Source organism: Theropithecus gelada, chromosome 14 (assembly GCF_003255815.1).
Source record: "Theropithecus gelada isolate Dixy chromosome 14, Tgel_1.0, whole genome shotgun sequence".
NCBI classification, from domain to species: Eukaryota; Metazoa; Chordata; class Mammalia; order Primates; family Cercopithecidae; genus Theropithecus; species Theropithecus gelada.
This window is the reverse complement of record NC_037682.1, coordinates 61902964-61975052: the sequence shown is the minus strand read 5'-3', so window position 1 is coordinate 61975052 and position 72089 is coordinate 61902964. Positions and strand designations below refer to the sequence as shown.

Below are 72089 nucleotides of genomic sequence, written 5' to 3'. Positions count from 1 at the left end.
TCCACTGCAGACCCTATTTGCCTGGGTATCAGCAGCAGAGGCTGCAGAAGATAGAATATTTCTGAACAGCGAGTGTACCTGTCTGATTCTTGCTTTGGAAGCTTCCTCTCTGGGGTGTACTCCACCCTGTGAGGTGTGGGGTGTCAGACTGCCCCTAGTGGGGGATGTCTCCCAGTTAGGCTACTCAGGGGTCAGGGACCCACTTGAGCAGGGAGTCTGTCCCTTCTCAGATCTCAACCTCCGTGTTGGGAGATCCACTGCTCTCTTCAAAGCTGTCAGACAGAGTCGTTTGCGTCTGCAGAGCTTTCTGCTGTGTTTGTTATTGTTTACTGTGCCCTGTCCCCAGAGGTGGAGTCTACAGAGACAGGCAGGTTTCCTTGAGCTGCTGGAGCTCCACCCAGTTCGAGCTTCCCAGAAGCTTTGTTTACCTACTTAAGCCTCAACAATGGCGGGCGCCCCTCCCCCAGCCTCGCTGCTGCCTTGCTGGTAGATCACAGACTGCTGTGCTAGCAATGAGGGAGGCTCCGTGGGTGTGGGACCCTCCCGGCCAGGTGTGGGATATGATCTCCTGGTGTGCCTGTTTGCTTAAAGCGCAGTATTGGGGTGGGAGTTACCCGATTTTCCAGGTGTTGTGTGTCTCAGTTCCCCTGGCTAGGAAAAGGGATTCCCTTCCCCCTTGAGCTTCCCAGGTGAGGCAATGCCTCACCCTGCTTCAGCTCTCGCTGGTCGGGCTGCAGCAGCTGACCAGCACCGATCGTCCGGCACTCCCCAGTGAGATGAACCCAGTACCTCGGTTGAAAATGCAGAAATCACCAGTCTTCTGTGTAGCTCGCGCTGGGAGTTGGAGACTGGAGCTGTTCCTATTCGGCCATCTTGCTCCGCCCCCTCCGATAGTTTGTTACATAGCTAAGCACGTGTCATGGGTTTGTCATACAGATTATTTTATCTCCCAGTACTCAATAGTTACTTTTTCTGCTCTTCTCCCCCTTCCCATCCTCCAAACTCAAGTAGGCTGCAGTGTCTTTTGTTCTCATTTTGTGTGCATGTATTCTCATCATTTAGCTCCTAGTTACAAATGATAACATGTAGTATTTGGTTTTCTGTTCTTACATTAGTTTGTTAAGGATAATGGTGTCTGGCTCCATCCATGTTCCTGCAAAGAACATGATATCACTCTTTTTATGGCCACATAGTATTCCACGGTGTATATGTACATTTTCTTTATCAGTATGCCACTGATGGGCCTTCAGGTTGATTCTGTGTCTTTGCTATTGTGATTATGCTGCAATGAGCACGTGTGTGCATGTGTCTCTGTGATAGAATGATTTATATTCCTTTAGGTATATATCCAGTAACAGGATTGTTGGGTTAAATGGTATTTCTGTTTTTAGGTCTTTAGAGAATTGCCACACTGCTTTCCACAATGGTTGAAGTAATTTGTATTCCTACCAATGGTGTGTAAGCATTCCCTTTTCTCCACAACCTTACCAGCATCTGTTATTTTTTGACTTTTTAACTACAGATATTTTAAGTGATGTGAGATGGTATCTCATTGTGGTTTTGATTGGCATTTCTCTAATGATCAGTGACATTGAGCTTTTTTCATATGCTTGGTGGGCACATGTATGTCTTCTTTTGAATGGTGTCTGTTCATGTCCTTTACCCAGTCTTTTGTGGCATTGTTTGTTTTGTTCTTGTAGATTCATTTAAGTTCCTTACAGATTCTGAATATTAGACCTTTGTTGAATGCATAGTTTGCAAAAATTTTCTCCTATTCTATAGGTTGTTTGTTTACTCTGTTGATAGTTTCTTTTGCTGTGCAGAAACTTTTTAGTTCAATTAGATCCTATTTGTCAATTTTTGCTTTTGCTGCAATGGCTCTTGGCATCTTTGTCACGAAATCTTTGCCCCTGCTTATGTCCTCAATGGTATTTTCTATGTTGTCTTCCAGCATTTTTATAGTTTGGGTTTTGCATTTAAGTCTTTAATCCATCTTGAGTTTATTTTTGTATATGATATAGAAAGGGGTCCGGTTTCAATCTTCTACATATGGTTAGCCAGTTATCCCAACGCCACTTGTTGAATAGGGTGTATTTTCCCCATTGCTTGTTTTTATCAGCTTTGTCAAAAATCAGATGGTTATAGATGTGGGGTCTTATTTCTGGGCTCTCTATTGTGTTCCATTTGTCTATGTGTCTTTTCTGTACCAGTACCACACTATTTTGGTTACTATAGCCCTGTTGCATGGTTTGTAGTTGGGCAATGTAATACCTCCAGCTTTGTTCTTTTTTATTAGGATTTCCTAGGCTATTTGGGCTTTGGTTGTGTTGTTGTTTTTGTTCCATATGAACTTTAAAAGAGATTTTTCTAGTTCTGTGAAGAATGTCATTGGTAGTTTGATAGGAATAGCATTGAAAGTGTAAATTGCTCTGGGCAGTATGGCCATTTTAACAATATTGATTCTTTTTATCCATGAGCATGGAAAGTTTTACCATTTGCTTCTATCAGCTCTGATTTCTTTGAGCAGTGTTTTGTAATTCTCATTGTAGAGATCTTTAAACTCCTTGGTTAGATGTAACCTTAGGTATTTTATTCTTTTTGTGGCAATGCTAAATGGGATTGACTTACTGATTTGGCTCTCGGCTTGGCTGTTTTTGATGTACGGGAATGCTAGCGATTTTTGTACATTGATTTTATATCTTGAAACTTTGCTGAAGTTATCAGCTGAAGGAGCTTTTAGGCTTTGACTATGGTGTTTTCTAGATATAGAAAACAGGGATACTTTGACTTTCTGTCCTCCTATTTGGATGCCCCTTATTTCCTTCTCTTGCCTGATTGCTCTGGCCAGGACTGCCAATACCATACTGAATAGGAGTGGTGAGAGAGGGCATCCTTGTCTTGTGCCAGTTTTCAAGAAGAATGCTTCCAGGTTTTGCCCATTCTGTATGATGTTGGCTGTGGGTTGGTCATAGATGGTTCATATTATTTTAAGGTTGTGTCCATAAATAGCTAGTTTGTTGAGAGGTTTTAACATGAAGTGATGTTGAATTTTATCAAAATCTTTTCTTTGCACATATTGAAATGATCATGTGGTTTCTGTTTTTAGTGCTATATACATGATGAATCATATTTATCGATTTGTGTATGCTGAACCAACATTGCTTCTCAGGGATAAAGCCTACGTGATTGAGGTGGATTAGCTTTGTGATGTGTTGCTGGATTTGGTTTGCTAGTATTTTATTGAAAATTTTTGCATCAATGTTCAAGGATATTGGCCTGAAGTTTTCTTTTGTTGTTGTTGTTGTGTGCCTACCAGGTTTTGGTATCAGGATGATGCTGGCCTCATAAAATGAGCTGGGATTGAATCCCTCCTCCTCAATTTTTTGGAGTAGCTTCAGTAGGAATTTTTTCAACTCTTCTTTGTGCATCTGATAGAATTTGGTTGTGAATCATATGGTCCAGGGCTTTTTTTGTTTGATAGGCTATTTATTACTGAATCATTTTTAGAGCTCATCATTGATCTCTTCAGGAAATCGATTTCTTCCTGGTTCAGTCTTGGGAGGGCATAAAACAATCTTCAGCAAATGCAAATGCAAAAAAAAAAAATCCTATCAATCACTCTCAAACCAGAGAGGAATAAAAATAGATTTCAAGACTAAAAAATAGCTAAAAACCATGCAATTACCTGGAAATTAAAGAACCTGCTCCTGAATGACTTTTGGGTAAATAATGAAACTAAGGCAAAAATAAAGTAGTTATTTGAAACTAATGGGAACAAAGATACAATATACTAGAATCTCTGAGACACAGCTTAGACAGTGTTAAGAGAGAAATTTATACGCTAAATGCCCACATCAAAAAGTCTTAAAGATCTCAAATTAACAACCTAATATCACAACTAAAAGAGCAAGAGAACCAAGAGCAAACCAACCCCAAATCTAGCAGAAGACAAGAAATAAACAAGATCAGAGCTAACTGAAGGATATTAAAACACAAAATACCATTCGAAAGATTAATGAATACAACTGGGCACGGTGACTCACACCTGTCATCCCAGCACTTTGGGAGGCCGAGGCGGGTGGATCACAAAAGTCAGGAGATCGAGACCATCCTGGCTGATACGGTGAAATCCCGTCTCTACTAAAATACAAAAAAATAGCCAAGCATGGTGGTGGGCGCCTGTTATCCCAGCTACTTGGGAGGCTGAGGGAGGAGAATGGTGTGAACCTGGGAAGCAGAGCTTGCAGTGAGTCGAGATCACGCCAGTGCACGCCAGCCTGGGTGACAGAGTGAGACTCTGTCTCAAAAAAAAAAAAAAAAAAAAAAGGTTAATGAGTCCAAGAACTGGTTTTGTGAGAAAATTAATAAGGTAGACCACTAGCTAGACTAATAAAGAAGACAAGAGAGAAGATCCAAATAAGCAGTTAGAAACGAAAAAGGGGTATTATCACTCACCCCACAGAAATACAAATAATCATCAAAAACTACTATGAACATCTCTATGCACATGAACTAGAAAATCTAGAAGAAATGGATAACTTCCTGGACTGCTCATTGTCTTAGGCAAAGAAGACTAGCCATACTTTATTTGAGGGCTCTTTGAGTGGAGTCCTATAAATTCTTGTATTTCTCTCAACTCTATGTCCCCCTCCCCAGAATACAAAGCCCCTTCTGTCATGCCTCCTTTGCTTCTTTTGGTTGTATCTGTGTTATATCTGAATATATAGATCTAGAGAATCCCAAGAAATAGAAAAAGCTAATCCAAAATCCAAGGTCTGAAAAAGACAGGTAAGACCTTTGGATGAATATCTTTTCACAAAGTTGAGAAGATGTGAAGAACCCAAGAATCCAGAGGAGAAACAGCCCCTAGTCACTGCAAGCAGTTCAGACCTCTGTTGGAGTATATCATCACAGCAGCAAAACTTCTATGTTCTTAATATCTGTGTGGGGTTTTTTTGTTTGTTTTTGTTTTTTGTTTTCCTCAGAGACAGGATCTCACTCAGTCACCAAGCCTACAGAGCAGGGGTGTCATTATTGCTCATTGCAGCCTTGAAATCCTGGGCTCAAGTGATCCTCTTACTTCAGCCTCCTGGGTTACTGGGACTACAGATGCAAGCCACTGTGCCCAGCTTGCCCCTTTATTTTAATTTTAATTGGTCAATTTGTTTTTCAGACCTCTTGTTATCTTTAATCATTTTTCACCTCTGATTTGACCTCCCAGTTTTCAAATACTTGATTTAATGGGAGACTTTTCCCTAGCTTGTTGATTCCAGAAGTTCAACTTCATTCTAGGCTTGGCTCCTGTTTAGCATTGCTGCTTTGAGATTGTTCTGGTTCATGAAAAATAAGTCTCCGAAATTTTCTACTTCTCAATATTGCCATTTACAAAATCCTTATAAACAAATAAGAAAGAAAACTCTCAGAAATATATGGAGAGACTGAGGTTAGAGTTAAGCAAGGCCTGAAATTTTGTCACAACTAATCTAGTTGAAGGAATGTTGATTGACTGAGAAAACACTAAATTTCTGTCTATTTCAAAGAGAAAGACTTGATAATGGCTCTATGGATCTGTAAGATCAGTTTTAATAGAAAAACTTATTATTATTTTTTGTGTGTGATGGAGTCTCACACTGTCGCCTGGGCTGGAATGCAGTGTCACAATATCGGCTCACTGCAACCTCTGCCTCCCAGCATCAAGTGATTCTCCTACCTCAGCTTACCAAGTTGCTGGGATTACATGCGCCCGCCACCACGCCAGGCTAATTTTTTATAGTTTTAATAGAAATGAGGTTTCACTATGTTGGCCAGGTTGATCTCGAACTCCTGACCTCGTGATCCACTGGTCTAGGCCTCCCAAAGTGCTGGGATTACAGGAGTGAGCCATCACTCCCAGCCTAGAATAACTTCTTAAATTGCTTTTATTGTTGACTGAATTTATTTCTCTCTTGATAGCTTCTACTTTGGGTTGATAATTAAAAACCACTCTTATCTCTAAGATTGTATACATGTCTTCCCATATTATTATTCTAGATTTTCATGACTGGATTTTACTTTCACACCTAATTGTGTAATCGATTGTGGTGTATACAGTTAAGCTTTTCACTTTACTCTTTCCAAAGAGTGTAGTTGTTCAATTACTATTTGTTTTTTATTTCCAAGCTAAATTTAAAAGCTATATTTTTATATATCAGATTATTATATTTTAGTGAGATTTAGTTTTTGGATTTCTATTTATTCCACTATCTGACTTACACATGAGTGATATTAATTTTATATGCTTTTAGAATAAAGAAAATGAAACCATTTTTAGATAAACCAAAAGTAACAAGGTATTTCCAGCAAAAAGAGATAATATTAAGGATACTCAGAAAAAAATAGAATAAACTTAGAGGGAAGATTAGAAATTAAGAAAAGCATGTAAAACGTTTTGTAAATAAGTGTAAACATTTCTTCACTATTTAATAAGAAGAAGAAATCTTAGGAGTAAAACTATACAAAATATCTAAAAAATATATATATAATTATAGATTGGGAAGGGGAAAATGAAGATAAAGTGCTAAAATTTATTGTACTGTTTTGGAAAAGAGTAAACAGTCAAATGGATATTTGTGTCTGAAAAATCAAGAATGCAATTGTAATCATTGAGATGCAATTTTTTATTTTTAGTTTTTTTATTCATGTGATATATATTTTGTCCCTTTTTATTATTCTTCAACTTTATTGAGGTATGATTCACAAATAAAAATTATATATATTTAAGGTGTACAACATGATGTTTTAATATATGTACACCTTGTGAAATGATTACCACAATCAAGTTAATTAACTTACCCATTATCTCACATAGTTACCTTTTTCTTGTGGTAAGCACTTTTAAGATCTACTCTCAATCAGGCCCAGTAGCTCATGCCTATAATCCCAGCACTTTGGGTGGCCAAGGCAGGCAGACCAGCCTGACCGACATGGAGAAACCCCGTCTCTACAAAAAATACAAAATTAGCTGGGTTTGGTGTTGCATGCCTGTAATCCCAGCTACTCGGGAGGCTGAGGCAGGAGATTTGCTTGAACCCGGGTGGCGGAGGTTGCAGTGAGCCAAGATCTTGCCATTGCACTCCAGCCTGGACAACAAGAGCAAAACTCCATCTCAAAAAAAAAAAAAAAAAAATCTACTCTCTTAGCAAATTTTAAATATACACACAGTACAAGTAACTACAGTCATGATGCTGTACATTGGATATCTAGAATTTATTCATCCCACATAACTGAAATTTTATACCCCTTGAATAATAGTTTCCTGATTCTCCCACTCCCAACCCCTGGAAACTACACCTCTACTCTCTGTTTCCATGAGTTTCGCTTTTTTAGATTTCACATATGAGCAAGATTGTGCAGTATTTGTCTTTTTGTCTTATTTTCCTTAGTGTTACATCCTCCAGGTCCATCAGTTCTGCCATAAATGGCAGGATTTCTTTCTTTTTAATTTTTTTCTTTTCCCATTTTTAATTTTTTGTTTGCTATGGAATCATACGAGTTTCTTATATGTTTTGAATATTAACCAAAATATATAATAAATATTTGATTTGCAAATATGCCATTTCATAGGTCACCTTTCACTTGTTGATTGTTTTCTTTTTTGTGTGGAATTTTTTTTAGTTTGATATAGCCTCGCTTCTTTATTTTTCCTTTTGTTGCCTTTGCTTCTCATATCAAATTCAAAAAATGACGGCAACATGAACATTACAATTTTCTTCTTATGACTTCTTTAAAATTTTTTATGGTTTTAGGTCTTAGTTGAAATCTTTAACCCATTTTGAAATTTGTTTTTATGGTGTAAGACAAGGTCTGATTTCATTTCATTTTGAGGGTTTCACCCTCTCATATCATAAAATTCTTCTATATACCCTTCTATCATCACGTATTACTGATTATACACCTTGATTTCAGAATCTTGTCAACTAGATTCAGAATTCGACTAGGAGAGAGGACAAGGACCACCTGAGACTCATATTTTATTCCCAGAATCTAGCATCTACCTACCTAGGCATTGAATAAGAAAATGAAGTTAAGGTTGTTGATGGTAACACTGTGCTAGTAACTGCAGAGCCAGAAGCACCATAAGGGGCACGATAAGGGAGCGAGCAGACCTCTAATCACTTACCAATCTTAAACATCCTGAGGAAGAATGGGACTTCCATTTGGCGTGGGCCTATGACAGGGTAATAAGGCAACAGTGAATACCAAGCTACAAAAAGCCCCCTTTCACATTCTTCTCAGTCCTACATTTTCACTCTAAGCCCAGTCCTTCCAAAGCAGACTGTGAAAGAGTGAAAGTTCCAGGAGACTAGCATTGCAGATTCCGGAGCACTGTTAGTAGGGGAGGCAGGGAAGAAGGGCTCACAGGACAGTCAAACCATGGCCCCCTGTTTTTCCTTCTTCAAGTAGACCTCTATAACACAACAGAGACAACTAAGGCTAAGTGGCCAGGTGAGAAGAAACCATCTGGCCATAAAACATGGAAGGAACACTTTAAGGGAAAAGTAATATCTCTAAGCAAGAGAACTAAGTGGAATCAAGGCTGAGAGGTGCAGGATAAGCAAATGAATAGTGAAAAGACATTCATGAAGACAGCTAAAACAATAAGTAATGTAAAATATAACATAGCAAAACTTTAACCTCCAAGTCAAACCTCCACTTGAATCCTTTTCTGAGGGGTGAATAAGGCATAGGCATCGGGGCTGTTGCCAACGTGCATTAGTTGTTTGCAGCATCACCTTCTTTCATGGAGTTCATAATATAGTGTATTTTCCCAAGGTTTGAACTAGCTCTTCATTTCTTTATGTTTTAAATGCACTGACCTCCCACATGCACTTTTAGGTAAAATATTCAGAAATAATTTAAATACACCATTGCAATGAAAATAAATGTTTTTTATTAGGCAGAATCCAGATCCTCAAGGCCCTTCATAATATCCCCCAGTTCAGTAGTTGGACTTTGGGAACAAAGGAACCTTTGGTAGAAATTGGACAGCAAGAAAGTGAGCTTAGTGGTACTTGTGGGCCAGGGCATTAGCCACACCAGCCACCACTTTCTGATAGGCAGCCTGCACTTGCGGGGTGAATTCTTTGCCAAAGTGATGGGCCAGCACACACACCAGCACGTTGCCCAGGAGCTGTGGGAGGGAGACAAGAGATATGAACATGATTAGCAAAAGGGCCTAGCTTGGACTCAGAATAATCCAGCCTTATCTCAACCATAAAATAAAAGCAAAATGATCACTGGATTATAGCTGCTATTAGCAATATGAAACCTCTTACATCAGTTACAATTTATATGCAGAAATATTCTACTTAAATGCAGAAATATTGCTATTGCCTTAACCCAGAAATTATCACTGTTATTCTTTAGAATGGTGCAAAGAAGCATGATACATTGTATGGTTATTGCCTTGAAAGAAAGAGATTAGGGGAAGTATTAGAAATAAAATAAACAAAAAAGTATATTAAAACAAGAAGTATTTTAAAAAATTACAAAAGCAAAATTACCCTGATTTGGTCAATATGCAATGTGTATACATATTAAAACATTATGCTTTAACCAATAAATATGTATAATGATTATGTATTAATTAAAAAGAAAGAAAATAAAGTAGGTAGATTATGAATATGCAAATAACCACACATATATTCCAAATAGTAGTGTACTAGGCAGACCGTGTAAGCTGTTTTTTTTAAGTTACTTAATGTATCTCAAAGATATTTCCTTTTGTTATACACAGCATTAAGACATTAAGTATAATAATAAAAATTGTGGAGAAGAAAAAAAAGAAAGCAGGAATTAAACACAAAAGAAAACAATTGTTATAAACAGCAAATAAAAGACACTAAATGATCCTGAGAGTTCCACACTGATTCAATCATTTGTCTCTTCCCCATTCTAAACTGTACCCTGATACTTATCCTCTTCCTATGACATGAAGTTAATCATAGAAAAGAAGGGGAAAGAAAACATCAAGGGTCCCATAGACTCACCTTGAAGTTCTCAGGATCCACATGCAGCTTGTCACAGTGCAGCTCACTGAGCTGGGCAAAGGTGCCCTTGAGGTTGTCCAGGTGATTCAGGCCATCACTAAAGGCACCAAGCACTTTCTTGCCATGAGCCTTCACCTTAGGGTTGCCCATAACAGCAGCAGGAGAGGACAGATCCCCAAAGGAATCAAAGAACCTCTGGGTCCAAGGGTAGACCACCAGCAACCTAAGGGTGGGAAAATAGCCCAATAGGCAGAGAGAGTCAGTGCCTATCAGAAGCCCAAGGGTCTTCTCTATCTCCACATGCCCAGCTTCTATTTGCCTCCTTAAGCATGTCTTGTAACCTTGATACCAACCTGCCCAGGGCCTCACCACCAACTTCATCCACGTTCACTTTGCCCCACAGGGTGGTAACGGCATTCTTCTCCTCAGGAGTCAGATGCACCATGGTGTCTGTTTGAGGTTGCTCGTGAACACAGTCGTGTCAGAAGCAAGTGTAAGCAACAGATGGCTCTGCCCTGACTTTTATGCCCAGCCCTGGCTCCTGCCCTCCCTGCTCCTGGGAGTAGATTGGCCAACTGTAGGGTGTGGCTCCACAGGGTGAGGTCTAAGTGATGACAGCCATACCTGTCCTTGGCTCTTCTGGCACTGGCTTAGGAGTTGGACTTCAAACCCTCAGCCCTCCCTCTAAGACATATCTCTTGGCCCCATACCATCAGTACAAATTGCTACTAAAAACATCCTCCTTTGTAAGTGTATTCACCTAATATTTGGAATCACAGCTTGGTAAGCATATTGAAGATCGCTTTCCCAATTTTCTTATTACACAAATAAGAAATTGATGCACTAAGTGGAAGAATTTTGCCTACCATAATTCAGCTTAGGGATATATAGATTGATCTCTTCCTGTGTCTCCAGAATACGCAAAATACTTACAGGACAGAATGGATGAAAACTCTATCTCAGTTCTAAGCATATCTTCTCCTGATTTGGATTAAAACCTTCTGGTAAGAAAAGAAAATATATACATATATGTGCATTCATTCATTTGTTGTTGTTTTGTTTTTCTTAATTTGCTCATGTATGCTAATAAATTATGTCTAAAAATAGAATAAATACAAATCAATGTGTTCTGTGCAATAATTACTTATTAGGTTTTGGGAAATGAGAGATAAAAAATTAGAGACCCCTTAATGCAGTAAAAAATACAAATAAAGAAAAAGTCACTTATAACCCAAAGTGTGACTAACAATGGGATAATCAGTGGTGTCAAATAGGAGGTTAACTGGGGACATCTAACTGTTCCTGCTTGGACTAATCTGCAAAAGTGTCTCGGGGAACAAAGAAGCTTCTGTGACTTAAAAAGTACTGGTAGGAAGGGAAAAGGTCTTCCAGACTTGGCTCAGATTATTTCTTCCTCTAGTCCGCTAAGAATACTGAGTTTTAAAATCATTTCCTTGATTCAAGTTCCTATTTCTCTTAATGTTTTATTTGTTTAAACCTCCTTTACTAAAATTTACTCTTCTATCTCTATAGCTTTCCAACATGATCTCCTTTCTCCCATCCCCCTGCACCTTTTCCCGCTTGTACTAAATTAACTCCTCAGGTGAGGAAAAACTTTTGAAGTGCAGAGTTCTGCTTCCTGCTGTTAAAAGATGTAAAGAAAACAGCAAAGGTAGCAAGCATTTATGAGGTCAGTGTGGCGTCTCCTTGTTCCCTGAGGGCTCTGTCAGTCATTCTGAATCCTGCCCCTACCTGAAAGCCCATGTCCTTTTAGTAAGGAAAGTGTTATACTTTTACTTTCCATGTTTCTCCTACTTCTTCCTTTCAGCTTTAACACTCTGAAGCTACAATTACACAAAATAAAATAAAATAAGATAATATAAAATAAATAAAATAAAATAAAATTTAGGTTAACCAAAAGAAACTCGATCCTCTATTTCTAGTTATTGGAAGGAAATTTACAAATTTCTTATTTCCATTGCTTGATTCTCTTAAATACTTTCTCCATTATTGCTAAATACAGATCTCTCACTTTTTCTACCTGTCTCAACCCTCATCAGGTACTTGTGAAGAAATCTCTCTCTGATTATTCTCACACATGCAGAAAGCATTTGGTTCTTCTATGGCTATCTGGAGCCTAAGTTAAAAAATTATGCCTATATATGATTATAGAGGTAAGAGAGATAAAGTTCAAGTATTTTCTTTTTATATTCATTCCTCTGTAAAAAACTAAAGCAATGAGGATCTAGCAACGTGTATCCCTGAGAAAAGATTTCACATGTTGAATCCTGGGAAAAGAGGTCTTTAAAATATTTTAAACGTTAAAATATATAGATTTGACTTGACTCTTAGATTTTGGATTTTATCTTATTAAATTTAAACCTGCATTAGCATTAGCATTGTTTTAGATTCAGACTGTTTTCAAGACTCTATTTCACATCCCTGACATAAGAGGCGTGTATATGTGAAATAAAGTGTTCTGTGGAAGTTGAAATATGTCTTTTGCAAATATCCCAGGTCAAAGAAAATCCACAGACCTTATGAAATTATAATATAGATTATATTTATATTATTCTGAAAGACCAAACTTGTCAAAGCAACAGCTTTGAAATCCTGATTGGCAGAAATTATCACCTTCTTAAAGACTTACCCTACAACTTCTTATGCTCAGAAATAGTTTTCCTAAGTTTTTCTATTTTGTTTTCTTGCTTAAATGATGAACTATGGATCCTTCTCTTGTGTTGGCAACTGCTGCAGATACCATCATCCTGGCTTCAAGGCAAGGGTTGCTTTTCCAATGGTAGTTACTTAGTGTGACTAGAGTGTGATGCAGACTTTTCTTTCTATGACCCATAATCCTGCAGGGACAAGGCTGCAAGCTATACTAAGACCATCAAAAGCCCAGGCATACCAGACAAAAATAAGTTTCAAGAAGTGATAAATAGTGCAAATTTGCTTATGGTCAGAGCCTCAGTTTCAAATCTAAATCAGCATTCAAAGTTCCTGAAAAACTACTCAAGCTCACTGACATCTTCACAATTGTGAGCTTGCTTCTACTCTGTGAATGGATGCCACAGCAGGTGTAGGTCTATTCTACTTTTATTCCAGCCCCACTTACCACTATGCGCGCACACACACACACACACACACAAGTCCTCAAAAAAGAGACAGCGAGAGAAACAGTGGTCCATTTCCTTTACTCCAGTCTATTAATCTTTCTTAAGTCCTAATATTTTATACCAGAACGGGCCTAGTCTGAGTATACTTAGAGGATGAATATTAACTTCCTCCATGAAAATCATGACACTCATCTACGGGAGTGTGGTTTTGTCATTTGTTTCAAAAGCAGCACTCAACTAGAGTATTTTTATACATGCTCTTCTGTTTAACCTAAAATTCCCCAAATGAAACATTTTAGCAATCTACTGTATATGTTCCTAGGTTAAGCACAGTCTAGCTACTTGCTGCAGACTTCTCTCCCAGATACACAGTCTCTCAGTAAACACAATTCAGCATCTTCTCAGAATTAATTAATTAAAATGAACTAAAAATGCCCCAAGAAAACCAGAACCCATACAAACAAATTGCATACACACAAAATAGTTTGGAAATAGGATAGTTTAGTCCTCTTTAAAAAGTTGTATTTCTTACCAAAAAGCAATAAAGTCGACATAGACACAACTTTGCTAAAGTATATACATAATTATTACAGAGAAACTTATATTTCAGTCTACACCTTGTTCATCAATATTTCCTCTACTGGGTTCAGATTTTCATTCAGAATTAGCTTTTTTTTAAACCTCATTAAGTGAGCCATGGTGTGTCAATTTATGGAGAGCAGAGGTACAGTCTTCAGTTAAATTTGAGACTGCATCTCTTTAGAGGTAGAATCTTGGCTTCAGTCTGAACACCCTTTACAAACATGTAGGCATTAATTTAGAAGACTGCTCTGAAGCTCAAGAGATGGATGATTTAAGAGATTATTATGCTAAATTATCCTGACATTAAATTATTTTGTTTAAAAATGTTTGTAAACTCAAATTCACATTATTGTGTCCTCTCCTCCGTTTTTCCCTCCCTCTCTTTCTCACACACACACACACACACACACACAGACATACACACACACACACGCACCCTTTCATTCAGACATATTGAGCATGGTTTATAAAGCAATGCCATGGTGAGAAAAGGAAAACAACTTTTTGATAAATTATCAAATAAAATTAAAGCCAAATCTTGAGGAATTAATTCCACTCCTATACTTTGTTTTCACTTTTATTTTAAATTTGGGGGTACATGTACAACTTATATAGGTAAATTGCATGTCACTGGGTTTTGATGTACAGATTATTTCATCACTCAGCTAATAAACTTAGTACCCAATAGGTACTTTTTTCATCCTCTCCCTCTTCCCACCCTCAACCCTCAAGTAGACCTGCATGTCTGTTGATCTCTTCTTTGTGTCCATGTGTATCATCATTTAGCTCCCACACTCCTAGACTCTTACAAAAGCTCTACTCTAACAAATAATTTTAATATAACAACAAGGTGCCAAGTCGTTTTTCATCTCTTGACCTCCTTATCCTCAATATGAAGATAGCAATGACTGGCCTATAGTAATTGTATGTGCTCGGCAATGTCCCATCCAGGTGATGTTCTCATGAATTCTCCGGTATTGGGATTTTTAAGGCCAACGTCTTGCCTAGATTTACTAATGGTGTAGGAATAGAAGAAGGTATAGTAAGCTATATTTGCTCTTGTTTTGACTTTTGGAGAAAGGAAAGTAGTTTGTTTTTCCCTATCAAGATCATAAGGTCTACAGTCTCTCTTACTGTCTTTTGAATAACACACAAGTATCTCCTTTTAATATCTTACCCTTATGAGAACTTCCCTATGCTCGGGAATGTGAAAGTGATCTTCCCCAAAATGCCCTGAGTAGCTCTGCTTCTGATATGTAAACCAGTGGTTCCTAAATATCCTCTTCAGATATAAAAAGTCCTCAGTGCCTACTGTGTATAATGACTTAAGGAAAACACATGGATATTAAAGAGCTTCTGCTGCCAGTCAATTCAAAATATTGTGATCAAAACAGTTAACTATAATGCATTGTCAATATATTCCGGCAGTACAGACAGAGTTACTATGAAAGCACTTTTAAACACAAGGAAACAACAGATTCTGTTTAGGTATTCAAGTAAGTTTAAAATTAATCAACAGGCATATAATACAGATTTATAAAAATGCATACCAGTGAGAAAGTTCTAAAAGTCCTTCTAATTTTACCTATGGCAAAAATGGTGCTCAAAGAAAAAAAATTACTACCTATGATCAGAAAGGAAATGACTGTTTGGTTGTTTACTGCATGCTTCTTCTTTGTTTGTTGTGGCATTAACGACAAAGAAACACTGTGCAATGGTATGATTCATATTGTCCTCTAGTTCCAGAAGTTCTAAAGCAAGGAATAATCATTCTTCATTTACTCATTTACTCATTCATTCATTCATTCATTTTCTTGAATAAATATTTTCTTGCTGCCTATAGATGAATTTAATACAAGGCACAGTAGGCATGTAAGAAGGTGGAGAATAGGCAGAATTGTTTATAAAGCATGGAGTGTGTGTGTGCATAAATAAATAAGAAAAATATAAAAAATGGTGTGGGGGAGGGTTTGGAAAGATTTTTTGGGTAGTATCGAAAAGTTTATTGAGGCTGAGTTCACAAGTAATACGTGAGCAATGAATCTTAACCGAAATATGGGAAGATCAGAGGAAATTGTTCACAGAGATGTTCTGGGGCAAGTAAGAGGAGGAGGCTATTTCTTGGAGCAGGAACACTTGATGGGGTATAGTATTATGGGCTAACACATGCAGGCAAAGGAATTAGGAAGAAAGAGAGCATAACACTGTCTTGAGCAAACATTATGCCTTTAACTGAGCACATTATTTTCTCAGTAATTGTTGGAGTTTAATCATATGATTAACCTTGAGGCTATGTCTTAGGGTTGAGGTCTTCCCTAGAGCCTCTGCAGTGCCAGTATCATCTCTATATGAAGAGTTCTTGATAATTTCTTTTCTTTGGAGGTAGAAATGTCATCCATTAATGCTTTGTACGGTTCCCTTGCCTTTCTCATTTCCCATGTCCTCTTTGTAAAATACGCAAGTGCTCTCTATCTGTAGACCCTCAGAAACCTTCTTACATACCTGGGCAAGAAAATGAAATAAGTGCAATTAATCAGGAAGTTGAACTGAACGTTCTTTATTAGGTGAAGCCATACCCTTGAAGTAGACGTTGTGTTCCCAAGTTCAGAAAATAGAATCTAGGGAAATAGGGTCTACTTATGATTATCAGGAAACAGTCCAGGACCTCAATGGTGCTTGTGAGCCAGGGCATTAGCCACACCAGCCACCACCTTCTGATAGGCAGCCTGCACCTGTAGGGTGAATTCCTTGTCAAAGTTGTGGGCCAGCACACACACCAGCACGTTGCCCAGGAGCTGCGGAGAAAAGGTAGGCAGATACACGCATATGGTTAACAGAGAAATGAAGACTGGCTTCTGAGAAACTGGGCCAACACCCATTTTTTTCTGCCCAAATCTTAGACAAAACTGATCCCCAGGTTATTCTCATCAGCATAAATAAGTACATATATGAATGCATACATATAACATATATCTATACTATACACACCCTCTATGTACTTAACAATCATATAGTCTATATATGTACATATATGCTATATATGCTGTATAATGCTATATACAAATTAATTCCAAATTAGTTTTAATTTTGTATGTGTATATAGCATATACAAATTAATTACTATAAACAGATTAATAGATACAAATTAATTGATTAATCAGTGTGATGATGGGCTGTCTCCTAATAATGATTCTGCCCCACCCCCAGTGTAACTTTCTAATCTTTCATAATCAAATATTCACTTTCCTTTCCATCCCATTTACTACAGAATTTATAAAATTCCAATTATTCCTTATTGTAAAATGACTTATAGCCTCTAAAACAGCATTCTATGCCTCTCCTCTTTGAGTTGGAGCCTCTCCCATACCCATGTGGAGAGACAAAAGGATTATTCTAAGTGCAGAATTAGCAGATGAGAGTTGGCGTGCATAATTTGAGTTGTGGTTAGAGAAGGAAAAATGAAGGGAGGGGGTTGAGAGAGAAAGAGAGGATATTAAATAATTTAATTTTTAAAATAGCAAGATTGTGAGGAAGGAAAAAATGCAGAATATTGAAATAAAAAATTAACAAAATTTTAGAAGCATTAAATGATAAAATATAGTAAAATAGACAAAAACGTGGGGGAAGAGCAGCTAGGTAAAAGAACCAAAATGTAAGATTAGAAAGTAAAAAGAGAAAAGTGGCGCATCTCCTGGACTCACCCTGAAGTTCCCAGGATCCACGTGCAGCTTGTCACAGTGCAGCTCACTCAGCTGGGAAAAAGTGCCCTTGAGGTTGTCCAAGTGAGCCAGGCCATCACTAAAGGCGCCTAGCACCTTCTTGCCATGAGCCTTCACCTTAGGGTTGCCCATTAACAGCAGCAGGAGAGGACAGATCCCCAAAAGACTCAAAGAATCTCTGGGTCCAAGGGTGGACTACCAGTAACCTGAGGGTAGGAAAACAGCCCAAGGGACACAGAGAGTCAGTGCCTATCAGAAACCCAGGAGTCTTCCCTGTCTACACATGCTCAGCTTCCATGTCTCGTAACCTTGATACCAACCTGCCCAGGGCCTCACCACCAACTGCATCCACATTCACTTTGCCCCACAGGGCACTGACAACAGTCTTCTCCTCAGGAGTCAGATGCACCATAGTGTCTGTTTGAGGTTGCTAGTGAACACGGTTATGTCAGAAGCAAATATAAGCAACAGTTGACTCTGCCCTCCCTTTTATGCTGGTCCTGTCCTCCCTACTCCAGTGAGCAGGTTGGTTTAAGATAAGCAGGGTTTCATTGGTTTGTGAGAATGAAAAATGAGCCTTCATTCCACTGTTCCCTTACCTTGCCCTGAGATTGGCTGTTCTGTCATGTGTGTCTTGACTCAGAAATCCTGTTCTCCTCTACATATCTCTCCAGCACATCTCTTTAGCAGTTGTTTCTAAAAATATCCTCCTAGTTTCATTTATGCAGAAGTGTTTTAGTCTAATATAGTGGAATGTATCTTAGAGTTTAATTTATTTGTTTCTGTCACTTTATACTAAGAAAACGTGTCTAGAAGCAGATGTTTTAACAAGTTGACTCAATATAACTTTCTCCTTTGTCTCTAGGGATTTTTGTCTCCAAGGGAATTTAAAGAGATTGGAATGGACAAATCTATTACTGACATTTAAACTTGCTTGCTTCCTCCTTCTTTTGGTAAATTCTTCCTATAATAAAACTCTTATTTTTTATTATATTGAAATAAATGCCCATTAAAAGAATATTTTTAAAATGAATGGTGGTTATTTACCAGTTATTGAAATAGGTTCCGGAAACATGAATTTTAAGGGTAACATTTTAATGACAGATAAAATCAAATATTATATACAAATATTATGATTGTTTAAAATTATGGTACGACTATAGAAAGAATGCAGAGAAAGTGCCAAGTAGATTTACCATATTCAGCCAGATTTAATTTAATGAAGTTCCTGGGAAAATGGTAGTACATAACATTTTACAACTGTGTTCTTAAAAAAAATGTGGAATTAGACCCAGGAATGAAGAGCTCAGTAGTTTTTCACTCTTTTCTGAATTCAAATAATGCCACAGTGGCAGACAAATACACACCTATGAGCATATCCAAAAGGAAGGATTGAGGGAAAGAGAGGAGGAGGTCAATCCTTTCTTAGTGAAAGGAAGGAAGGAAGAGGGGAAGAGAGAGGATGGAATGGATAGAGGAGAAGAAGAAAAAACAAATAATGGAGAGGAGAGGAGAAAAAAGGAGGGGAGAAGAGAGGAGAAGGGATAGGGAAGAGAAAGAGAAAGGGAAGGGAAGAGAGGAAAGAAGAGAAGAGGAGAGAAAAGAAAAGAGAGAGAGGAAGGGAAGGGAAAAAAGAGGAAAAAAGAGACAAGAGAAGAGTAAGACGGACAGTTCAAATTTTGGTAATAATATGGATCAACAGAAACTCTCAAACTCTGTTGGTGAGAGTGTACAATAGTATAACCCCTTTGGAAAACATTTAATAGTATCTACCAAAGCTGGATACATGATAAATCTATTACGTAGCAATTGCATTTTTAGATATTCAGAAACACATGCATGTGTCTATCCAAAGATGTGTATAGAAATGCTTATGACAGCAATATTCATAAAAACCTCAAACTGGTAGCCACTTAAATGTTTGTCAAAAGTAGAACTGATAAATTATGGTATAGTTAAAGAATAGAATATTAGACAGAAATGAAAAGAATCAACTACTGCTTAACATGTAGCAACACAAATGCATTTTGCAGCATTTGCTAGATTAAAAGTAACCAGAGGTGAGTTCTAACTATATGATTTTATTTGTATATAGAAAGATGGACGATGTAACTGAGATTCTGATCACAAGGGGAAATGTTATAAAATAGGGTAGAGAGGAGCCATGAATAACCTTTAAACTTTGTTACAAATTATTTTTCTGTAACCTGGAAGCCAAGAGAAGATATTGAATAATTCAAGGAAGATGGTGGCATAGTTTGATTTGTATGTTTAAAAGATTATTCTCACTTAGTGAAGAAATGTATTTTAGAAGTAGAGAAAATGGGAGACAAATAACTGGGCTTCTGTTGCAGGAGGGAAGGAAGTGACAATGCCATTTCTATCATCAAACTTAGACCATGATGGTGATGTCAGTCACTGAGATCGTGAGCACAAGAATAGGACCACATTTGTGAGTTTAGTGGTATGATAAGATCAGAAATTCAGTCTCGGATACACTGTATTTTATGCACTCTTGTAAAATGCAAAAGGATATACTTAGATATATGTATCTGGAGCTCAGAAAGAATACAACCAGGTCAAGAATACAGAATGGAAAAGAATTTACAAGAACAGATCACAGTGTGCTATGTAAATCACTACCACTACCTGTTAAAAATTACAGATGATGTACTTCATCAACATCTCCTTAAAATCTTAGAATGTGTTTGTGAGGTAGGAATTATGTTTCCAATTCATATATAAGAAAATTGATTCTAAAAAAAAGTTAGGTAAATTGTTAAGACCATGAGGACTGTTATTTGATCTTTGTCTGTTAATTCCAAAGACTTGGCTTTTCCCTTTAATTCTATTCTACCTGAAATGATTTTACACATTGGGAGATCTGGTTACATGTTTATTGTATAAGGCTTGCATTGAGAGTGTTTGTATAACAGGATAAGGTCTTTTTTTCTTTTCTCGTCTGAGATGGAGTTTCACCTCTAGTGCCCAAGCTGGAGTGTAATGGCGCGATCTAGGCTCACTGCAGCCTCCACCTCTTGGGTTCAAGCAATTCTTCTGCATCAGCCACTCGAGTAGCTGGGATTGCAGGCATGCACCACATGCCCAGCTAATTTTGTATTTTTAGTAGAGATGGGGTTTCACCATGTTGGTCAGGCTGGTCTCGAACTCCTGACCTTAAGTGATCTGCCTACCTTGGCTTCCCAAAGTGCTGGATTTACAAGCCTAAGCCACCACATCCAGCCAGGATAAGGTCTTAACATGGAAAGAATAGCATCTACTCTTGTCCAGGAAACAATGAGGACCTGACTGTGGGCAGTAAGAGCAGTGATTAATAGACAGGGACAAATTCAAGCAGAATTGAACTGTTGATTAGAGGTAAGGAAATGATTTTAAGTCTCTGAGCTTGGTGAGTGGGCAAGTAGCTATCCAATGACTAAAATGGAAAACACTGGAAGAGAAACAGTTTTAGTATAAAAAGTGAAACGACCATGCTGAGTCTGAGGTGCCTATAGGACATCTATACAAATAAGCCCAGTACATAGTTTGATATATGGGTTTGACACCGAGGTCAGAGGACAGAGCTAGAAATCAGACTTGGGAACTGGGATTATACAAGCTATATTTAAGAGTTTGGATATAACTGTGAATCCAAGAGTGCGACGAATACAAAATTAAATGAAGGACCTTTAATGAACACCAACACTTAATGTGAAATCTCAAGGAAGTACGAAGTAAAACATAGTCCCCAAAATCCCCAATGATTTTAGAACTCAGTATGGATTTTAATTAGCATAATGTCAACGTTGGTTAGAATGGAATTCAACTTGCTGCTGGTTTCAGAGTAAATAGGAGATAAGGGTCTAGATTTTGACACACAGTGAAAAGCTGAAACGAAAAGGAAAAGATAGGGTGAAAGATGGGAAATGTATGCAAGGGGGATGAGCCACATGGTATGGGAGAAACACTAAGGGCTCTAGGGTCAGAGAAATATGGGTTACATCCTTCTACAAAATTCACATTCTTGGCTGGGCATGGTGGCTCACACCTGTAATCCCAGCACTTTCGGAGGCCAAGGTGGGTGGATCACCTGATGTCGGGAGTTCGAGATCAGCCTGACCAACATGGAACCCCTTCTCTACTAAAAATACAAAATTAGCTGGGCATGGTGGCAGGCGCCTGTAATCCCAGCTACTTGGGAGGCTGAGGCAGGAGAATCACTTGAACCTGGTAGGTAGATGTTACAGTGAGCCTAGATCGTGCCATTGCACTCCAGCCTGGACAACCAGAGCAAAACTCCGTCTCAAATAATGATGATAATAATAATAATAATAATAATAATAATAATACATTCTTGCTAACCTGAAAAAATAAATTATTTGCGCTTTGTACCTAATTTATAATGTTCAGATAATGAATATTGATATGATATATTCATATGCACAGAACAATACATAGGAGACACATTATAAGTGTAAGTGGCATTCTTAAATGCCAGTGCTCTCCACAGTTCTAATCTCAGTTCACTGCTCTTTGAATTCTGTGTTTTCATATTATCTTATCAATACATTAATCATTGCAATAATCATTACACACTATAATTGTTCATTTACTGGACACATCCTAGTTTCCTTCTGTCAATTACCACACTGCTTTCAAATTTATTCCTCATCCTTCCCTCAGTGTTCTCTGTATTTGAGGAAATCACATTTCCCAGGTTTACTCACCCTTTTGGTCCCATGTACATTCTGCAATGGTAAACACTAGCTGAGGGAAAGCATAAGCAAGATTATTTCTGGCCTTCTCTCTCTCCTCTCGCTCTCTCTCTCTGAAGGGATCTCCTACAGCAGACAGTCTTTTTTATGGTTGATATTTTGATGCCCCCATTAGACAGTTCTGGCTCTCTCCAAGGAGCCCCCAATATCTCATTGAATCCAGTAGACCCCTGGTTCTGGATGGTAGTATAAACATTTTATCCTTCTGTCCTTTTAGGCCTAATGGCGGAAAAGGTTTTCTGATGTTACGAACATCTAGATTTCTGCACTGTCCTTTATTTTATATTTTAGGTCTTCTAATACAAGGATAATTAACTATTAAGAGCTGTATTTAATTCTAGGTTGAGTAACTGATAGTGGTTTGTGCTTTCCTTGATGGACCCTAACTGATATAACTAATAAACTGATTTCTGATACTATGTCTTATTAGTGTATGAAATTCTGATGTGAATAAATGCATGACACATACTCATTGACTAATCAAACTACAGCAAGGGAGATTGAAAGAACAACCGTATAGAGGCAGAGGAAGGAACCTCATGACCTATAAATACTAAGATATCACATAGTCATTCTAGATCTAAAGGTTTCTCAGTTTAGGTCTCAAACAAACTTCTCTATGGATAGTGTAATACTCATAATGTAGAAAAGAGAGATCTAATTTTTGGATAGTTTAATCATTTTTTAAATCTCCAAATACTAGGGAAATAAGAGTTTACAAGACAATGTCTCTACCATAAAAGAGGTTAATATTTAGTGGTAGGAATACACAATGAGCAGATTAAGTACATTAGTAAGAAAAATCCTAAATATTATAATAAGAAAGAGCCCATAATTATAGCAGAGTTTATAGACAGGGCTTTTAGCCCAGTTAAAATTTAAAAAAAAATAGCTTCTTAGTTGAAATAACATTTAAGTTAAGACTTAAAGTATGAGTACAAGATAGACAGGACAAAATGAGGGAAAGACATCACCCAGAGTAAATGAACAGCATGCACAAAGCTAACAGAGTCAAATGCAGAAATCCAAATTCTCTAGATTGACTGGGGTAATTTTGTCAATGCACTCAAGTATGCGTCTGTAACAGTGTGTGTTCTTATGTGTGCATGGGATGTTTGTTCATGGAGCATAGGAAATTGTACAGACATATACACACATCTGTATGTGTGTATCAGAGAATGTTTACATTGCTGCAAGATTTTATATGACTACATGCACAAGCATTCATGCTTCATGTCAGTTTGGTATATTTTTCCTGTGTGTCAAGATGTGTACTTACGTATTTTCCAGTAAAGGTGAATGTGAAAACTGCTCAGCGAGAAATGAACAGTAAGTAACACAGGAAATTGAACTCTTGTCTCTTAATTTAAAATACAGAATGACATTCAGAAGGGCAGGGGATAGCACAAGTATGAAATTTTAAAGTGTGAATGGACACGGTAATTATTCAAAGAATGTGCTTAATTAATGTATGCTACAAGACAGCAGTTGAGTGATTATTGCACATGAGCAACTGTTATTTATCCTGCTTTGTGGGCTATTAGTGGGGACTCAAAAATATGACAAAGGAATTTCAGAAGCTATTAAATGGTAGCACCGCCTATCTATGTGCTCCCACTCAAGAGATATGGTGAGACGAGCTCTTTGGGGTGGACACATACAGGAAATACTTTGAGAAAGAGGTTTCGGGATTAGTGAAACTGGAGAAGAAAGGATATTATATCTTCTAAAACCTATTTTGAGTCAGTTTGAGGGTGTTACATACTTCCCAAGGGTCTTGGGTACAGGAGTTTGAAGTGATTGCCACAGAATGGCTATGTTCATTGCCAGATTCAAACAGGGGGCTTGTAGGCATTTTCCCTTCTGTCAATACATTTCCTTCTTTTCATTCACAGGCAGAGATTTTTAGCTGTCATCTCTAACTCTCTGTTTCACAATGTTTTCCAGTTCTGTGCAATCACTGCCATGATGGTTTCTTACTCAATTTTTTTCTTAACTTCATTGTTTCCATCAACTTCAGTTCTTTATCTATCACCTCAATATAATTACAGCAAGCTCCTCTGACTATACCTGAGTTAGACTTTGTCTAATCAGTTCTATATATACATGTGAATCAATTTTCCTACATTTCCCTATTTATTATGTCACTCTTACATGCAAGAATTTTCAGTGATTTTTGCTCAAAACAATAGCCATTTTTCTTGCTTCATGTGGTCTCTGCATCCAGTTTCCCTAATTTTATAGCACCCTGCCTCTTTCAAATGTCCATATTCTCCTCTACCAACTTGACCTAACATGCTAATTCCTAAATCTCAGCCTTTTAATCTGCTGTTTACTCACATAAACAAGACTTTTGTCTTCAACAGAAATCAGTTGTTTTCAATATTGATTGGTAATAATTTTTTTATTCATAAAAATTGTATATATTTATGAATGCACACATATGTATATATAGAAAGAGAATAAAATCACTACCACCAAAAACAATAAAACTTGTATATATTTATAGAAACAGAGAGCCGAACAAAGAGATTTATTATTTATCGGGTAGTGTAATAAAGACTTTCCAGGTATCAATTCAATTAATCCTTACAAAAATCCTTTAAGGAAAATAAATATGATAAATCTACCATATTTACAGCTTAATGGAATTATAAATATGTTTCAGGTCACAGAGGTAGCAGATGAATTACAGATGTAAACCAAGACAGCCAGCTCACATGCCTTAGAGATAATTCTCCACTAATACCATTGAAGACATTAGGAGAAAGTTCAGGGTTTGGCCCTTGATTGGTCTCTAGGAAGCCCCATCCCCACTGCATTATAAATCATCAAAATATGTTGTTTAAAATAAGCAGAAGTGAACTACAGTCACCAAATGAGCTATATCCTGAGTTCATACAAATAATAGCCTATACAGAATCTCTAATTTGAGTCCTAACATATCTCTACACATTATCGACAATCCTCTTACATCTCTAAAGAGTACCTCCATTGCCCTCACTTTCTCTAAAGACATTGTCTTATTCTAGGGACGATTTCCCCTTCCTAGGAGTAACTACTCCACTAAAGCCACCCACAAGTTCTCTCTTATCTTGCAGGATTGCAAGAAAGTATCTTCTCTACCCTTAAACTCCCATTCTCCAATGTTTTCATTTTCATCAGAAATGGTGGGTCCTTTTGGCTGAATCAATGTAAAATATAAAGACAGAAAAAGAATACAATGATATTTCTTAGAGAGCATATTTCTTTATTTTATTTTTATCATGCAGGAACTGAATCTGCAGGCAGGATACTGCTCTTCTCCTCAGTGTCCCCCCGTCTAAAGGAAATGAGCTTTTGGGACATAGGTACAAACATAGTGGACAGGGAACTCAATGGCCCTTGAGGGCTACAGCATTAGCCACAGCATTTGTGGGTTCCTGCCAAGAAGCCTGTATCTGTAGGGTAAACTCTTCGCTGAAGTGGGTTGCCAAAATAATCAATATCATGTTGCTTAAGAGCTGGGGAGGGAGTGAAGATAAAAAGAAAATGGTACGTAGTGAATAGAAGGCTTCAAGCTGGACTTGCAATACATAGATACGACACTTACTTCCTTTTTGACCAGAGTTTGAGCAACTCTCAGTCTTATTCTCACAAAGGTAAGTTCACCATTATGGGATAGACATCAGCTTCAATATGACTGGCAGCGCTGCACCTCCCATTGTGTCCTATCCTTCTTTTACTTGCTATGCCAACTCACTACCCCAGCACAGTGTGATTAATTGTTTCACTTTTTTAGAGACTCTGTCTTTTTTAAAAAATAGGATAACAGTACTTCAAGGAGCTGTAAGGGATAGGATAAGTCCCCAGTCATCAGACACATACAATTTTCCCAAACACTCATAACAAAGAATCCTGTACCATGCGCACAAAAGTATACCATCATCATTCAGAAGGAAACAATCCTCTTTTTAAAAGCTTCCCATTAATCTTTCTAGTTGATCATTTTCTGACTTCCAGGACTATGCAGAAAAGTGTCTATTAATTTTCACAGAAAATTTCAACGACCAAAGGAAAGATGTTATTTCCTCTATCTCAACTTCCATTCCCTCATCCAAAAACACTCAGTTTAATTTTGGCCAGAATTTTGTATAAGACGTGTTTTTCAGAGCTATCAAATGGTAAGTGCCTTTCCATTATTCATAGTCCTTGCTCTACCAAATTTCAGTTATGTTATTTAGAGCAACATAACTCTCAAAAATGATCCCACTGCTGAAATATCATATCCCATAGCTGACTCATAGCACAAGAGAAACCCACCTCTGCTTTCAAAAGCACCCATGGTGCAAATACCTAAGGGTAAAGAAGAAAGCATGAATGTACTTAGTACTCACCAGGAAGTTCTCAGGGTCCACGTGCAGCTTGTTACAGTACAGGTCACTCAGCATAGCAAAGGTGCCTTTGAGGTCATCCATGAGCATAACAGCTTTTACGAAGGAGATCAGCACCTTCTTTCCATGTGCCTTGACTTTGAGGTTGCCCATTATTGCACAGTCAGAGCCCAGATAGCCAAAAGTTTCAAAGTACCTCTGGGTCCATGGGTAGACAACCAAGAGACTGAGGGACAGTCATAATCACAGAGCAGATGCAAAGTCAGACTATGTAAGTCAGTGGGCTAGTCCCTCTTTCAGAAACACATTCTGCCTTTCTGCACCTCGCCCTGGCTTCCAGTACCTACCTTCCCAGAATCTCACCTCCAGCCTTCTCACCTAAACTTGCTTCACAGGCTAGTGGCAGCAGCCTTCTTGTCAGCAGTGAAATGCACCACGGTGTCAGATCTGGGAGTTTCCTGGCGATCATAGATGAGCCAGAAGCATACCTGCACTTCTGCTTCTTGGGTGGCTTTTGTTTCTCCTCTCTGGCCCCCAGCCCTTTGCCTGTCTCAGTGAAATGAATCTATTGGTCACGGGTGGGTTGTGACTTCAGGGGTGGGGTTTGGGCAAGGGAAGTTTTGCAAGATGGACATTCAAGTTTCTGATAGAATCTGGGTGGCCTTCTCAGGGGAACTTTGCTGTTCAGGCTTAATTTGAAACTTTACTTCTTTCCCCTCCATTTTCCTACACTACCCCCACCATCCAGTGTGCAGTTTATTTCTCAAAGTCTTCACCAGTGGCTGCTAATAACTTGAATGCTGACAAATAGGAATAAGTTAGAGCTGAAAAGGATAAGAATTACAAATATCTTAGCCATCAATTCCTGGGTCAGGAGTTGTGACAATGTAACAACGTGTTATTCATCCAGGCTTTATGTGGAAGAAGCCACAGCCTTTCTTGGTTTTCAATTCTCTTGAGACTACATTGAGGACACAATTTCATCCTCTCTCTCTCTCTCTCTCTCTCTGCAAGCTCCGCCTCCTGGATTCACGCCATTCTCCTGCCTCAGCCTTCTGAGTAGCTGGGACTACAGGCTCCCGCCACCATGCCGGGCTAATTTTTTGTATTTTTAGTAGAGACGAGGTTTCACCATGTTAGCCAGGATGGTCTTGATCTCCTGACCTTGTGATCCATCCGCCTTGGCCTCCCAAAGTGCTGGGATTACAGGCGTGAGCCACAGCGCCCAGCCAATTTCATCACTTTTTAGAATGGAATAGAAATAAACACCTCTATCAAGCATCCATTTGGAAGAAAGCAGAATAAGAAACAAACTAGGGAAGTAAGGGGAAAACTGGGTTTTATTACCATGTATTTAAAATCCATTTTGTAGTCAGTGTACTTATCTGAACAAAGGAGATTTCCTCTGAATCACTCAACAATAGTCCATGTCAAATTCCACATATCTGCAAAATTATGCCAGAGCATCTAATAGTGTTGGGGTAGAAGGGTGCTCCTCTGTTCAAGCAAGAGTATAGAAGAAGTTTCCGTGGCCCGTGCTGGGCATTAGGTCATTTGTGTCCGGCACAGGCTTGATCTACAGTCTAATGCTGTAATGCTGTAATGTGTTTAACTTGTCTTTATATCTAATCAGGCAGAGACATTCTTCACTCCCAATATTCCACAGACTGCTGCACATGTCTCAGGTGCTGCACGTCTCATGCGTCTCAAACAAGCAATTTCAGGAATAGACAGGGCACGCTTCCACCAGCAGAGAGAATAACATTTTATTTTATATTCTTAAGGCTTATTGCCCTCATACTTAGAGGTTTGGGATGCTAGTTTGTGTGTTCCCCCTGAAATAAATCCTTACAAGAAATAAAGTTTAGGAGATCATCCTCATGTGTACTTCAAGGAGACTCTAAATTTCAAAGAGTTCAATCCAATATATTAAAGCTGAATTTCTGATATTGGAGACACAGGATTTTAGTCTGCTGGATATAGTTGAGAGGCAGTTATCTGTTTTACTTAGGAACATGGGGAGAGTTTGTAGTGACAAATAGAGTTTGAGGCAAAACCAATAAGATTATCTTTAAGAGCAGAGATCGATGATATGAAGAAAAATAAGTGGCAACCTTGATTATATGCAGGAAACACATTTATATTGAGTTGTGGGGACTGGCCTGAGAGGACACTTCAGGTCATGTCCTTTAATGGCCTTAAAACTAATTCCCAACAGAATGTCTGTTCATTGCCATACCTCATATCCTTAGGTACATACATCTAAAACCCTGCATATCGGTGAACAGCTGCCCCATCTTTTTATCAGCTAACCAGGAATTCAACAGTTACTGAGAACTTCCACTTTTCTCTCATCTGCTCCAAGAAAAGTGACCTGTGATCACCTTCCTGGAAGTATTGATTCTTTCATGTTTGTGGCTGTTCCCCGTTTCCAGCTGTTTTCCATGATTATAGCTTCTAGTGTGATCTATAGACTCTTATATCATCAATACCAGGTCATCATTGCAGTTGTCAACTTCTTCCTGTTGCATTTTATGTATTAATTCAACGAGTACATATTAGGTCCCATTTGTCATCCATTAAGTTTCATATGCCATCCATTTTTCTTAATTCTGAGAATCTTACATGAACTAGACAGATTCTTTTGTCTAATGGTGCCCTCACTATAGTGAGTAGAGGAGACCAGCTAACATACTGAAATAAATGAATGAATAAGAGATTTCAGGTAGTATTATATGACTTGAAGAAACTGCATATTGTATCTACAGCCATCTGGTCTTTGAGAAACCTGACAAAAGCAAGCAATGGGGAAAGGATTTTCAATTTAATAAATGATGGGCAGAACTAGCTAGCCATATGCTGAAAAATGAAACTGGACCCCTTCCTTATACCTTATCCAAACATTAAATCCAGATGGATTTGAGACTTAAATGAAAAAACCCCAAACTCTAAAAAGCCTAGAAAAAAATCAAGGCAATACCATTCATGATATAGGCACGGGCAAAGATTTCATGATGAAAACATGAAAAGCAATTGCAGCAAAACCAAAAATTGACTAACGGAATCTAATTAAACTAAAGAGCTCCTTCACAGAAAAAGAAACTACCATCAGAGGGAAAGACAATCTACAGAACATGGAAAAATGTTTGCAATCTATTCTTCTGACAAAGGCCTAACATCCAGAGTAAATAAGAAACTTAAACAACTTTACAAGGAAAAAAAAAAAAAAACATTAAAACCATGACACACATTTACCTATAAAACAAACCTGCATATCCTGCACATGTACCCTGGAATTTAAGGTAAAATTAAATTAAATCAAAAGAAAAAAATAAAAACAAATGACATGGCAATGTTAGGAAGTTACCCTATATGGCCTAAAAAGAGAAGGCATAAATAATCCAAAACTTGTTTAACATATCATCAAGAAATAACCATAAAAATGAACAACTAGCAGCCCTCGGGGGTGCTGTGCCTATACAATAGTCATTCTTTTATTTCTTTACTCTCTTAAGAAACTTGCTATGACTTAAAAAAAAAAAAAGTGCATATTGTGAAATGGTAGTGACTGCATTTGAAGTGGGTCCTTTATGATATGATGGAGCCAGGCAGAGACTTTTGGAGAAAGAAGTTCCTGAAAGAAGGAAGGGCATGTGCCAAATTCTGAGGCTGAGGAGAAACAAAGAAAGAAAGAAAGAAAAAAGAATAAAGAGCTTGACATTTCACTGTATGTAAAGACATTGCAAGGCTAGAGTAGAGCATGTTGAAGTAAAAATAAGAGAAATCAAAATTAGAGAGAAGGGCACAGGCTTATTATTTGGGTCTTACAGATGAGAGTAGTAGAGTAGGTATTTTATACTGAAACTTAGGGGACCAGGGGAGATTTGTAAACCTAAGATAAACATGGTCTCTTGTCCACTCAAACCCTAAGCTTATTTTTTTCTCCTTCCTCATCTGCCTTACTCAGTGCAAGGTGCTATAACAAAATACCAAAGACTGGATGGCTTCAACAACAGAATTTTTTCTCACGTTTCTGAAGGCTGATTTGTGGTCAGGGTTCTCTTCCTGGATTGCAGATGGCTGACTTCTCACTGTGTCCTCACTGGGAGGAAACAGAAATGGCTTGTCTCTCTGCTTCTGATAAGGAAAAAAATTTTATGATGGGGATCTGCTCTTATAAGCTCATCTAAACCTAGTTACTTTTCAAAAGCCTCCCCTACAAATAAGGTCAGTTGGGAGTTGGGGATTCAGCATGTAAATTCTGAGGACAGAAACATTAGGTCCATAACACCATCACATTAAATTCTTACTTACACAGATGCACTAACATCCAACTGTACAAAAATTCCATTGAGTAAGCCTTAATTAATCTTGTACAAATTCTTCCCACTACTTTTGATCTCACAGTGCTGGTCTGTTGCTCAGACACAACGTGCTCATGCTGACTTGTGAGCCTCTGCTGATTCATTTCTTACACCTAAGTCCTCACCTCCCCCAGAAGCTTACAGTGAGGTCTCTTCCTGGAAATGCTGTGACCAATCTGCACACTTGAGGACATGGGATTAATCTCACTTTCTTAGGCATCCACAAGGGCTATGAAAAGCCAGGTGCCGTTAGAAATAATATTCCCCCTAACAAAATAAATGCTACACCTGACTAAACCTTGACCTCCGAAAGCTTGGAACACTTTCCCTTCATTAAGAACCATCCTTACTACTCTGTTGCAATCCAACACCCAGGTCTCCACTGAAACTTTCCCCATCTCTTCCAAAACATGTTTCTGAGGAGTCTGTCCTATAGAGGTCTTTCTTCTTACCAGCTTTCTCCTGCACAATTTACCCCCAACTTGCAGAACTCCCGTATATCACTGTCTTTACTGCTTTGTTCTTTTATTTGCTCATCAAAATTCACATCTCATGTAAAAATAAATGGGGAGCATGCGCACACCACAAACACACATAGCCATGCAGAAATACACATACACACAGCCCTCAATATAAACCCTTTGTGGCTCATATATTTTAAAAGATGTAAAAAAAGAGCTGAAGAAAATCATGTGTGATCTCTTAGCAGAATAGATTTATTATTTTTATTGCTTGCAGAATAAAGCCTATCCTTGAAAGCTCTGCATCGTGGGCAGGGGGCTCAGTGGTATCTGGAGGACAGGGCACTGGCCACTCNGTGATAGTACCCTTGTCCTCCTCTGTGAAATGACCCATGGCGTCTGGACTAGGAGCTTATTGATAATCTCAGCCGTTCCAGAAGCGAGTGTGTGGAACTGCTGGAGGGTGCTTCCTTTTATACTTCATCCCTAGCCAGCCGCCGGCCCCTGGCCTCACCTGATACTCTAAGATTATTGGTCAAGGTTGCCTTGTCAAGGCTATTGGTCAAGGCAAGACTGGCCAACCCATGGGTGGAGTTTAGCCAGGGACCGTTTCAGACAGATATTTGCATTGAGATAGTGTGGGGAAGGGGCCCCCAAGAGGATACTGCTGCTTAATTTTTTTATAGCCTTTGCCTTGTTCCGATTCAATTATTCCAATTTTTCTCTAATTTATTCTTCCCTTTAGCTAGTTTCCTTCTCCCACCATAGAAGATACCAGGACTTCTTTTGTCAGCCTTTTTTACCTTCTTGTCTCTAGCTCCAGTGAGGCCTGGAGATTAAAGTTAAAGCATGTACCAATTTTTGAAAAGTTCGGGGATTGTGACATGTGTTTTAGGCATAGGTCCAGGATTTTTGATGGGACAAGTCTTAGTCTCATTTAGTAAGCATTGGTTTCCAAAGAAGAAGTGCTATACTTATCTTTGAAAATACTCTCTGTGGTTTTAGGCCATTATCTCTTAAGTTCTCATTAGTGTAGTGAAAAAAAAAATCATATAAAGCAACGGTTTCAGTGCAGGAATAGATTAATGTTATGTAATATAATATAATACTTAATCCTTACTTCAGTATCTACTTCTCTGTACCTATTTGAAATAAATCATGTGTGTTTCATCTCAGCAAAGGTATTTTTTTTTCATATTCAGGTATGTATGTAGGCACCCGATGATGTGTATTTATCACTGGATAAGTGTGTGTGCTGGCTGATGACCCAGGTTTTTGGTGTAGCTCTTCTGTGTTCAGTAAAGATGATGGTAGAATGTTCTTTGGCAGGTACTATGGCTTAGAATTAATTATCTTGTATAAATGCTAGGTTCACTTCTCAGGGAATCTTATTCTAAGACATAAGACATGTATTTGCATGGAAAACAACTCTAAAGAGGCAGGGACTGCTTTAATTGACTAATAGGCCACACACTGTGACAGTTGGGATGTCACTTTAGTTTAGACATCTTTATCTGTAACTCAGTGCTATTTCTGACATATTGGCCACTGAACATGGCAGGAAGTATTCATGGTGTTTTTTCCTTTATTTTTTCTTTTGGATTTTTTTTCTTGGTGGGTTTGGTTTTGCTTTTGTTTTTTCTCTGAAAGTGATCCATGACCTTGGTAGATTATGATGTCAGAAACTCTGGAAATCTGTTTTATTGGACGGGAGGTCTACCTCCCCTAACCTATCAGATTAATACTAATTATAATAATATTGGTGGAATCCTTTCAGCCTTCATAATCTTGTGTAAAGCTTATATCTGCTCAAAGTGTGAGACGGCTAAAAGACCAGAAAGATACATGTTGACCCATGCAGCAAAGCTTTTTTCTTTGGAAGTTAAAATAAAAGTTGAATAAAAAAGGAAAGAAAAAGATTTGTCAACATATCAGTATCTTCCAGTTACTCACATAATAATAAGTGACTTCTCTCAATCTAAGGGTGGGTGAAAAAGATTTTTATAGGTGTGCAGGTACAGATTACAGAGACTGAGGTGAATCCAAATTAGGGTCTCTTTAAGACGGGATCTGTGAGATGGGTAGATGGGTGTGTATAGATCTTTGACCATATCTGGGAATCTGGTTGGGTTCCATTTGTAGAGCCTGACCTTGAAGAATGTCTCAGAGACTGGTGTCTAAGCCCACTAAGGCTTAAACAAGTGAATCTTTTGAATCTGTTTTTGTTGTTGTTGTTGTTGTTTTTTGTTTGTTTGTTTGTTTGTTTTTGAGATGGAGTCTTGTTCTGTCATCCAGGCTGGAGTGCAGTGGTGTGATCTCAGCTCACTGCAACTCCCGCCTTCCAGGTTCAAGCATTTCTCCTGCCTCAGCCTCCCGAGTAGCTGGGATTACAGGCACTTACCCTCATGCCCGGCTAATTTTTGTGTTTTTGTAGAGATGGGGTTTCACCATGTTGGCCAGGTTGGTCTTGAACTCTTGACCTCAGGTGATCTGCCTGCCTTGGCCTCCCAAAGTGGTGGGATTACAGGCGTGAGCCACCGCTCCTAGCCTCTAAACAAGTGACTCTTAATTGCTCCTCCTCAGACTAAGGAATATCTAGGATCCCTCCTGTTTTCAAACAACTTCCCCCTTTATCCAGAAACCAAGGCAGTGATCTAAAAGTCACATATAAACCCTTATTTCCTCTTATGCTTTTGAGGCAGTATCTTTTTTTTTTGAGACGGAGTCTCGCTCTGCCGCCCAGGCTGGAGTGCAGTGGCCGGATCTCAGCTCACTGCAAGCTCCGCCTCCCGGGTTCACGCCATTCTCCTGCCTCAGCCTCCCGAGTAGCTGGGACTACAGGCGCCCGCCATCTCGCCCGGCTAGTTTTGGCAATATCTTTTAAGAGTTTATTGATTTCTCCTTGTCCATAACTGTCTTATTCCTCAATTTTTCCTATATCATTGCTTCTGACATTGATTAAATCCTCACTGATAAAACTGTTTCTTTATACCAGCAATTTCAAGTGTTTTCAAGCATTCATTCCCATGTATTTTCAAACATTTGTTCAACAAATATCTGTTTAATAAATGTCATAATTTTTAAAGTACTGGGCATTTAAGTTAAATAAGTCAGAGAATAAAGTTTTCCTCTGAAGATTATAATCTAGGTAGAACATACATAAAATTAATAAGTTAAACAGCAAAATAATTTCAGATATTATCTACTAAGAAGAAAATTAAGGAGAAAGTATTCCAACAGAGGCAAAATGACAAGAAGGAATCTGCCATGGGAAGGCATCACCAAATAAAGTTTAGAAGCTGAAATAGTAAATTTAAAGCTCTGAAGCAGAAGAAAACAAACTCCTGCTGTGCCAGAGAGATAGATAAAGAACCAGTGCCGTTGGTATGTAAATAGTAAAGTGGAGAATAGCAGGTGGTATTTTTTCAGGGAAGCATAAACCTAATGACAAAAACTTGTCTTCAGTGGTAGGGAGTGAGAAGGCATTATAGAATTTTAACTCTGGTAATGACATAGTCTCTAAGCAATCTGTACAATTGGCTGGATTACTATTCTAAGCATGACCTGTTTATCACAACTGTTTTGCTTAAAAAGCCCTTATTGCCTGCGGACAACAATTAGTTATTCTTACAACTGTTAAAAATCTTGTCACGCAGATGTGTGTGTGTGTGTGTATTCATTATGAATTTGCTTTCAATTAATTTATATTGAATTGGCAATATTTAAATCTAGATATAGCTCCCTAAGGGGTAAAGAGTGTATCGACTGCCCACCCCCCAACATCACCATCCTTGACTCCTTGATATCAAAGGGCAGTATAGTTTTGGGGGACAAGAAAGAGAGAAAAAAGAGAGATTGATTAAAAATGCATATTACTGACAAATTAGAGGATAATGACAGATGGGAGGCAGCAGACTAGATTGCAGCTCCCACTGGGACGCACAGAGCAGCATGTGAAGTCTCACATCATGAACTTTTGTTGCAGAACCACATGCAGAAACAAATCAGGAAAGTTGAGAGAACCCACAGATCCTCCGAAAGAAGCAGATTGCACCTGCAAGACCTGGGAAACACCCCAAATATTGTGAGTGCCCAAACTGTGGAAGTGGGAATGGGGGACCATCCACTCCCAAACACACATCCTCACTGGGGAACTTGAAGGTCTAGACCACAGGAGAAGATTCTGACCTTACCTGGAGCTGAGTCAATTTAGAGGGCCAAGCAAAATACATGGGTAGAGGAAGCAGCAGGAAAAGCCCTGTGGGCTCTCTGGGTCCCTTAGGAAGCCATTTCTGCCTTGCCTCACAGGAGTCCTTTGGGAGGGCTGCCAGAGGAACTGGGAAAAGATGACAGGAAAAAGGAAATCTCCACCTGGCCAGAACTCGGGGCTGGGCAGTGAGGGGTTGGTGGGGGGACATGAATTTGGTGTGCAGACTCCACAGGCAGGGAAGTAGGACAGCCCTACTTGCTTTCACAGCTGGTAGCCTGGGGCAAGTTCTCAGCCTTGCTCACTGACTGCATGGAAACAGACTCGTGCTATTGCGGGGGAGGGTGCACGCTGGAAGTGAGACCAACTTTTTGGGTTGCTTGGGAGCTGGTTGAGTCACGTGACTGCTTGCTTTCTCCCACTTTCCTGACGACCTGCATGACACAGCAGAGGCAGCCATAATCGTCCTAGGAGCATAAATCCATTGACCTGGAAACTACACCCCCATCCCCCACAGTAACCACAGAAAGACCTGCCCAAGGAGACTCTGAGCTCAGACACGACTAGTCCTGCCCCCACCTGATGGTCCTTCCTTATTCACCCTGGTAGCTGAAGACAAAGGGCATATATTTTTGGGAGTTCTAGGGCACCCCCGTCCCCCCAACCACCACCACCTGATTGCCTCTACTAATGCTCTCTAGAAAGTGCCACCTCCTGGCAGGAGGCCAACCAGCACAAAAATAGTGCATTGAACAACCAAAAGTAAGGACCCTCACAGAGTCCATTTCATCCTCTGCCACCTCCATTGGAGCAGGTGGTTGTATCTATGGCTGAGACACCCATAGATGGTTCATGTCACAAGACTCTGTGCAGACAAACTCCAGTATGAGCCCGGAGTCGGGTAGACCTGATGGGTGGCTACATCCAGAAGAGAGATAACAATCACTACAGCTTGGCTCTCAGGAAGCCACATCACTAGAAAAAGGGGGACTGTGCTACATCAAGGGAACACCTCATGGGACAAAAGAATCTGAACAACAGCCTTGAGGCCTAGACTTTCCTTCTGACAGAGCCTACCCAAATGAGAAGGAACCAGAAAGCTAACTCTGGTAATATGGAAAACAAGGTTCTTTAACACCCCCCAAAAAATCACACTAGCTCACCAACAATGCATACAAACCAAGAAGAAATCCCTGATTTACCTGAAAAATAATTCAGAAGGTCAGTTATTAAGCTAATCAAGGAGGCATCAAAGGAAGGTGAAGTCCAATTTTAAAAAAATCAAAAATATGCTTCAAGAAATAAGGGGAGAAATCTTCAGTGAAAGAGATAGCATAAATAAAAAACAATCAAAACTTCAGGAAACAATGGATGAATGGATGCACTTATAGAAATGCAAAATGCTCTAGAAAGTCTCAGCAATAGAATCAAGCAAACAGAAGAAATTCAGAGCTTGAAGACAAGGTTTTTGAATTAATCCAGTCCAACAAAGACAAAGAAAAAAGAATAAGAAAATATGATCAAAGCCTCCAAGAAATCTGGGATTATGTTAAACAATCAAACCTAAGAATAATCAGCATTCCTGAGAAAGAAGAGAAATCTAAAAGTTTGGAAAACTTATCCGGGGAAATAATCAAGGAAAACGTCCCACGCCTTGCTAGAGACCTAGACATCCAAATACAAGAAGCTCAATAAACACCTGGGAAATTCATCACAAAAAGATCATTGCCTAGGTACATTGTCATCAGAGTATCTAAAGTTAACTAAAGACAAAGAGAATCTTAAGAGCTGTGAGCCAAAAGTACCAGGAAACCTGTGAAAGAAAATCTATCAGATTAAGAGCAGATTTCTCAGCAGAAACCGTATAAGCTAGAAGTGAATAGGGCCCTATCTTCAGCCTTCTTAAACAAAACAATTGTCAGCCAAGAATTTTGTATTCAGTGAAACTAAACTTCATAAATGAAGAAAATATACAGTGTTTTTCAGAAAAACAAATGCTGAGAAAATTCGTCACTACCAAGCCAACACTACAAGAACTGATAAAAGGAGCTCTAAATCTCAAAACAAACCCTGGAAGCACATCAAAACAGAACCTCTTTAAAGCATAAACCCCATAGGACATATACAACAAAAATACAGATTAAAAAGGTATATAGGCAACAAATAGCATGAAGAATGGAATAGTACCTCACACCTCAATACTGATGTTGAATGTAGACTAAATGCTCCACTTAAAATATACAGAATTGCAGAATGAATAAGAATTCACCAACCAATTATCTGCCATCTTCAAGAGGCTCACCTAACACATAAGGACTCACATAAACTTAAGGTAAAGGGGTGGAAAATGACATTCCACACAAATGGACACCAAAAATGAGCAGGAGCAGCTATTCTCGTGTCAGACAAAACAAACTTTAAAGAAACAGCAGTTAAAAAAGACAAACAGGGACATTATGTAATGATAAAAGGCCTTGTCTAATGGGAGAATATTACAGTTCTTAATATATATGCATCTAATACTGGAGAACTCAAATTTATAGAACAATTACTGCTAGACCTAAGAAATGAGATAGACAGCAACACAGTAATAGTGGGAACTTCAATACTCCACTGACTGCACTAGGCAGGTCATCAAGACAGAAAGTGTACAAAGAAACAATGAATTTAAACTATATCCTGGAACAAAAGGACTTAACAGATATTTACAGGACATTCTACCCAACAACTGCAGAATATACGTTATATTCATCAGCACATGGAACTTTCTCCAAGACAGGCCATACGGTATGCCACAAAACAAGCCTCAATACATTTTTAAAAATTGAAATTATACCAAGCACTCTCTCAGACCACAGCAGAATAAAGTTGGAAATCAACTACAAAAGGAACCTTCAAAACCATGCAAACACCTGGAAATTAAAAAACCTGCTCCTGAATGATCATTGGGTCAACAACGAAATCAAGATGGAAATTTAAAAATTATTTGCTTTGAAAACTGGCACAAGACAAGGATTCCCTCTCTCCACTCCTACTCAACATAGTATTGGAATTTCTGGCCAGGGCAATCAGGCAAGAGAAAGAAATAAGGGTATTCAAATAGGAAGAGAGGAAATTAACTTGTCTCTGTTTGCAGATGACATGATTGCATACTTAGAAGACCCCGTCGTCTCAGCCTAAAATATTAAGCTGACAAATAGCTTCAGCAAATTCTCAAGACACAAAATCAATGTGCAAAAATCACAAGCATTCCTATATGCCAACAATAGACAGAGACGGAAATCATGAGTGAACTCCCATTCACAATTGCTGCAAAGAGAATAAAATACCTAGAAATACAACTTATAAGGGATGTGAAGAACCTCTTCAAGGACAACTACAAACCACTGCTCAAGGAAATAAGAAAGGACACAAACAAATGGAAAAATATTCCATGCTCATAGATAGGAAGAATCAATATCATTAAAATGACCATACTGCCCAAAGTAATTTATAGATTCAATGCTATCCCCATCAAGCTACCACTGACTTTTTTCAAAGAATTAGAAAAAAACTGCTTTAAATTTCATATGTAATCAAAAAAGAGCTCATATAGCCAATATAATCCTAAACAAAAAGAACAAAGCTGGAGGCATGATGCTACCTACAGTAAAAGAAAACAGCATGGTACTGGTACTAAAACAGAGATATAGACCAACAGAACAGAACAGAAGCCTCAGAAATAATGCCACACATCTATAACCATCTGATCTTTGGAAACATCACAAAAACAAGCAATGGGGAAAGAATTTCCTGTTTAATAAATGGTGTTGGAAAAAACTGGCTAGCAATATGCAGAAAACTGAAACTGGACCCCTTCCTTACGCCTTATACAAAAATTAACTCAAGGTGGATTAAAGACTTAAATGTGAGACCTAAAACCATAAAAACCCTAGAAGAAAACTTAGGCAATACCTTCAGGACATAGGCATGGGCAAATACTTCATGACTAAAACATCAAAAGCAATGACAACAAAGGCCAAAATTGACATATAGGATCTAACTAAACTAAAGAACTTCTGCACAGCAAAAGAAACTATCATCAGAGTGAACAGGCAACCTACAGAATGGGAGAAAATTTTTGCAATCTATCCATCTGACCAAGGGCCAATATCCAAAATCTACAAAGAACTTCAACAAATTTACAAGAATAAAACTAACAACCCCATCAAAAAGTGGACAAAGGATATGAACAGATGCTTCTCTAAAGAAGCCATTTATGTGGCCAACAAACACATGAAAAAAAACTCATCATCACTGGTCATTAGAGAAAAGCAAATCAAAACCACAACGAGATACCATCTCATGCCAGTTAGAATGGCAATCATTAAAAAGTCAGGAAACAACAGGTGCTGTAGAGGATGTGAAGGAATAGGAACACTTATACATTGTTGATGGGTGTGTAAATAGGTTCAAACATTGTGGAAGACAGTGTGATGATTCCTCAAGGATTTAGAACCAGAAATACTGTTTGACCCAGCAATCCCATTATTGGGTATATATCCAAAGAATTATAAATCATTCTACTATAAAGACACATGCACATGTATGTTTATTGCAGCACTATTCACAATAGCAAATACTTGGAACCAACCCAAATGGCCAGCAATGATAGAATGGATAAGAAAATGTGGGACATTATACACCACAGAATACTATACAGTCATAAAAAAGGATGAGTTCATGTCTTTGCAGGGACATGGATGAAGCTGGAGACCATCATTCTGAGCAAACTAACACAGGAACAGAAAAACCAAACACCTCATGTTCTCACTCATAAGTGGGAGTTGAACAGTGAGAACACATGGACACAGGGAGGGGAATATCACATACCAGGGCCTGTCAGGGGGTGGGGGACTAGGAGAGGGATAGCATTAAAAGAAATACCTAAAGTAGATGACAGGTTGATGGGTGCAGCAAACCACCACGGCATGTCTATACCTATGTAACAAACCTGCATATTCTGCACATGTATCCCAGGACTTAAAGTATAATAATAACACCACAATTATTTGAACTGACCAACAATAGTGACACAACCTATCAAAACCTCTAGGATACAGCAAAGGTGGTGCTAAAAGGAAAGTTCATAGCCCTAAATGTCAATGTCAGAGTCTGAAAGAGCACAAGCAGACAATATAAGGTCACACCTCAAGGAACTAGAGAAACAAAAAACAAACAGAACCAAAACCCAGCAAAAGAAAGGGAATAACCAAGATAAAAGGAGAACTAAATGAAATTAAAACAACTACAAAAAAATACAAAAGCTACATTCAATAAAAAGCTGGTTCTTTGAAAAGATAAATAAATCTGATAGACCATTAGCAAGATTATCCAAGAAAAGAAGAGAAAAGTCCAAATAAGCTCAATTAAAAATGAAACGGGAGATATTACTACTGATACCACAGAAATACAAAAGATTATTCAAGGCTACTATGAACACCTTTACCTGCATAAACTAGAAAACCTAAAGGAGATGGATGAATTCCTGGAAACATACAGCACTCTAGCTTAAATCAGGAAGAATTAGATACCCTGAACAGACCAGTAATAAGCAGCAAGATTGAAATGATAATAAAAAGTTACCAACAACAAAAAAGTCCAGGACCAGAGAGATTCACAGCTGAATTCTACCAGACATTCAAAGAAGAATTGATATCAATTCTATTGACACTATTCTATAAGATAGAGAAAGAGAGAATCCTCCCTAAATCATTCTATGAAGCCAGTATCACCTTAATACCAAAACTGGGAAATAACATAACCAAAAACAACAACAACAACAAAACACTGCAGACCAATATCCCTGATGATCATAGCTGCTAACATCCTTGACAAAATACTAGCTAAAAGCATCCGAAAACATATCAAAACCCAGGATCAAGTGTGTTTCATACAAGGGATGCAGGAATGGTTTAACATATGCAAGTCAATAAATGTGATACACAACAAAAACAAAATTGGAGACAAAAATCACATGATTATCTCAATAGCCACAGAAACTGCATTCAACAAAATTCAACATCCCTTTATGAGTAAAACTCTCAGTAAAATTGGTTTACAAAGGACATACCTCAATGTAATAACAGTCATCTGTGGTAAACACACAACCAACATTTTATTGAATGGGAAAAAGTTAAAAGCATTCCCTCTGAGAACTGGAATGAGACAAGGATGCCCACTCTCACCACATATTTTAACATACTTTAACATATTACTGTGTGGTGTAGCATATATTACACCACACACTTTAACATATTACTGGAAGAGCAATCAGTCAAGAGAAAGAAAGAAAGTGCATCCAGACTGTTAAAGAGGAAGTCAAACTGTCACTGTTTGCTTGTGATATGATTGTGTATCTAGAAAACTCTAAAGACTCTTCCAAAACCTCCTAGAACTGATAAAAGAATTCAGCAAAGTTTTTGGATACAAAATTAATGTACACCAATCAGTTGCTCTCTTACATACCAGTAATGACTAAGCTGAGAATAAAATCAAGAACTCAACCCCTTTTACAATAGCTGCAAATAAAATAAATAAATAAATAAATAAATAAATAAATAAATAAATAAATAAATAAATAAACTTAGGAACGTATACCTAACCAATGAAGTGACAGACATCTACAAGGAAAACTACAAAACACTGCTGAAAGTAATCATATAAGACACAGACAAATGGCATTCTCATAGACAGGTAGAATCAATGTTGTGAAAATGACCATAATGCCAAAAGCAACCTACAAATTCATTGCAATTCCCATCAAAATACCACCATTATTCTTCACAAAACTAGAAAAAACAATCCTAAAATTCTTATGGAACCAAAATAGAGCCCACATAAACAAAGCAAGACTAAACAAAAAGAACAAATCTGAAGGCGTTACATTACCTCATTTCAAACTATACAATAAGGTCATAGTCACCAAAACAGCATGATGCTGGTATATAAATAGGCACGTAGACCAATGGAACAGAATAGAGAACCCAGAAATAAACTCAAATACTTACCACCAACTGATCTTTGACAAAGCAAACAAAAACATAAAGTGGGGAAAGGGCACCCTATTCAACAAATGGTGCGGGGATAGCTAGCAAACTGCATAGCTAGGAGAATGAAATTGGATCTTCATCTCTCACCTTATACAAAAATCAACTCAAGATGGATCAAGAACTTAAATCTAAGCCCGGAAACTATAAAAATTCTAGAAGATAACATCAGAAAAACCCTTCTACACATTGGCTTAGGCAAAGATTCCGTGACCAAGAACACAAATGCAAATACATAAAAACAAAGATAAATATCTGGGGCTAAATTAAACTAAAGAGCCTTTGCATGGCAAAAGGAAGAGTCTGCAGAATAAACAGACAACCCACAGAGTGGGAGAAAATCTTCACAATCTATACGTCTGACAAAAGAATAATATCCAGGCTCTAAAATGAACATAAATAAATTATCAAGAAAATAACAAACAATCCCATTTAAAAAGTAGGCTTAAGGACATGAATAGACAATTCTCAGAAAAAGATATACAAATGACCAACAAACATATGAAAAAATTCTCAACGTGACTAACGATCAGGGAAATGCAAATCAAAACCACAATGCAATACCACCTAACACCTGTAAGCATGGTCATAATAAAAAAATTTTTTTAAATTGATGCTAGCGTGGATGTGGTGAACAGAGAACACTTCTATACTGCTGATGGGAATGTAAACTAGTACAACCACTATGGAAAACAGTGCAGAGATTCCTTAAAGAACTGAAAGTAGATCTACCATTTGATCCAGCAATCCCACTACTGGGTATCTACACAGAGGAAAAGAAGTTGTTATATGAAAAAAATACTTGCACACACATGTTTACAGCAGCACAATGTGCAATTGCTAAAATGTGGAACCAACCCAAATGCCCATCAATCAATTAGTGGATAAATAAACTGTGTATATATGTGGCATATATATGTGTGGGGGGTGTGTGTGTATATATATACACATATATATACATGGTGTGTATATGTATATATATGTGGTATAGAAACTGTGGTGTATATATATAGTGTGTATATATATGTATATATATTGGCTGTGTGTATATATGCTATATGTATATGATGAGTATATATATGATTCCATCATATATATGATGGGATATATATGATGGGATATATATATATATATATATATATATATATATGATGGGATACTACTCAGCCATAAAAATGAGTGAATTAAAAGCATTTGCAGCAACCTGGATGAGATTGGAGACCTTTATTCTAAGTGAAGTAACTCAGGAATGGAAAACCAAAAATTGTATGTTCTCATTCATAAATGGGAGCTAGAACTAGGCTATGAGAATGCAAAGATATAAGGATGACACAAGGGAAAGCGGGTGAAGGGAATGAGAGATAAAAGACTACAAATTGGGTGCAGGGTATACTGTTTGGGTGATGGGTGCACCAAAATCTCACAAATCACCACTTAATAACTTATACATATAACAAAACACCACCTGTTTCCCCAATAACCTACGGAAATAAAAATTTTTTTAAATGCATGTTGCTTGTATGTTTTTATTTTATTTTTTGCTCTTGAGTTGCCTGAGTTCTTTTCATTTTCTGGATATCAGATCCTTGTCAGATGAGTAGTTTGCAAATATTTTTTCCTATTCAACAAGTTGACTCTTCACTGCAGTGATTGTTTTCTTTGTTGTGCAAAAGCTTTTTAATATATATCCATTTTGTCTATTTTTGCTTTTGTTGCCTGTGTTTTTGGGGTTCCAGCTGTAAAATATTTGCCTACACTTGGGCAAAGATTAGTTCTGAGTAGACATTTTTCAAAAGAAGACATGCACATGGCCAACAGGTATATGAAAAAAATGCTCAGCATCCCAGTCATTAGGGAAATACAAATCAAAACTACAATGAGATATCTACTTACCCTAGTTAAAATGGTTATTAACAAAAAGACAAAAAATAACAGATCCTTGTGAGGATATGGAGGAAAGGGAACTCTCTTACACACTCTTGGTGGGAATGTAAAATAGTACAGCCATTATGGAAAACAGTATGAAGATTTCTCAATAAACTAAAAATAGTACTACATACAATCCAGCAATCTCACTAGTGGATATTTATCCAAAAGAAAGGAAATCAGTATATCCAATGGACACATTACACTCATGTTTATTGAAGAACTATTCACAATAGTTAAGGTTTGGGATCAACCTAAGTGTCTATCAACAGACGAATGGATAAAAAAAAAATTGACATCTTTGCACAGTACTATTTTGCCATGAAAAAGAATGAAATCTTGTCATTTGTAGCAACATGGATGGAACTAGAGGTCATTATGTTAATTGAAAGTTCTGAAGCAGAACAAAAACAAACTCTTGGTATGCCAAAGAGATAGATAATAAAATAAGCCAGACACAGAAAGTCAAATATTACATGTTTTTATTCATCTGTGGGAGCTAAAAAAGTGGGTGTCATGGTGGTAGAGAGTAGAATGATAGTTATCAAAAGCTGGAAAATGTGTGAGCGTGTATGGAAGGGGATTTAAGAGATGTTGGTTAATAGGTACAAACACAGTTAGATAGAAGGATTAAGCCATAATGTTTGATATTTGAGTACAGTGACGATAGTTAATTACTATTTATTATGTATTTCAAAATGGCTAGAAATGAGGACTTGAAATTTTCTCAACACATAGAAATGATAAATGCTCAAAGCAATGGATATCCTAAATATCTAGACTTAATCATTACATGTTCTATGCATGTAAGTATCACATGTACCCCATAAATATATAGAAATATTATGTTTTTAAAAAATGCACATTGCTCTCATTTGTTGACTGACTGACTAGGTGAAAATATTTAGTATGATGAATAATCCTTGTTTACTCTGTATATGGGCATATTGAAAGGTTATAAGGCTCAGAGAGACCAGTGTTATTGATAGCCTGCAACTACGATAATTGTTTGTCTCTCTTCCATATTCTGGATATATATAGCCAAATTCAAAAGTAATTCTCAGGAAAAAGTCTGATCAATGTGGGGGAGGCAATAAAATTACTAATAAAGTTATATTTGCCAAAATATGGCACTCTAACTTGGAAAATGCGAAGGTCCCTTTATATGAAAGACACAAGACCTGAAGGTCAAAACTCCCTGAGCAATCTAGCACTTCCTCGAAAGTAAATCTGTTAATATCCCTCTACCCTTCATACATGAGAGTCCCCAGGTCAGTGCCTGGTTTCCTCCTGTTATCTTCATCAGCCTCGGAGCTTTCAGTCATTTATCGCTTCCTTCTTCCTTCTCATCCCCCACCGTCAATCGAATACTATGTCTTTCTCACTCCACCTTGGCCATCCTTCAAATTCCACAGACTCACTGCTTATCTTGGGTTTGAACTATTGTATCTGTCCCCTTGAATCATCATCCATATTTTATTTTATCTGCAAACTTAAATCCATTTTGTGCACATAAGCAGATTACTTTTTCCCAAAATCTTATTTCCTGAGTCACTTAATATCCTAATGCTTATTGTTTAGTATTGCAATAGCATAGTAAAAGCTTGTATTTTTGTAGCCAGGCCCTGTACTATCTGGTCTTTCCTAGTCCTCCTTACCTATGTCTTACTCTCCCTTCTACTTCCAGAGAGCCAGTTTCATGCAAGTCACAAAGCCCCAGCTAGCTGGTTTTAGAATTTAAGCCTTTATCAGTATTCTATCTCCTACAGAAAGTTTTCATCACACCCTACAAAAACGTTCCCACTTAGATCCTAACTCTAACTTTATTTTAGTGCATGTTACATTCTATCAGAAGATAATGCACAATGATATCATGTGTCTTAGCCTCGGCTAACCCATGAAATAATGGAATCCTTCAGGAAAGAGCAGGCTATTGTTGATACACACTCAATTCATCTTCTTATCTCCAAATCAATTTCATAAAACATGTGACAAACTAGTTACTTCAAAATGTAAATAACAGTAAATTAAAATAGTAATTCTAGCCTATATCTTGGCTATCTACGAAGTTTTGTTTTGTTTTGTTTTTGTTTTTAGTGAAAAGTGATATGTACCACAAATCTACTTTCTCGGGTACCACTAACACCTCCTTCTTTCCCCTGTGCAGTAAAAACTGCCTAGGAGTCTCTGTCTACTTAACTAACCATTTTCCCACCCTTATAAAGATTTTTCTCCATCATATCATCCTCCTTGGAATCCTGGAATTCTCCCATAACATCTGCATTAATTTTACAAGCCCCCATACATTTCTTAAGGAAGCTCTTGGTTCTTCCTATGTTTCTCTCCATCCCTTAGCCCATGAACAATTTTTCCTTTAACACAAGAGTAAAAGATGGAGTATATAAAATTGCAACTTTTGATTACTGAAGAAAACGTGCTTTATTAAACAGAAGACTTTCTCTCAAGGCCAAGCCCAGTCCCCACGTGCAGAAGGAGGGTGTCAGGGTCATAGGAACACTGGCAAACTGGAAGAGAACTCAGTGGTACTTATGGGCCAGGGCAATGGCGACAGCAGACACCAGCTTCTGCCAGGCAGCCTGCACTTCAGGGGTGAACTCCCTGCCAAAGTGAGTAGCCAGAATAATCACCATCACGTTACCCAGGAGCTGTTAGGCAAAAGGCAAAATAACACATAGGCATGTTGAGTAGAAGTTTCCGAAAACAACTTGCTGAAAAAACAAACAAACAAACAAAAACGGCTTTATACCTACATTCCTTGACAACCCTGACCTCAAACTGTTCCAAGGTTTGTGCCTAACCAGAAAATTCAGATGCGCTTAGGTTCAATTTTATTTTATGAGCCCTACATTCAACATTCTACCTACCTGCATCCTCACCCTCTCTTCCCATTTTACCAGTATTATTGGGCTCCCTCTCTCCCTATTTTTCTTTAAGCAGTTGTCTAATTTCTGTAAATGTAGAATGGGAGTGCAGCAAGAGTTCTCAGCGGGAGTTTAAAATCCCTAACAAATTCAGAAACAAGCCTTCACTTGGTTACAATACTGATGGGAAATTTAATATATTTTAGAAAATGTGTCTTATTTTTCTTTGAGAAAATCTTTTTTTTTTTTTTTTGCAAAAATCTCTTTCTAAACCTCAATTATCATGACCCGCATAAAATAAGGCATTTCTATTTCCTTGAAATGGACTTTCATCTACCAAAAGCCAAATTTCATTCTTCTTTCACAAGTCTACAATTCTATAATACAATTCTCCGGGATAAACACATCAAGTTCTGGCAAGATTTCCTGAAAAGTTGAGCCAATTCAGGCTGTTAGTAGTCCTTTACTGTCACTAGTTCTGAATCAGGTTAGTCTTGGTTATGCTCACTAGAAGTCTGCTATTCTAACATCAAACTCGACCCATGATTTCTGAGATCTTTGTTGATCTTTCCAATAAGATCCTAAGCTTTAATTAATGTCAAACTATAAAGCCAAAAAATCATATCACCCACAACTGAACTCACCTTGAAGTTCTCAGGATCCACATGCAGCTTGTCACAGTGCAGCTCACTCAGCTTAGCAAAGGCGGTCTTGAGGTTGTCCATGTTTTTAATAGCATCTCCAAAGGAAGTCAGCACCTTCTTGCCATGGGCCTTGACCTTGGGGTTGCCCAGGATGGCAGAGGGAGATGACAGGTTTCCAAAGCTGTCAAAAAATCTCTGGGTCCAGGGGTAAACAACGAGGAGCCTATGAAATGACACCATATCAGATACAAAATTAGAGATGCAAAAAATCTTGAGGACTTTCCCAATCAACTTGCTAGGTTAGTATTCACCCTTTGCTCCCATGCATTAAGAACCAATGCTTACCTGCCCAAGGCTTCACCTCCAGTCTCTTCCACATTCATCTTGCTCCACAGGCTAGTGACGGCAGCCTTCTCCTCAGCAGTAAAATGCACCATGATGCCAGGCCTGAGAGCTTGCTGGTGACTGCAGCTGTGTCAGAAGCAGATATGTGCTACTGCCTCTCTGTATGGCCTTTTATTCTTTACTGCTGAAGTTCTGGCCCCCTGTTCTCCATGGTACTTAAAAGTCATTGGTCAAGGCTGACCTGTGTCCCTCAGGGGTGGAGTCAGGTCCGGAGAGGGTCAGTAGTGACGGATGGATAGCAAGTTTGTGATAATGTGTGCTGGATCCTGAGGCCCTTTTTTGTTGGCTCCTCATCTGTCTGCAACACAAATTTCCATTTGTCCCCTTTTTTACCTTCTTCATCATCTTCCAAAATGATATCCATCTATCCCATTCTCCATTTCCAAGAAAGCCTCATATAAAGGAGCAAATCTCAAAATAGGAAAAAAAGTTTCAGCCAAAGCACATTCAATATTTACCTTAAAGGTGGTGACAGTGACAAAAACAGGGCCAAGAAAAAGAAAATAAAGCTGTTAAAACAGAATCTCACCCAGTTCTAGCTCTCTTAGGGAGTGCATTGTAAACAAAACTTCTGCACCTTAGTTCCTCTAGGGACACAAAAACCATACATAGTTCCTTCTAGAAACTGAACAGAATAGCAAGTAGTCTACAGTGGGACTAAAACCTTAATCCCAAAGTACAATACCTTGGGGTGATTCCCTGGAGAGGACAGACAGAAAAGATTACATCCAATGCTTCCAGGGAATCCTCTCTCTTTTCATTTCTCTATGACCACAGGGGACATTGCCCACTTTGTGAGTGTGGCCTGGGGCTCTCTTCTTGCTTGCCTGTCTGTCCTGCTTATACTTCTCACTGGGAAGGGAGCTGAGAAGCCTAAACTCCTAAAATTATTTAAAACCAAAATTTGTCATCAGGGAAAAAAGTGAATCGATATATTAATTAGGCTAGGAGTCAGGGTATATTATTCCTCTGGTGTCTTTTTTTTTTTTTTAAATGTCCCCATTGTGATGACTTGCTAGCTCTTTACCTGGTAGAGCTGAAACTGGAAGTTGAGATTTACAGTGTATTCAATTCGATCCATGTGCCTGAAGAACATTGCCTATGGTATATCACTTAATCTGCCTTTATAATACCACTGTCATTATCCTCATATTTTAGAATCAAGGAATAAAGTCACAGAAGTTATTTAACTATCAATGTGACAGAAGTAATGATTGGGGGAATAACAGAAATAGAGTTCCACAAATTCCAGCATTGTTAATTCTAGAAAAGTCCCTTACATCACCATAATCTCATTGCCCCAGCCCAGTTCCTCCTTCTGGCTTGTTCTCCATCCATTTCTTTCTTTTCTTTCTTTCTTTTTTTTTTTTTGTTTGAGACAGAGTATCACTCTGTTGCCAGACTGGAGTGCAATGGCACGATCTCAGCTCACTGCAACCTCTGCCTCCTGGGTTCAAACGATTCTCCTGCCTCAGCCTCCCGAGTAGCTGGGACTACAGGTGTGCACCACCACACCCAGCTGATTTTTGTATTTTTAGTAGAGACGGGATTTCACCATGTTGGCCAGGATGGTCTTGATCTCTTGACCTCGTGATCCACCCACCTCTGCCTCCCTCTCCATGCATTTCTATCATTTCTTTCGCCTATGACTCCCCTTGCCCTGCCAGATCTGGGAATTTCTCTTCCTACAGTTTCCTACATCTTCAGGCCCTAGAGGTTCTTGGTCTTTTTTACTTAGCAGTATGGCTTCTGTCTCCCAAGTCAAGTGCCTTTGAGGATTCTATATTCCAAGTTTACTAAGAGTGTTTCTCTATTCTATAACCTGACCTTGTTATTTATGATATTTTCTTATGTTTGTGATTTAAAAAAACAAAACAAAACAAAACAAAAAAAAAACAAAAAGAACCACTTGTGGCAATTAAGAATGTCTCCCTTGCTTTTCTCCCATGATTGCAGAAGTCTTCACCTGACTCAATGACTGCCCAGATTGTTATTATTCCAGGCCACTGAATTTCTACTCCATTTTCTTTTAGCTATTAACCAAGGGTATCTTTCTGGGCATATATTCTAACCATTGGCTAACACAGACATAACCAGGAATTCCTAAACTTGTTTTGTGTCACAGGCTAGTTTGGCAGACTGTAAGTGCTAAAAAAATATGTTTTCTTGCATAAAATAATATACATTGGATTGTTAAGTTTAATTATACTGAAATACCATTATCAAACATCCAAACTTCACATTCGTGGTATAGTATTTATTATATTTGCTTCTTTATGAAAGCATTAGACCTAGGATTGGGTCTACAGCTACCTTAAGATCCAAGTAGTGATGCAGATGAATGTTAATTAAAAATATCTGCAATGGGCCGGGCACAGTGGCTCACACCTATAATTCCAGCACTTTGGGAGGCCAAGGAGGGCAGATCACCTGAGGTCAGGAGATCGAGACCAGCCTGGCCAACATGGTGAAACCCCGTCTCTACTAAAAACACAAAAATTAGATGGGCATGGTGGCGGGCGCCTGTAATCCCAGCTACTTGGGAGGCTGAGGCAGGAGAATCTCTCAAACACAGGAAGGGGAGGTTGCAGTGAGCCAAAATCGTGCCACTGCGCTCCAGCCTGGGCAGCAAAAGCAAAACTCCATCTCAAACAAAAACAAAAATATCTGCAATGACTATGGTGTAGTATGAAAATATCTGTGGTTTCTCTTTATAACTATGTAATAGGTACTGATGATATCACTCTAGTTTGTTCTTTGCATTCAAAGTAGAAGAAAAAGCTAAATTTCAGTTACATGTATGTAAAAATACAGATTTTTTTCTATAAACTTCACCAGCCCCCTAGTGTTCTGTGGACCCCAGATTAAGACTTCCTGGGACAAAATATATAGCCTAGGAAGACAGGATTCTAGGTTTGGAGAGAACATACTTGATCACTCAAGTAAAAGAACAATGAATAGACAAAAAGCTAGCTCAGCTGCTTGTAGCTTGAACCAAGCTGAGCTTGGCTACTCAGAGAAGAACAGTCCTTGAGATAACACAATTTCTTTAACCAATTAAGATACAGATCCGGGTTTTCAGGGGGAATTTGCTACAGATGCACAGTATGAAGGCAGTGGCCCTTCCTCAGAACTTGAACGTGAGGGTCAGACATTGCCAAAGTCCAAGGAATAAGGACCAGGTCTCTCAAGGTCAAGAGTTTGGAGAACGGGTTTCCCTCTAAAACAAACCCTATGGGTAATCCCATCATTTTTCCCATTCAGAGTGTGGACACCAGTCTTCTCTTAGATTCAGAGTATGGGGTTGATCTTCTCCTGCTCCCTCAGAGCCAGTTGCAGGGCCTACATTTTCTTTTCTTACAGGTTCCAGACCTGGCTTGCATCCAGGGATCTGGCCCATTCCATGCTTCCTCGTGGCTAAAGGTGGTAGGGAGGAGCTTCAAGAAAGGTTATAGCATTGAAAGGTCCAGGTTTGTGTCTCGGTAACAAGGCTTATAAATCCTGACTCAGAAGTCAGGTAGGCTGCAGGCAGTCTCATTATTACTTTGATGCTTGTTGGTTCAAGATAAATTGCTTTACCTGCTCATTTTTAAGCATTTTATTTGTTTATCATATGAGATACCATCAAAAATGGATTATTGCCTTTCTTTCCTATATTAAAAGCCCAAAGTTTAGAGATAAGTGTTATGGCCATCCAGGATAGATCAGAAAGATTAGACAGTCAGAAAAAGTAATCAGTAAGAATATTCATTTATTGTCTATATAATTAAAATTAGAAAAATAAAATCTATGTTTGTCTTAAGATATTTAAGTATAAAGGACTTTTAGAAAGAAACACCCAAATTTAATGAAGATTAATTCCTGCTTCTTTGGGTTTGCTTTAGCATTTGTAATTTCATAAGTTCTATGCAGGATTCTGAAAACTGTAAGATGCCTAATTTAAACAAAGAAACATCCAATATTTTCTCTTTTTTTTTTTTTTTTTTTTTTGAGATGGAGTCTCGCTCTGTCGCCCAGGCTGGAGTGCAGCGGCGGGATCTCAGCTCACTGCAAGCGCCGCCTCCCGGGTTTACGCCATTCTCCTGCTTCAGCCTCCCGAGTAGCTGGGACTACAGGCGCCCACTACCTCGCCTGGCTAGTTTTTTGTATTTTTAGTAGAGACGGGGTTTCACCGAGTTAGCCAGGATGGTCTCGATCTCCTGACCTCGTGATCCTCCCGTCTCGGCCTCCCAAAATGCTGGGATTACAGGCTTGAGCCACCGCGCCTGGCCACATCCACTATTTTCTTAAATCTTTCTGGCTAATTACGACATGTATTTAACCTAAAGAGTCAAACATTGTACTGTTGTTAGATGCTATTAGTATGAAAAATTATATAAATTAGATTATTGTTAGGTAAAGTAGGCCCTTCACTTCACTGAATGTTTTCCATGATATTATCTAATAAATACTTTAATGAATATTCTTTACCACAAATAACTTACTTTATTTTAAATTTTAAAATAGGAAAATTGTTAACAAGGCTTGTAAACCACTGATGGGAAAAGGGCTGCTTAGGATTCTAAATTAGCCAGATTTTAAATTATTCTGCTTCCATTATTTTCTGAATTTATTTTCTCAGAACAGAAATAGATGTAAGCAAATGATTCTACTAGATTTTGTATTAGATTTTGCATTAGCCAGGAATGACTTAGATATCACAAGTCATAAATTCTGTGGCTGCCTTGCAGGAAGCCTGTGGCTATTTTCTAGTGTCATTGTAAAGAATGAGAGAATAGACCATAACAAGTGTGAAAACGGTTGCTTTCTTTTTTTTTTTTTTTTTTTTTTACTTTTATTTTAAGTTCAGGGGTACATGTACAGGATGTGCAGGTTTGTTTCAAAGATAAATGAGTGTCAAGGGGGTTTGTTGTATAGGTGATCTCATCACTCAGGTATTAAGCTTAGTATCCATTAGTCATTTTTCCTGATCCTCTCCTTTTCTCACCCTCCACCCTTTGATAGGCCCCAGTGTGCATTGTTTCCCTCTATGTGTCCACGTGTTCTCGTCATTTAGCTAATAACTGTTGTTTTCATAGTGTGCCTCTGCCTCATTTCTCAAAAAGTTTGCAGGTGAGTTTGAGCCAGGGCTGGGGCTCATTCTAAAGAGTGATCTCTCTCCCTGACAACTTGGAGCACAGACATCCTATTGTGTGACGGACCTCGGGAGCCACTGTGCCTAAAGCAGAACCAGAGATACTTGTGAATGTTAATTAAGCAGGCGGGATCGTTAATGGGAAAAAGGAGTAGAAAGCCAGAATCAGCCAGTTATCGCCACACTTTCCTACATCATGGGCCTTGAAGGTTAAAACTTGAGTCTGTCAACTTAGAAAACTCATAAATATCCCATTTTCCTCTGAAATACAGCTTTACTTTCCTGGTTTCTTTGACCTTTTGAGACCTTGAGTAAATAAAGTTGTCTTCATTTATTTTCATGATTAAAATTCTAAAAAATTCTTGGGGTTTTTAAATTAAATTGCATTGCCTAATGTATTCTATGAACTAAGAACATAGAAATAAAACAATACTCTAAAGTAGTTCAGAATGTGCTTTCAAATTATATAAAGAGTTAATTCAAATGAGACTATTTTAAGTGCAGGGCTTTGAATCCTATGTCTAGAAATTTTGAAAAACATCTGAGTATATGCTAAGATTCCACCTCTAGCGCTGAAACTGAGAAGGCCTTGACTTGGTGATCTTTTTTAAATTCTGAAACAACAGCAACATAAAGCTAATGACTTTTTCTTACCTACGCATGCTATCTTCAGTACTTTGATTATTTAGTACTGAAACTATAACATAGTATGTTTCCTGAATTTAAAAAAATGTGTATTTCTCTGGGGAAGGTTAAAACTGAGGATTGGCACGTGAGCAAGGCTTAAATGGAAGAAGCAATGATTTCGTCAGACCGCTTTCATTAACAAGATCACCCACCATGAGGAATTATGGGAAATCAGGCCCCTTTGTTTTGTGTTACTAAGGGTGAGGATGCTTAATGATTTTTCCCTCCTCCAGGCTTCTTTTAGCCATCGATAATTCTAGCCCCACAGGAGTTTGTTCTGAAAGTGAATTCCTGCAACCCTGAGCTTATTGAGGCTGAGGCGTCTGTAAAGGAAACAAACACCTCCTCTAAACCACTATGCTGCTAGAGCTCTTTCCTATACTCAAGCCTCATTCAGACCCCAGTGTCACCAGTCTCTTCATGTACCTATTGTTTTTGCTTCTTCTTCGTGCTTATTTGGTTATGTTTTTTGGGAGGTTAGGGGCTTATTTTATTTATTTATTTATTTTTTTAATCAACGGAGATGGGCAAACCCATTTTTTTTTCTTTAGACTTGTGATGGTGATAACTGGGCAGTGTCAGAAACTGTGTGTGGATATAGATAAGAGCTCAGGACTATGCTGAGCTGCAGTGAGGGAGGGACCTAGCTAAAGACAGTGAGAGTTAGAATGCTCCTGCTGTTGCCTTCTCAGTCCCCATGCTTAGTTTCTACACAAGTAGATAAATAGGAAAAGCTGTAGGTTAGTGTTTGAGAGTCCTGCATGATTAGCTGCTCAGAAATGCCTGATAAATATGTCATGTGTGTATATGTGTGTATGTATGTATGTGTGTATATGTGTGTGTGTGTGTGTTGTGTTTACAAATATGTGACTATCATCAAAATGTGAGGGCTAAAGTGACCAGATAACTTGCAAGTCCTAGGATACCAGGAAAATAAATTACATTCCAAAAATCTAACTGAGACTTTAAAAAAAAAAAAAGTGATCCATGGACACAGGGAGGGAACATCACACACTGGGGCCTGTTGGGAGGTGGGGGGCTAGGGGAAGGACAATATTAGGAGAAATACCTAATGTAGGTGACAGGTTGATGGGTGCAGAAAACCACCATGGCACGTGTATACCTATGTAACAAAACTGTATGTTCTGCGCATGTACCCCAGAACTTAAAGTATAAAAAAAAACAGTGATCATAAAAGAGGCTCAAATTTAGCTATAAGAGATGGAATGACTCCCAGAATTCTTAACTATAATCTGATAGGATATTCTCATGTATAAATAGAGTATGTTTATCATTAGAGATTTGGCCAGCCAGGAAAGCACAGAAAAAAAAAAGAAAGAAAGAAAGAAAGAAAGAAAGAAAAGGAGCTCTGTTGCCCTACAGTGCGGCGATGTTTTGAACCTTACATAACACTGATGTCCAGGCCGAGGCCATCCTCCCTATGAAGATGGATGAATAAGCCATATCTGACACCTATGAAATAATGTTTATTTTAGTGGCATGATTGCGTTAGGCTACCTGCCTTGGCACAGTTTTTCTTTACTTTTACCTGACTGATGAAAGGAAACAATTAATTGCTTACATAAACATGACTGCGCCAGTTATAAATTTCAGTGTAAATAAACATCCTGGTTTTGATATTCATCTTTTGGGTCTTTTATTTTGGTCAGAACAAGTTTTCAAGAGCAAATCTCTGCCTACAAAACAAATGAGTCCAATTCTAGAACTCAGTAATCCCATCAAGGCTCTGCCTGCTGAGGGCTAACTAGCTCAACTCAGGCTTAGCACTTCCAGCACTACTCCACTGACTTCTTAGTGTGTGCAAAGCAGTGGATGTGTCAGCATATATCCTTTTACTTGCAGTTGTATGTGTGTTTGGCTGCTCATTCATTCATTCGAAATTGTAAAATTGCTAAGAATAGAGCACAAAAACAGAATAGAGGAATAAAGTTCCTGTTTTCATGGACTTGATAGTGGAAAGAGCTTGACACTAAATAAGCAAATGAAACATGTTATATACCGATGAGGTTAGGTGCTATGGAGGAAAAAAAGAAAAACTGAAATGAAGGCCAGAGTGTGATTAGGACAGGGTGAAATGGTATTGCTACTTTAAGCAGTATGGCAGGAAAGTCCTCACAATAAAGTTAACACCAGAGAGGGTACCCATAGATGATGAGGAACCTATTTATATGCAACTGTGATTAAATATTTAAGGCATAGGGAATGGCAAATGTAAATACCCTAAAGATGTAAGATGCTTAGAATTTTCAAGGAATATCAATAAGGCCAATGCAGGATTAGATTAAGTGAATGGGGAGAGTAAAAGATGAGTTCATAGAAGTCCTAAATTATAAAATTTGGGACACTAATGATACCTACATCATAGAGTTGTAAGAAAAAAACTCTACACACACGCACACACACACATATATATATTTATTTATATGAGAACTATATATATGTATCTGTAATAAACACAATATATGCATGAACAATTATTGTAGAGAATTGTAAAGAATTGACTTTATTATAAGTGATATAGGAAGCTATCAGAAGACTTTGAACAAAGAGGTGACCATATATGACTTACATTTTGAAAAGATTAATTTGGATGCTATATTGGGAAGAAACTGTAGTGGGGCAGTGGTAGAAGCAGGAAGATTGTTATGAGTCAACAGCTATAATTTAGTTGGTGGTGATAGTGACTTAGACCAGAGTGGTAGCATTGGAGGTGAAGGCAAGGGGTCAGTCTCTGAACACATCCTTTAAGGAAAAAACAACAAGATTTTCTGACAGAGAATATGGAACTGGTGTGTGTGTTGCACTCATGCACACTCTAGTGCATGCTAAATTCTGGGAGAGAGTATGTGTCAGAGTAAGGATTTTGAAGCTAGGCAAAGTGAGTCTTTGGGTTGAGTTTTGTCAAGGTCTTTGTTCATCACAGTCTCTACCTCAGAATCGGCTTTAAAGTTGGAAAGCTGTGGATAGGGAAATGAGAAACCATCTGTGGAGCTTGTCTACACATCATGCCTTTAGCCAAAGTGACATCAACAAGTATTTCTTGGATGCTGACCACAGGCTTATGAGCCAGGCCCCTCTACCTGAAGGAAGTTCACAGTTTCTTTAAGGAGGGAAAATGGTAAGATAAGTCAGAGAACAATCAGACAGAATTCTGTCCAGTCAGGGAATTTGACGGTTTTTTTGTTGTTGTTGTTTTGGTTTTTTTTGTTTGTTTGTTTTTCTTGAGACAGAGTCTCGCTCTGGAGGCTGGAGTGCAATGGCATGATCTCTGCTCAGTGCAAACTCTGCCTCCCCAGTTCAAGCAATTCTTCTGCCTCAGCCTCCCAAGTAGCTGGAATACAGGCTCCTGCCACCACATCCAGCTAATTTTTATATTTTTTAGCAGAGACCAGGTTTCACTATTTGGCTGGGCTGGGTCTCGAACTCCTGACCTCAAGTAATCTTCCCACCTTGGCCTCCCAAAGTGCTGTGATTACAGGTGTGAGCCACCACACCTCAAGGAATTTGATGTTTAGGCTGTGACCTCCACACTAGGAAAGGAAGGTTAACCACTCCCACCCCCGCTTCTTCCTGCGAATACTCAATCACACTGTAGAACAACACCTGCCTTCCCTAGAGGCATGCCTCCATCCCTGATGAGTTATTCCTCCATGTGTAGAATGGAATAAGAAGGATAGAATTCAATTTAACAAACTTTGAGTACTTACTACAGCCTAGGTATTGTGTTGACAACTATGTTAGAGAGAGAAATAGACAAGGTATAAACTTTTCCTCAGGACCATCTACATAATTTCTAGGCCCAATATAAAATGAAAATGAATAGGCTCTTTGTCAAAAATTATTAAGAATTTCATGTCAGGAACAGCAAGGATGTTAAACCAAGCATGGGGCCATCAGGCTATATCTGCTATTCATGGTATGAAAAAATAAATAGTATTCTAGTTATTTAGTGACATCTTTCAAGTTTAGTCTGATGTCACCCTTTAAACACTTCCACTCAACCTAAACGATGCTAGTCTTTCTAGACCCATCCATGGAATTTTTTCCCTACTGTTTTGTTTCTAATTAATTTGTGATTTAAATGGCTCATATTCCAGCCTGTGCCATAGTTATTACACATTTAACTCACTCTCTGTATTCTGTTGTCTGTATAAATACTCTTGAGGTTGATTTCCTTTCTTAATGTTTGCGTTTATGTTAGACATGCATCATGTAGCCTGTCTTCATTCCTATCACAAACATATACTTGAATCAAAAAGTAACTTTTAGCATAGCATCACTAAGTCTTCTCTCTGTGCTCTTAGCGAAACCAAGCAGACTGACAAGAGGTCATTCATTCACCAATGAATACAAAAATCAATGTCAAGTACATGTGAGGTCCTGTAATGGGTCCTGGGCCTGCAAAACTGTCACAGCTGCTGACCTCAAGAAGCTCAGTGGAGATATAAAATTCATCTGAAAATTCCTTACGGGTCTGTTGAACTAATTTATCTGCCTCCTTTATATTTATCCCTTTTTGTATAGTTCCTTAAATCATGTCACATTTCTGAAACATCTTTGCCACTGCGAACTCCTACAGAAGCCAGCTTCAAAGCCATTCTTCTGGAAGCCTTCTCTGACCCTTGACCTGTTTTTTCTCCCTGGGAGCATTATCTCTGTCATTGTTTTTCATCCTCTTGTAGTCCTGCACATTTACCCACACAGGTGAACCCTTTTAGCCCTCCTGGAGGAATGTTTCTTTCATTTCAGGATCAGAGTTGCCTACATTTTCCCAATAGCACCACAACTGGCCTGAGATGTGTCCTTAAGGTGAGAGCTTCCCAGGAGCACCCCTAGTCAGATCTGACCCTGTATATGAGCATGTGTCCTCTAACAGCACTGGCCCTTTGTCACCGAGCTGTCCAGGGGTGCCTTAAAATGGCAAACAAGGTTTGTTTTATTTTCCTTTTTTCATGCCTTCCTCTTCCATATCCTTTTTTCAATCCATGTCTCCAGGACTCTGTGCAATGTACATATTCAGTATGTGAATCCTAGAAAGGTGAGAGCTGAAAAGATCCTTTAGCCACCCAACCCTGCACATAATTATATATAGGAGGAAGCCTGTAGGTAAGGTTTTGCCCTGGATTATAGGGTGCATGAGAACATGTCAGGGAATTCACTAGCATAGGCTGTATGCTTCAAACGACTCTAATAGTATTTGATTAATGACAATACATTTTATGAACTAAAAATCTATACCCATGTATTAATAAAGCCTGATTCTGCCACTTCTAGGTATAGAGGCCACCTGCGAGATAAATATTTGATTCACTTTAACTAATCATTATATGGCAATTGATAACAATAACAAATATATATATATATATTTTTTTTTTTAGGAAATAATATATTCTAGAATATGTCACATTTTATCTCAGGCATCCATTTTCTTTATGATGCTGTTTGAGGTGGAGTTTTAGTCAGGGGTCAACTTCTCCTTTTTCTTGCCATCTGTCCTATAAGCATCCTGCTGGGGGCCCAGATAGGAGTCATCACTCTAAGCTGAGAACATCTGGACACACACCCTAAGCCTCAGCATGACTCAGCATGATTCAGCATTGCTGTGCTGGAGCCAGAGGGTTTGCCTAGAAGTTTACACAGAACCAGAAGGCAGGGGACAGGGCATTGACCCTGAGTGGAGCCTGGCCAGAACTGCTCATGCTTGGACTATGGGAAGTCACTAATGGAGACACACAGAAATGTAACAGGAACTAAGGAAAAACTGAAGCTTGTTTAATCAGAGATGAGGAAGCTGGAAGGGATAGAGGGAGCTGGGCTTGTAAAAAGTAGAGTAATCATTCAGTAAATGGTTTTGAAGCACCTGCTGGATGCTAAACCCTATTTTCAGTGCTTGAATCATAAATAAGAATAAAACATGTATTTTATTCCCTGCAAGACTCCAAGTAAAAAATAATAATTAATTATAACACGTGCTCTGTTACCTAGGCTAGAATGCAGTGGCACGATCTCAGCTCACTGCAACCTCCACCTCCTGGGTTCAAGCAATTCTCCTGCCTCAGCCACCCGAATAGCTGGGATTACAGGTGCACACCACCTTGCCAGGCTAATTTTTGTACTTATTATAGAGACAGGCTATCACCATGTTGTCCAAGATGGCCTTGAACTCCTGAGCTCCAAGCAATCCACCCACCTTAGCCTCCCAAAGTGCTGGGATTACAGGTGTGAGACACCATGCTCAGATTTTCCATATTTAATAGAGGTGTTTAAGGATGGAGGAAAAGAATGTTTCTCTCACCATGGATTATTTTAGAGGGTGGAGAATGGTCAAGAAGTTTTTTTAAAAATTAAGAAAACATAAGTTAGACCTTGAGAGATGGAAATTTATTTTTTGGATGGAGAATACCCATTCTCTACCTCCCATCGGGCAAGGTACAAGGAACTGGCTACGACACAGTGAGACAGGGTGGCTTAGTCTTAGGGTCCCCACTGGTACCTAGATGAGGAGGCACCTTCATCACTCATCACAATCAGCTCTGCGTTTCTCCTCTCTTCTACATCAGAAATTTTGTAAGTCTACTAAGGTCAGCAGATCACACAAGAAAAGAGGATGCCAGGTAAGGTCTGCAATGAATATGAGCCCATCCCTGACGAATTAAGGCAATCAACACTTTAGCCAGCCAAATGTTGCCATGAGAGATTAGGAGGGGCCCAATGAGCCCAGAAATACCACCTACTTCTTAGATGATCTTGAGCAAGTTGCTTAACTTCTTGAGGCCTCTGAAATATAGGATGATAATATGTATTAGCTAATAGAATTATGAGGATGAGATTGGTTTATTGTGTAAAGAGCTAGGGACACAGTATATATTCAGTAAGTGTTTTCTGTTACAGTATTATGATAAATATATACTTGCAACAATTACAGTTGCATGCTACCTTAAGGAATAATTGGAAGTACAGTTATTCAGAGGTATTTCTTGACTGTGAATGTTGGCAGCAGATTCAGCTTATTTTACAACACTATTCAGACCTCCCACAATAATTCCCTAGGAGACATTTAGACAACAAGCCATCATGTTGTAACTTCTCATCTGTCTTCTCTCTCTTACCCTCTCATTCACCCACCTCTTTTGCTCTCTGTTTCTGTGAAAGTACCCTTCTACTTAGCCTGCTTCTGACCAGTGTGCATGTCACTGGGTAATACAAGACCTCTGAGCTTTGGCTTAGAAGAAAATACAATAATAGCTAATTTTTTAGAAAGAGGAACTCTAGCCCATCATGGATGATATAGGGAGTTCTGTAGGACTGAATTCTTCCATTCTTTTTACAGATGAGGTAGACAATGTGAAGCCCAAAATGATTGTAAAGTAGTTAGCATATGGATAAATGGCTTGCACTGGTAAATTTTGGGGAAACTTTGTTGTCAGACCCTGCAAAGGGAGATGCAGAGAATTTGCAGTTTCTTCTCATTTTTTTGTATACCTATCACAGTGTCACAGCACTATCTCTAGCATAGTTTAGGGCCCTCGGTTCTTGACCCTAGTTAGAATTTCACACAAACTTAAACTAGACAAGTATACGTATGTTTCTGAGGCAGTGAGATTACTACAGGATGAAGACAGAGCCAATGGGTTAGACCAGAAGAGTAAATGAATACTATAACATATAAACACTCCCTTTAACCAAAGTTGCAGCTGACCAAGGGTTCAAAGGGTAATTTGGGCAGGCATGGGCCTTCAGTTTTCTCAAGTATCTGCTTATAATCTGTCATATGACAATCTCTGTAACCCAGGATAGAGTCTCTTTATTCTGAAATTGTTTCTAAATTTTTATTTACCTCTTTCTACCTCAAACTTTCCTGAGGAGATGAAATTATGTTTGAGGAAATATGATCTGCAACTGTGGCTTGAACCATAACTTCCAGTCACCAAGAAGTAAAAGTAAGAAGAAAGAGCCACAGGGCAGGAATATCTACTTCTAATTTCTTGGGTCCACAGTATCTGAGTTGGTGTTTTGCTGCTGAAAAAACACTGTCTTCAGTGGTTGCAGAACTGCGCCTACATCCTAGCCTCACTATTTGGTGGCTCTGTAAGCTTGGACAGATTATTTCATCTCTTCGATCTTCAAGTCCCCAGTTAATGAGAGCTCATGTAATGTAGACACAGTAGGAGAGCTCAGACCATCTGGCTTCTAATCACTAATTATCTACTTATTAGCTTGTGCTTTCCATAAGTTGATTTACACTACAAGTACATTGGGCTCCTCATCAATAAATGAGGTAATAATCTACTCCTGAGTATTGGTGTGAGTAAAACTAAGTTAATTCATATAATACACTTTTTTTAAATGAAAGGATGTTTGATGTTTATTTCCACCTTGCGCTCAGGCCTGAGCCACAAGTACATTAAGACATTGAATGATATCACCCAGGGAATACGTAACCAGACAACATACAAGACAGAGATGCGCAAGTGGTGGTGGTGGTGGTGGTAATTCATGCAGAAGGAACCAGACAGTAAAACAAAAATTGCAGAACACACCAAATGATCAAATCTGACACCTTTAAGATAGGCAAACTTGATTGCTGGGTTAAGAACCCTAGAGGTCAGTTAAGGTGGGCAGTGAAGGGGTTTTCTCAGATTAGATTGAGAAACAGGACACTGCCATGTACTGTTAAACTTTTACATCTAATTGTCAGCAAGTACTACACATATAATTTCATGAGAAACCAAGTCCTTAATGGGAAAGGTATCCCTTTGACCAGATCTTATGGCTTAAATTGGTCAGGTTTGGAAAACCTCAGAGTCTCCATAACCAAAGCTAGGGAGAGGCTCTATATGGTAGAAGCAGTACCTCATCACTGCAGGTGGTCTGGGCTTTAACCCTCTGCAGGGAGACTGATTGCAGCACCAAGTACCTGGCTTTTTAGACACGATATAGGAATTCCACCATAATTAAAAGATGTATAAACTTGACCTACAGACTAAATCCCAATCTGCTTCCCTCAAGAACACCAACAGTGTTCAAGCTTAGCTTTGTTACAGAAAATGAGGTCGGGTGCGGTGGCTCACACCTGTAATCTCAGCAGTTTGGGAGGCCAAGGCGGGTGCATCAGCTGAGGTTAAGAGTTTGAGACCAGCCTTGTCAAAATGATGAAACCCCATCTGTACTAAAACTACAAAAATTAGCTGGGCATGGTGGCACACGCCTGTAATCCCAGCTACTCAGGAAGCTGAGGCATGAGAATCGCTTGAACCTGGGAGGCGGAGGCTACAGTGAGCTGAGATCACACCACTGCACTCTAGACAAAAAAAAAAAAAAAAAAAAGAACCGTAACAGATGTTTCAATTTGTGACATTAGTCATCTTGAAGAACATCTCTAAATGCATGAACTCAGTGCACCTGGTCCAACCTCTTATTTCTGGCTCCTTGCTTTTCCTGCCTCTGCCTACCTTTAAGAGACAGGGTCTCACTGTGGCACCCAGGCTGGAGTACAGTGGCATGATCATAGCTCACTCTGGGCTCAAGCAATCCTCCCATGTCAGCCTCCAGATCAGCTAGGACTATGCATGCACCACCAAGCCAGGCTAATTATTTTTTGTAGAGACAAGATGCCAGGACCTGTATGCTTTAGGATGAAGTTCTCATCATCAAATTTCTCCTCGTAGATGGACTTGCCGCCAGTGCCATTATGGCATGTGAAGTCACCACCCTGACACATAAACCCTGGAATAATTCTGTGAAAGCAGGAGCCCTTATAACCAAATCCTTTCTCTCCAGTGCTCAGAGCACGAAAATTTTCTGCTGTCTTTGGAATCTTGTTTGCAAACAACTCGAAAGAGATGCAACCCAAGGGCTCGCCGTCGATGGCAATGTCGAAGAACACGGTGGGGTTGACCATGGCTAATAGTACAGGATTTTCCTCAGTGGCAGTGTCTGCAAAGCCAACTTTTTTTTTTCTTTTTTCCGAGATGGTGTCTCACTCTGTTGCGTAGGCTGGAGTACAGCAGTGCAATCTTAGCTCACTGCAACCTCCGCCTCCCGGGTTCAAATTATTCTCCTGCCTCAGCCTCCTGAGCAGCTGGGATTACAGATGCGTGCCAGCATACCTGGCTAATTTTTTGTGTTTTTTAGTAGAAGAGGGGTTTCACCATGTTGGCCAGGCTGGTCTGGAACTCCTGACCTCAGGTAATCGCATTGCCTTGGCCTCCCAAAGTGCTGGGATTACAGGCATGAGCCACCATGCCCGGCCTCATATAATAAACTTAAATTTGATTCTAGCATATACTAAGTACTCGAGAGGTGTTATTTATCATTAGTATTAATTACAATATGTTCAATAATACATACCTCACAGAATTACCATATGTAACGAGATTATTAAATATCATAAAATGGCACCTGACGTATAGAAAGATTTCAGTAAGTATTAACTCCCATTTCTCTTTCATTTACCTCCAGCCTAAATCTACACTATTTCCTCGTGTCTCTCATGTGGTTTCTAGTCCCTTCACCATCTTGTTTCCCTCTCAACTCCTGTGCAGATTCCTAAATATTTCTCATGTTCAGAACCTTGGGCTTCCATGTTTCCAGTTAAGTGAGATTTTTTTAGATGGCAAAGTTGCTGTTAGACAATTTCATCTGTGTCCTGCTTAGGAGCTTAATCTTTAATGAAAGCTAAGCTTGGACTTTGACTGAAGCATCTGGTTAGATGGTTCTACTGGAGGAGGGTCCCAGTCCATTGCTAAATTAACATCAGGCTCTGAGACTGGCACCGTATCTCTAACAGTGGCTGGTACTATCTTCTGGAACTTGCCTGCTACGTTGAGACCACTGACCCATAGGAAGCCCTGAATTGTTAGGTCACTGGTCCAGAGAGTGTGCATCTCCTTTGATCCTCATAATAACCCCACAAGATAGACACAATTATTACTCTTACTTTATAGATGGTGAGCCTGAAAACATCAGAGTCAAGGCACTTGCCCCTAGCTGGGGGGATAGGGGAATAGTCCCATGTAGTAGTAGAATGAAAAATGCTGCTATGCTGTGCCTCCCCCACCTTTCCCATGCCTGCCCTATACTCATGGTCTATCTCTCCTGGCTCCTGGGAGGCATGGACTCCACCCAGCACCACCAACCTGACCTAACCACCTATCTGAGCCTGCCAGCCTATAACCCATCTGGGCCCTGATAGCTGGTGGCCAGCCCTGGCCCCACCCTCCCTGGGACCTCTGATAGACACATCTTGCACACCAGCTCCCAAAGTCACCATGAGGGTCTTGGGTTTGCTGAGTCAAAATTCCTTGAAATCCAAGTCCTCGGAGACTCCTGCTCCCAAATTTACAGTCACAGACTTCTTCATGGCTGCCTCCTTTATCCTCAGAATGATTCATTTGCTTCATTGCCCCATCCATCTGATCCTCCTCATCAGTGCGGCACAGGGCCCATGAGCAGTAGCCACAGAGTCTCACGTGGGTCTGGCACTGCCTCTGACATGTCTGACCTAAGGCAAATGCTTGACTCTTCTGAGCTCAGTCTCGTCATGGCAAAATAAAGATAATGATAGTGTTTATTTATGGAGTTAGTACAAGGATGGAAAACAATAGCAAAATTGAGTACACTTTAGACTGTAAAAGGTCTCAACAAATAGTAGATTTTATCATCCACTAATCCTTTCCCTCTCCTCTCTTACTCATCCCATCACGTATGCCTCTTAATTTTCCCTTACCTACAGTGATTTCTCTTATTATATTCTTCTTATAGTGATTCTGGATATTAGAGTGGGAATGGGGGGCAAGCCAGTAATGAAGAAGATGTTTCTCAAAGAAGCCATTCTCCCCACAGATCATCTCAGCAGGGTTCAGGAAGATAAGGGAGGATCAAGGTCAAAGGTAGGAGCTAAGGAAGAACATTGGGCAAGCAGATCCAGGTTGTCCAACGTTGAAAGTAGGAATCTGAATACTTGTCTCTGGATTCTAGGAGGGCCTCCACATGGGTAACTCTTTCAACTAGCCAGGGCCTGGACAGTGGAGAAACCATTCCCAGATAGAAGTGAGCAGATTTCAGCAGGAAAGACTTCAGAGAGGGATGCCTGGAAGTTTGGGACAGGCACGAGGCTCCCTGTCACAAGAAGGAAACCTGCTCAGCATAGGCTCTGGGTTCTTTCCTACTCTTATCCAATGGGGCTTCTGATTTTAAGCCAGGCTTCACAAAGCCCCAGATTTCTACCTGCTGGAGCCCTGAATGGGGAGGAAGAATTGTGGTTTCCATTTCACTCAGAGCTCTTTCTTGCTCTGCTTCCCCATAGTTTGTCTCAACATTTCTGTTGATAATCGGATTCATGCATTCAAGACTTATGAGAGAGCCTTCAGTCATGCCTAGGCCTGCGTTTATTGTTGTGTATATGATGGGGTAGCAGACAAGAAAACGTAGTAGCATAGACCTTCTCAGAGCTATATGAGTTTGGGAATTAATCAAGATCAGCATTTTGCTTAGGGTAGGAATCCCCTATGGGGATTTATTCAATGATGGGTTAAAAGCTTTCTATATGGTGAGAAGCTCACATATTTTCCAAGCCCTTGTTTTTGCTAGACAGCTTAATGTTTACAAAATTCTTACATACAGAAGAATCCTCTAATCCTGGGTTACATATTATAACTTGATATGTTATTCCTGAAGATAAAATTCCATATTCTGAAGCATTCATGCATTTGTTAAACACAAATAATAGGCATAGTGACAAGTGCCAGAACTCTAACAGTCAACCAGAGAGCCACAGTTTTCAGCTTCACAAAGTTAACCATCTAACTGAAGATAGCAATCAAAACCCCCACACCTTCTCCACATGGTGTAGTCTTTCCTGATGTCAGGGATGTTATGCTCAGGTTAGGAATGTCAGACTATCATCCCAGAGCAGGCCACAGAGGAATGTAGTGTATTTTTTACTACATGCAGTATAATTTTTTAGTCATTTAGGAAAAACAGTGGAATGCAGAGAGTAAAAAATGCTTTCTGAATGAACAACTTGGCCTGGGAGGCCTTTGGAAGCAAAGACTGGAGTTTAAATTTTAACACCTTTGTATCCCCAGCATCCAGCATACAGACTGCCAAGAAGTACATGTCAATAAATATTTATTGGATAGTGAGCAAAGAGATACTTAGGACCAAATCTCAATTCTACTATTTGCTAGTAGTTTATGTTTGCATGTGTGAGAGAGAGTGTACATGTATGCTTGAGCAAGTTGAGAAGTAGTTTTTTTAACTGTAGTAAAATGGGATAATAATAGTATCTACCTGAAAGAATCCAAGAGTATTAAATATCATAAATTATGCAAAGCACTTATTACAGTCTCTGATAGCCTTCAATAAATGTCAGTTATTTTTATTATTACTGTTAAAGATGAACAGGCATAAAGTACAGAACAATAGTTTTCAGCTGCAGCAAGAACGAGGGCAGTTAAACAAAAAATACTAGCAAACATTTCTAGAGTAGTTAGCATTTATAAGGCACTGCTTTAAACTCTTTGCATGTATTAACTCACTCAGGCTGCACAACAATCTTATGAGCCTATTAAAACCCCTGTAATCATGCTTATAATCCCAGCACTTTGGAAGGCCAAGGCAGGCAGATTGCTTGAGCTCAGGAGTTTGAGATCAGCCTGTGTAATATGTGAAACCCCATCTCTATCCAAAATACAAAAAATTAGCCAGGTGTGGTGGTGTGTACTGTGGTTCCAGTTACTCAGGACGCTGGTGAGCCTGGGAGGTAGAAGATGCAGTGAGCCAAGATTGTGCCACTGCACTCCAACCTGGGTGACAGAGTGAGACCCTGTCTCAAAAAACAAACAAACAAAAAACCCTCCATTTTGCAGATGAAGAGACTGAGTTATACAACTACTAAGAGAAACTGAGTCACTAACGACTCAGGTAGTCTGGCTCCTTAACCTCTGCTGTATACTGCCCAAGACTTTTATAAAGCCAAGGGTTGAATCACTGAAATGAGTTATTGGGATGGCTATTTGGGAAGGGTGGTAAGTTCTTTCCTAAAGGTGTATGAGAATATAAAGGAAAGAAGCATCCTCTTTTTTACACACATGAACTAGTGCATGCACATCTGATACTCAGTGGGCCTGGTTGAAGATGAGAATTTTATTGCTGAGTGAGAGCCTCTGGGGACATCTTGCCAGTCAAGGAGTCTCAGGTTCAATTTCCTTCTCAGTCTTGGAGTTAACGGGGGCTCATGAATTGAATCAACAGAAATTTTGTATTAAAATGAGAGGTATTGGAAATCATTCACTCCCGACTCCTACTTATAAAAAAGGAAACTGAGCCTCAGAGAAGGGTGGGGGCTTTCTCAGTATGATGTAATTTATCATGGAAATGATCAGGCTTGGATTCAAAGCTCCTGACTTGCTGTCCAGTGTATGTGCAGTGAGCTCATTTGCCTCTAACTGAGAGAAGGAAAAAAAAAAAATTGAACCTAAAATATTCTACATAGTTTCCATGTCACAGCCAAGGCTGGGCAGTCTCCTATTATTTCTTTAAAAATAAATATATCATTTAAATGCATAAATAAGCAAACCATGCTCGGAGATGGGAGGGAGAGTTTCTGGAGTCCACCCCTTCTCGGCCCTGGCTCTGCAGATAGTGCTATCAAAGCCCTGACAGAGCCCTACCCATTGCTGGACCTTGGAGTGAGTCAGCCTCATACAGGGGCAGGGCAAGCCATCTCATAGCTGCTGAGTGGGAGAGAGGAAAGGGCTCATCATTGATAAACTCAGGCCATGACTATTCTTATTCTCCCATTAAGAAAAAGAATAATATGAGATGTCCACATATACCCTGCATCCCCTCTTGTGTACTTGGGCCCCCAAGAGCTCTCTAAAAGTGATGGCAAAGTCATTGCACTAGATGCTGTCCCATCTATTATAAACCCGCATTTGTCCTCACACACCAGTCACGGACAATAACCCTCCTCGCAGGTTCATGTGCTTGTCTTTGTACAATACTCAAGGAATTTCGGAACATGTATTCTTTCAATCTTGTTCTGTTATTCCTGTTTCAATGGCTTAGTAGAAAAAGTACATACTTGTTTCCCCATAAATTGACAATAGACAATTTCACATCAACGTCTATATGGGTCGTTGTGTTTGTGTAAATTCACAATAACTTTATATTGTTACTACTCTACGAAAGTTACAATATGGTGAATAAAAGAGAAAGCTATTACAAGTCCAGAAAATGAAAGTTATCATCTTGAGACCTAGCTTTCTAGGAATAATATCAATATCAGAAAATTAATCTAATAATTGTGAACAGCAATGAGATAATGTGTACAAATTACCCAGACCTACATGGTAGAGCATCAAGGAAGTGCATTGCAGAGTATTTTTGTTTGTTTGTTTGTTTGTTTGCTTGTTTTTGTGTTTTGTTTTGTGAGGCAAGGTTTCACTCTGCCGTCCAGGCTGGAGTGCAGTGGCAGGATCATGTCTCACTGAAGCCTTGACCTCCTGAGCTCAAGCAATCCTCCCAATTCAGCCTCCTGAGTAGCTGGGACTACAGGTATGCATCACCAGGCCTGGCTAATTTTTTTTTTTTTTTTTAAGAAAGACGAGGTCTTACTGTGTTTTCCAGGATAATATCAAACTCCTGAGCTCAAGCAGTCCTCCCATCTCTACCTCGCAAGTGCTGGAATTACAGACATGAGCCCTCACTCCTGGCCTGCAGACTGTTTAAACGACTCATTCCTGACATTACCTGAGGGATACTAGACAGTAGACAACACATCTTTAATGTACCAAATGGGTGACTGTAGGGTTGAGAGGGATATTAGAATTCAATTTTTTATGAACAAAAAGGGCTTAAATCAGATGAGATCGGGCGCGTTCAGGGTGGTATGGCCGTAGACATCCTCATAATAACTAAAGAATAATTTTATAAAATAGCACAATAGGGTCATGTTTAGTAGGGTGATATATAAAATTAGATAAGCCACAGTTTGAGTTTACGCTTTTGAATAAATATATGACAAAAGGCATTTAATTATCTTTATGACTCTAGAGGTATCCAGTATGAAATATAGATAATACCTGCCTTCTAGTATTGAAATTAGAACTTAACGATATAATGCATAGATGAACTTATTATAGTTCCTAGCACAAAGTAAGAACCCTTTCAGTGTGTGTGTGTGTGTGTGTATTTATCTGTTACTAATAGGAATCTTATGTGCATTATCTCACTTAATCCTTATTAATAACTATGAAGCAGGTATTTATTTGAGTTTTCCAAGTGAGTAAAGTATAGCTTACAATAAGTAAGGAAATATCCACAGATTACATAGCTTGTATACAACTGAGAAATAATTTTATTTATATTATAAAACAAACTAACAATACAGATGCATGTAAACTAAAAAACTGAAAGGGCTCACGCAACCCTACCTTCTCAATATCACTTCTCTGCTTAGAAAAAAACAGCCTTAGCTGTCTGCTGTGAATCCTTTCAAAATATATTTCTGAGAAATGAGAGAGAGAAATGGGCAGGGTGGAAGGAAGGAAGACAGTGTAAGAGACAGGGAAGGAGGTGTGGGGAAAGAAATTAAATTATTCTTTTCTCTGTCTCTCAAAAGAACTCTTTCCATTACATTGAATCAAAGGTGATGTTGCCATTTCTGGACTCTTGGAATAAAGAAAGACTAATATATGAAATCATTTCAAAAGTCTATGGGATTTTCAAAATGCAAGGTGATGTCTTACTAACTAGCCTTGCTTTATTATTAGGAATGGGGAAGTGAGTATAGACATTTTATCAGGAGATATACTAGGAAAATGGGAAACTGGAGAAACTGGGAGGAGTATGTGGCTCCGCCATCTTGGACCATTAGCTGCACAGGTATCTTCTTCCCTCTAGTGGTCATAACAGCAGCTTGAGCTACTTCTCTAAAGAGTCCTGCCACATATATGTCAGGAAATATAATCCACTAATAAAAATAAAAACAACATTTTGACTGTAGTTATTTGTTTTTTGTCATTGTGACTACCAATAACATTCTCACTCTTTCATTAGTAATCACTCAGTTTATTCTGTGATCAACAGACTGTGGGAAAAATCAGAGAAGAAGGCATCCTTGTACTTACTAGCCTAAACTGAAATCACCACAGCAGAGTGAACCAGAAGGTTTACAGATATTTTCCACAAAGAGTAAACAGATTGAAGCCTTCTCCAGATCAATGCATAGGAAATAATAATGGACCATATAACCCATATTATGATGAAAAACATTAGGATAAGTCCGTATCAATTTTTAATCCAGACATAAGCACAGACTACTTGAAGCATGTCCAAATGTCATTTTTTATTTTATTTTAAATTGACAAATAATAATTGTGTGTATTCATGGGGTACAACATGATGTTTTGGTATATGTTTTCTCATTAAATGGTTAAATAAGGCTAATTAACAAATCTACCACTTATTTTTTTGTGTTGAAAAGATTTAAAATCTACTCTTCTCATTCAAAAATCTGGAACATAGTTAAAATGTCATATGTGTCAGAATGCAGTAATGGATTTAGAAAACATTGAATGATTCCTTGCAAATCATGACTAATGATCAATCGAAGAAAACCTGTGAAAATGAGAAAATTTTGGAGCCTGAACTAAAGATATCTTTATCA

At 38.7% G+C, this 72089-nt stretch overlaps 4 protein-coding genes and 1 pseudogene across 5 annotated transcripts; all 5 read right to left on the bottom strand.

Annotated features, from left to right (window-relative positions):
- Positions 1–8906: 8906 nt before the first annotated feature.
- On the bottom strand, positions 8907–10648 carry LOC112607021 (hemoglobin subunit beta). Of its 2 annotated transcripts, XM_025358026.1 has the most exons (3): positions 10382–10648; positions 10029–10251; positions 8907–9169 (listed from the first exon to the last, which is right to left on the bottom strand). In XM_025358026.1, the coding sequence occupies exons 1-3, from the start codon at positions 10471–10473 to the stop codon at positions 9041–9043; spliced, it is 444 nt and encodes a 147-aa protein (XP_025213811.1). In that variant the 5' UTR covers positions 10474–10648; the 3' UTR covers positions 8907–9040. The 2 variants fall into 2 exon arrangements, with proteins under 2 accessions (XP_025213811.1, XP_025213810.1); XM_025358025.1 differs by having other exon boundaries at positions 10029–10521.
- A 5623-nt stretch (positions 10649–16271) lies between these two features.
- LOC112607023 (hemoglobin subunit delta-like) lies at positions 16272–17897 on the bottom strand. The gene is given in 4 exon segments (XM_025358028.1): positions 16272–16524; positions 17431–17580; positions 17582–17654; positions 17769–17897. Coding segments are annotated over 4 exon segments (444 nt in total). The 5' UTR covers positions 17861–17897; the 3' UTR covers positions 16272–16395.
- Positions 17898–25452: 7555 nt separating this feature from the next.
- Positions 25453–27146, bottom strand: LOC112607022 (hemoglobin subunit epsilon-4-like). Its single transcript, XM_025358027.1, has 3 exons — positions 26944–27146; positions 26600–26822; positions 25453–25726 (listed from the first exon to the last, which is right to left on the bottom strand). The coding sequence occupies exons 1-3, from the start codon at positions 27063–27065 to the stop codon at positions 25598–25600; spliced, it is 474 nt and encodes a 157-aa protein (XP_025213812.1). The 5' UTR covers positions 27066–27146; the 3' UTR covers positions 25453–25597.
- Positions 27147–47056: 19910 nt separating this feature from the next.
- Positions 47057–61192, bottom strand: HBE1 (hemoglobin subunit epsilon 1). Its single transcript, XM_025358379.1, has 4 exons — positions 61150–61192; positions 48514–48871; positions 48169–48391; positions 47057–47308 (listed from the first exon to the last, which is right to left on the bottom strand). Exons 2-4 carry the CDS (start codon positions 48603–48605, stop codon positions 47180–47182), a joined length of 444 nt encoding a protein of 147 aa, XP_025214164.1. The 5' UTR covers positions 48606–48871; positions 61150–61192; the 3' UTR covers positions 47057–47179.
- LOC112605901 lies at positions 51821–64331 on the bottom strand (annotated as a pseudogene).
- Positions 64332–72089: the final 7758 nt, after the last annotated feature.

Excerpts from the sequence above, each read along its gene's own strand:
- LOC112607022 (XM_025358027.1), bottom strand. The coding sequence starts at position 27,065 with ATGATCGCCAGGAAACTCCCAGATCTGACACCGTGGTGCATTTCACTG. Across the intron at positions 26,823-26,943 it reads GGAGGTGAGATTCTGGGAAG|TCTCTTGGTTGTCTACCCAT; the intron begins GTAGGTACTGGA and ends ACTGTCCCTCAG. Across the intron at positions 25,727-26,599 it reads TGGACCCTGAGAACTTCCTG|CTCTTAAGCAACATGATATT; the intron begins GTGAGTACTAAG and ends CTCCCTCCCCAG.
- LOC112607021 (XM_025358025.1), bottom strand. The coding sequence starts at position 10,409 with ATGAAGTTGGTGGTGAGGCCCTGGGCAGGTTGGTATCAAGGTTACAAG. Across the intron at positions 9,170-10,028 it reads TGGATCCTGAGAACTTCAAG|CTCCTGGGCAACGTGCTGGT; the intron begins GTGAGTCTATGG and ends TCCCTCCCACAG.
- HBE1 (XM_025358379.1), bottom strand. The coding sequence starts at position 48,605 with ATGGTGCATTTTACTGCTGAGGAGAAGGCTGCCGTCACTAGCCTGTGG. Across the intron at positions 48,392-48,513 it reads GGAGGTGAAGCCTTGGGCAG|GCTCCTCGTTGTTTACCCCT; the intron begins GTAAGCATTGGT and ends GTCATTTCATAG. Across the intron at positions 47,309-48,168 it reads TGGATCCTGAGAACTTCAAG|CTCCTGGGTAACGTGATGGT; the intron begins GTGAGTTCAGTT and ends TTTGCCTAACAG.